Raw genomic sequence first — 72,089 nt, 5'->3', positions numbered from 1 at the left:
TCTTAGATCGTGCCATAGAGCTAAATCATAGGATATGATATCCCGGATGCTAACCGAATACTTTGATCATGGATAAGCAGTTGATTATGTTGCTACGAGGAAATTGCTTCGAATTGAAGTTGTTCAAGAAAAAGGTATGTTTCCGTTTTACTAATATGGATAGACGTTGATACAAGAGCTTGAGCAGGATATTATTGGTATTTGTGATTGCTCTGTAAAGCATTGGATGTGTTTTCTGGACTGTGTGCAGGAATGAGGTAGTAAGAATTATAGAGGAGACTCTGCTGAAATTTTTACAAAATTGAATTGCTTGCGTGCCCATAGAGAAAGAGTAAAGGGGAAAGGTGATTAGTAGTTAAGAATCTGGGATGAGCTACATCCGAGGTGTTGAAAGATTGGGACCTATTGGAGACATAAAGAAAGATTGACATCAGAAACTCGATTACAGTATTATGACTTATAGATTAGATTGGTTAGTAAGTGATCACAAAGAGATGTTGATATAGGAAGGAAGTTAACGAATACGAGAAAGTGCGGATATGAATTGATTAGAGGAAGTTATGTGATTGGCGACTATGAGAGGAAGTTTAATAAATTAAGGTTGGCCGAAGGTAGATAGTGATGGCATACGATAGTAGACTTGGAACAGAGGTACGACCATAAAGGAAACAAGACGAATATACGAGAAATAAACATACATGCGAGCAAGCTATGCTATCATAAAGGGGAATAAGAAATGAACGAAGGAAGGAAGAAAAGGACGTGTACGAGTACTTATAAGTTGATGGAAATGCGATGAAAGTATGATTGATGATATATTTCTCGATATATAGGCTTGGGCGAAGGGCAAACTTGGTTGCAAGGTATGTAAGGTGTTCGTTCCCTCCTTTCTTGGCGTGAACCCGACTAGAACGTAAACACAAGCATTCCATACCAAATCCAGTCTATTCCCATGCCTTATATTTCGAATCCTAATGTCCTGTCATTTGATTGATTCTTGAAATACTATTTTACTCATCATCGATTATTCCTTTGGATTCGATACGAATTCCATAAGTAATTTAGAGGTTATGATCTTATGTTACTTGAGAGGATTCAAAATCAGCCTCAGAACGTCGCGGCGGAAGGAAAACAGAGTTTTGCACAGAAATCTTCAGGGAATTGCGCTTTCCATCCGCATCGCGGAAGGAAAGCGGAAGGCTTCAGAACTTCTCGCTTTTAGTCCGCATCGCGGAAGAAAAGCGGAGTTCTGCACAGAAGGAAGCTACGCTTTCCGTCCGCATTGCGGAAGGAGCGAAACTCTGAACAGTCAGTTTTTTTTCCAGCCCACTTATGGTATATACATATATATATATAAATGTATTACACTATCCTACGGCTGAAGGAGCCTAACGAATTTTAATGTTACCATGGATTCATTAACATAAGGTACTATTAAACATGAAGGAAGGAAGTGGTTCGAGTTATGAACAATATATATGGATGACTTGATACAAGAATTTAATTAGCAAAAGAGGAATAAGTCAAACCATGCGATGACGGTAACTCTGGCATTATATGGACTAGAAGAGTTGAAGGATCGCTAGAGTCGGTCAATGGACTACCAAAGGCGGTCAATACTCGAATGCCACTGGTATGTGAGAACTTTCTTAGCCGAATTAGAATAATTCCAAGTACAGAAGAAAGAAATGTACCAGCTTAAAGGAATCGAAATTCGAGAGGAATTAATATAGAAAGGGTGTGCAAAAGGAAAAGTGAAATTGGACTAAATTCATGTATATCACGAAACGTATTGGGAAAGGAGGCATGACAAGATAATGGAGGTTGAGTGAGTCGAAAGAAATAAGTTTTTGTCAAATATAATACGTTGTGTCCGGCCATGGTTCGAATCGCTCATACCAGAGAAATTTTTGTTACAAGTAAATATGCAACAGAAGCACCCCGAAAAGGTAATGAAGGAAGTGAGAATGCCAACAAGTGATCAAGGTTAAGTATCAGGACAGACGGGATTACTAAAGAAAAATCGCGGCGTTGGAAGGGAGGAGAGTTTTAAAAGAGAAATACTTATAAGAATCTCAATGATCGTCAAAAGAAAGAAAGACAAAGATGCTTATGGATAGCACGACAAGAAGACTACCGAGGTTTGAAAATATCTCCGCGCCATGAAATCGTAAGTCACCGTTTATATTGAATTGTGAGAGTATGTGTTACGGGACCATATGAATGATCGTGCCGATAGAATGGCTAGTAAAATGGTGCGGAGACGACAATAAATGTTTGAAGAGTAATGGAAGCTAGTTACGGTATAGGAGAACCAAGGACTCAAAGAGGGAAGCACACTCGTATTGAAAGGAAGTGATGATTAAGCAAGATTTTATTTTAGTCTCCGGATTATGAGTTATTCGGTAATGATGTTCAGATTAGAGGAGAAGGAAATGGGAGGAAAGATTAGAACAAGGATTTGAAAAATAATTTGAATAGTGGATTAGTATGTTGCAAGTATAATCTTGCGATAGGGGATAACAACGATGACAAGACAATATTATATGCAAGCATATAAGGAATGGTGCCGAGGATTGTTGTATATGGTTGAATTGAGTCTCATTTGAATACAAGTCCCTTAGCTATGGTATTTTCGACGCATTGGATGAGTAATCCGAAGTAAAGTAATTAATGAGACTAATAAGCCATTAGCAAGGAAAATGCTATTGCAAGCCATCTGGGCGATACCATAGGTGGAACTATGATGACACGGTTAGGAATTACGAAGCACGACAAAAGCATTAGAAAGAAGATGGAATGATATGAATATAAAGTATCACTAGAGAAGCAAGCGAGGAAAAGTGCTGCAGCTAAATAAGAAAGTTGCCAATTAGCAAAGAAATAAAGGTCTGTGAAATAAAGGGACTAAGCCAACGGAAGGTGAAGTCGTAGAAGTAGAGGACGACAAGATCACAAGAAAAGGATTCAAGGATATAATTAAAAGAGATGGACGTTTAAGGAATTAAGAGGTTCGCTTGATTGACAAATCGAAATGACAGACAATGGCCTCAAACTATGGGAAAGACTTGTTAAGCGATAGTCGGCAGAGGTTAAAAGTAAAAGGAGAACCCAAAGGTAATGATCAAAGGATATCGCGTGTGATTAGATCACTCGGGTGACAATGAAACCTCGTGGAGCAAGCAGTATGATGGCTCTTATTGGAAAAGGGACAAATGAAGGTTACAGACAAAAGCAAGAATGAAAAGATCTGAATTCGCCGCATGATTAAGAATCTTGGTTATTTTTCGACAAACTTTTGGATTCATCCCTAATTTGTTAGCTGAACTAAGGATCAGAAACTTTAAGAGTAAATTGAAGGAAATGGATTATTAAAGAAGAGTTTGAGGTGTTTTTGATATAAGTACAAGAATTATCATTAGTTAGCCAACTACCAGAAGTCCAATTGAAGGAAAGAGAAATTAAGCGAGGCATTACGGTTTTAAATCAATTGAAGGATAAAGTATCGCAAGAATTAATTCAACTGCTATAGAGAGAAAAGGGTGCTAAATGTGATCAGCTTTGAGGCGATGTTTAAAGAACTAAGAATAAGAATAAGTCAACTCCAAGGAGATAAAGGCTTGGGGATATCTGTGGAACATAAGAAAAATACGGAGGATTGAGGAGAACAACAATTTCTAAATAAAAAGGAAGATGGCGTCAAAAATTAGATAAAAGTATGTAGTAATCACGACACGAAAGGGCATACAAGAATGCGAACAACGAAAGCCGAAGAGACAATGAACGCGATAAAGCATGGAGAGTTAGTGGACAGACAAGTAATAAGAAAAAGGGATGACCTTGAGTACAGGCGTAAATCATGACTACAAAGGAAGAAGAATAGATTGCATAGTTCGGATAAGTTCAGTTTTAACGGGCAAGTAAGACTGCAAGTAAGAAAAGTTCGATAAATACGGTAAAAACATTGATATCTACCTTTAACTCGCTCAACATTCGAGGACGAATGTTTTTAAAGGGGGGGAGGATGTTATACCCCGCGTTTTCTGAGCATGAGTACGACATGTACCTCACCGTAGTAATGGAGTGTCGGAGACGTCCCATGATGTTTTGAAAGGCACAAGCCATGGAAAGTACGTAACAACGAAGAAAAAGGATGAATTACAATCTCGTAAGTCGTATTCGTGAAAGACTATTCGAGACCCGAGAACATGACCATTTTTAGTATAATGAATGACGAATACCATGCATGGAGAGTTTCAAATATTTCGAGGTCGAATAAATTGAAGAGAAATAAGTTCGATTGAGAAATGCTGGGCGGATTTTTAGTCAACTTTGGAGGCGCATATCTCCTAGTATATATGGAGTTTTAAGGTACTTCAAAAGCCTAGAATGAAGTTCGGCGAGTCTAGTTTGTGATTCAACAAACCGTTCGTCGATAGGACCTCGGAGTAGAGAATTATAGACGTTACAAACTGAACTGTCGACGCAGAAACAGGGCGCTACAGTACCGCTACAGTACTGTAGCTACAGTGCCCCCGCCTCAGCCACTATAAAAGGGCTAAAAACCCCCATTTTCATCACAAAAAAATGCTACAATGTTCCAGAAAATTCAGCCATTAAAAAGGCTCCTTCATCACACAAAAATTGAAGATTTTGGGCAAAATTTCAAACTACGGGATATCAATCGAGGTCCGGGCAACGCGTAGACTCGCTTATGATTTCATTTTTGGAGTTGGAGGAGCTTGGGAGCAAGTGAAAATTTAAGATCTTGTTACACAAGGTATGAATCATTGAATTTATTTCTTTATCAATATGGATTAAGGAATAATTGCAAGAATAAAGGTTATATTTTGTTGTGTTGAGGTTGTTGAATTATGGATTGAGGTTTGATAAAATTTTTGGATAAAATATGTATATATTCATCTTGTAGAATGTTGAGGATGATGCTATTGATGTGTTGGTATTAATTTCAACTTCTTTACGAAAGTAAAGATTATTAAATAGTCATATCACAAGTGGGTTAGTTGAGAAATTTAGGAAACATCGTGTGGGATGTTTTAGGGAAGTATATTGATATGGAAATGATTGTATTGATGTTGGTATTGTCGTTGTTGTGTTGGTTGTTGAATTGGAATCTCGGGCTAGGCATATAAACGGGGGGAAACCCCGAATTTCGCTAATTTAAAAGTGGCTTTCATTAAGTGTTTAACACATATGACGATGATTCTAACAATAGAATGAATGGTTACATATGTAGATTACGAGGCTAATAATAATTCTTAAGAGAGTTGCAAGACAGGAAGTAAGTTGGAAGTCGAGAATTATCTTGAGTATGTTAAGGCTCGTCCTCTTCTTTCAAAGGCATGATCTCTAGGTTATGATTTCATAAATGTTTCCATATTTTCCTTGTCATTAAAGGTTAAGAAGTCTAAGATCCCGAGGCATGATTTCCTCCCTGATAATCCATAAATGCTTTCCAAAATATTCGTATCTTCCAAACCAAAGGTTGTGATTATGTGAGCCCTTATGATGGCAACGATGGGAATGTTTTTTTTCAATAACAATGATGATGTCAAATATTAGGATGTTATTGTGATGAAAATGATGAGATTGATTTCATGTTTAAAGGTTTCAAGTTTATGTTTTCAATGACGATATGAGAACGTTGAACTATTTCTTGATGTCTCAATTTTGTTCATGGATGATGACTATTTCTTTTAAGATCCCAAAAGTACATGACTTGATGCCCTATGAGATTTATGGTCTTATTCTATGTTTTCTCTTAGTTCTTTTCTCCATTGATAGTCTCACCTTAAATTAATTGTTCCTTCAAGGTGAGACAAAGCGACGATAATTATTCCATAATATAATCGGAGGTTACCGACCTTACGTCACTCCGATACAGTTGTGGCTTTTGATTGGGCTCTTATGCATGCTTTATATATATGTATGTATTTTCTCACCCGCCGCGCTATAGTCGGTCGCGGTGCACGTAGATGTGCACACCCACAGCCGGGCATGTTATGATATTGCCCGACGCGGGAGGCCCGGATCCGATGATAACACCGAGCCTTAAATGGCCGGGCATGATATATATATATCACACCGAGCCTTTATGGCCGGGCATGTTACTAAGTATATGTATGAAATGTTTTTTTAAAAAAGGCTAAGCATGCATGACATCCGTCTTATGAGTCATCCAGGTGTTCAGGTTATCTCTCTTGCTCATTGTTACTTCTCACATCTATATTATGATATTATTCATGTCTTACATACTCAGTACATTATTCGTACTGACGTCCCTTTCGTGGACGCCGCGTTTCATGCCACGCAGTGTATACGTACGAGTAGAGGATATGGCTAGAAGATGTTCCAGCCGGATATATATATATATATATATATATATATGTTATATATACGTATATATATATATATGTATTATATATATATATATGATCTCGCATCTTACTTGATTTGATGTTAAGAATGTTTTTTTCCGAAAAACTTCTTCATGCATTTCATTCCATGACTAAGGGGCCCAATGAGACTATGAGTATAACGAGAGCCCCGGCTCGCTCGACCCCGTTCGGTGCCCATCATACCCTCGTGATCGGTGGACAATATATATGTATATATATATATATATATATATATCATGCTCTCTATTATACTTATTTATCTTCTTATACATATATATGTTGCCGTGGAACGTACGGCTCGATCCATATGTATACATTGTAACCCCGATCCATTTATCCTTTTTCCCGGCATCCCGCGTATCCATGCAACGCGCCCATCGATCGTGGTTAGCGCGTATATAACGCCTCTTCCTTTTCCCCATATCCCATACATGCAATATATATATATATATATATATATATATATATATATATATATATACCATAGAAACATATAGAAGGAACTTAAATAATTGTTATAGTTACGTGAGCGTCATAAGGTCGCATCCTCCGATTATGTTATGGGACACTTTCCATCACTAAGTCTCACCTTGGTGGAACTGGAGTCATAAGTTGAGATAACAAACAATGAATAACGTCAATGAGATTATACAATGGGATCATCATCATCATAAACATATATCATCTTCTTCTTGTAAGAAACTACTAAGACTTATTAGCTTTCGACACGTTGGGACATGAGAGGATTATGGAAATTTACGAAGAATTTCGATATCAGAATCATGCCTTTGAAAGAAGGGGGCAAGCCTTACATACCTTCGTGTCTCCTTAACGCTAATCGCTCTTCTTCCAAGCTTACGATTCTACATTCAAGAGGATTGTACTAAGATTAGATAATCGATAATACTCTTAAGCTTAAGCTAAAGCGATTAAGGGCTAATGAAAATTGGGCAGCATTTCCTTTGTTTCTATAACTTTCTCCATATGCTAAACAACTCCCAACACCTATAACAATGCCCACAATATCGTAATCAACAAACTTCATTAAGCTAGACATTATTCAATCCTCCCAATTCCATTTCAAGGGCATCCATAACCATAGTCACAATACAACATTACATTCATCCTCATATAATGTTCCTCCCATGTTCTTAATATCATTTATAACATAATTATAATCACAACTTAGCAAGAATCATGATTCATATTAAGATACTACTCAACAATGCCACTATTCTCATATTTGTAACCCATATTCTATTTCCTTCCATAATTAAGTCTTTCAACCTCTCAATACTCTAAATAACATGAATTGATTATAAAACCTACCTTTGATGGTATGAGAGTGACTTTTGGATGAAAATACTTCACTTAAGCAAAACCCTAGCTTCAATCCAAAGAGATTTTCTTGACTTGTACAACCTCCCTAGTAAGAATTCATATACTTGATTCCTCCAATTCTTGATGTTTTACTTCGATTTCCTGGATTTATGTTAAGCTAGTGTGGAGAAGGCTCTCTAGAGATGTGGAGAGGGGTTTTTGGGAGTGTTTGGGGTCCGGTCAAATCACAGTGAAGAAAATTGGAAAAAAAAAAATGAAGCTGGCCAAATATATGTAAGTTGGAACTTTTTCCACCGACAAAGAACTTACGGTGGACATACGGTTCGTATGTCATATTTACGAACCGTATGTCCGACTTATGTCCGACCGTAGTATGTTGGCCAAAATTCTGCACAACTCTCCAGATGTTGTTTTACGCCTCTCGACATACCGTACGGTCCGTATGTCACTTTTACGGTCCGTATGTTGGGCCGTATCTCGCCGATTAACAAACTTTCACGAAAAGTACTTTTTTCAATTATCTTAGCCTCGAAACCTTTAGGGTACATGCTTAATAATTGTCAAAAGTCTTTCTTTAGCCTGATAGGGGTATTATAGCCTCTCTGGACTTACATTAGTTTGCTTACAATGTAATCGACGCAGAAAGTCTCAAGGTGTAACATTCCTCCCCCCTTAAGAACATTCGTCCCCGAATGTTAAACTCTCGAGGATTCTAAGAAATTTTGCCAGAGTTTCCCCTGTAATAGGGCATTACCATCCTGTCACACTAACCCAAAATAACATTGCCACACAGGGCTACAATATCACAACATACAACATGGCCACACACGGCCCAAAAGCAATTAAAGTAAAACATTGCATACCTGGGGACAATGGTGTCTCATCTTGAACCTGTTATGGGGGTGGAAATAAGTGTGGGTACTTGAACTTCATGTTTTCTTCCACTTCCCAAGTCATTTCCTTTCGTTTATTATTTCGCCACAAGACCTTAACTGAGGCTACCTCTTTATTTCTAAGCCTCCGTACTTGTCTGTCTAGTATAGCAATGGGTACCTCCTCATAAGCCAACTTTTCCGTAACTTGAACATCATCTATGGGTACGATTCTAGTAGGATCCCCGACACATTTTCGGAGCATCGATATACGAAAAACCTGACGGATCGATTCAAGTTCGGAGGTAAGTCCAGCTTCATAAGCTACTTGGCATATCTTGCGGACAATTTTATAAGGTCTAATGTATCGAGGACTTAATTTTCCTTCTTGCCAAATCTCATCACGCCCTTCATCTGATACCTTCGAATACCCAATCATCAACTTGGAATTCTAAGTCTCGCCGACGATTGTCATATAAGATTTCGCGACTTTCGTCGTCAATAGTCGGTCTGGATCACCTTGATCTTTTCCACCGCTTGTTGAATCAATTAGACCTATTAGTACCGTACCTCTCCTACTTCAAACCATCCAATTGGCGATCTGCACTTTCTTCCATATAGCTTCATACGGGGCCATTTGAATCCGGTACGGCACCGTTGTTATATGCAAACTCAATAAGATGTAAGTGGTCATCCCAACTACCACCAAAATCAACACACATGCCCGTAACATATCCTCCATGTCCGAATAGTGCGTTCGGTTTGCCCGTCGGTTTCAGGATGAAATGTTGTGCTAAGCCTTACCTGAGTAGCCAAACCTTCTTGGAAAGATTTCCAGAACTTGGTTGTAAACTGTGCTCCTCTATCTGTGATAATAGATATCGGGACACCATAAAGTCTCACAATTTCCTTGAGATACAACCTTATAATCTTCTAGTACGTGGTTCGATCGGTAGAAAATGAGTCGACTTCGTGAGTTTATCAACAATTACCCATATGGAGTCATATTTACTCCGGGAACAAGGTAAACCCATAATAAAATCCATGTTGATCACTTTCCATTTCCAGGTAGGAATTTCCATGGCCTGTAGTAGTCTTTCCCGCTTCGATGTTCAATTTTCACCTGTTGGCAATTTGGACATTGAGCTACAAATTCTACTATGTCCTTTTTCATTCCATCCCACCAATACATTAGCTTGAGATCATGATACATCTTTGTCGCTCCTAGGTGAATGGAATACCGAGAATAATGAGCTTCTTCTAGAATGCGACGACGTAATTCCGCAACATTCGGAACACATAGCCTATCTCGGTATCTAAGAGCTCCATTTATAGAAATTCCAAATGGAGACTTCTCTTTCTTATGAAATGTATCTTTATAGTGGCTCAACTGAGGATCTTCATATTGACGCTCTTTCACCTCCATATCTAAGGATGAGATAGTTGGATTGAAATACCAATTCCCGCATTATCCGAATCAATGTGCGAACCCAAGGTTAGCTAGTTGGTGGAGCTCATGAATTAGTTCTTTCTTCTCCGGAGGGACCTCACATAGACTACCCATTGATTTACGGCTAACTACGTCAGCTACTACATTCGTTTTCCCGGGGTGGTATAAAATACTCACATCATAGTCTTTTAATGACTCTAACCATCGTCTGCACCCTCGCTCGTATTCGCCCTCCTTTTGCATGAAAATATGTTGGAGACTTTTATGATCTGTGTAAATATCAACATGAACACCATACAAATAGTGTCTCCATATCTTCAAGGCATGAATAACCGCAGCTAATTCAAGGTCATGAGTCGGATATTGCTCGTTCATGTTTTCGCAACCCGTTTGTGCAGGCATAGGTAATAACTTTGTCGTCTTTGCGTCGCACACGCCCAACCCAACACCGCAGGCATCACAATAGACAACATAACCCCCGATCCTTCCGGGAGTGTGTGACCGGGGTGGTTAATCTATCCTTCAATTCTTGGAAACTGCGTTCACAAGCATCAGTCCATTGGAACTTTGCGGCTTTCTGTGTCAACTTCGTCAGTGGTGCTGAAATAGAGGAAAACCCTTCTACAAACCTTCTGTAATAACCTGCCAATCCCAGAAAGCTACGGACACCGTAGGCGCATTGCGTAGGCCTTGGCCAAGTCTTTACGACCTCAATCTTTTGAGTATCGACCGAATACCGCGACCGAGATGATATGGCCCAAAAAAGGATTCTGAATTCAACCAAAATTCACATTTTGAAAATTTAGCATATAATTCTCGAGCTCCGAAGAATTCCCGACAAGTGTGTAAATGATCCCATGTTCGCTTTCCGACGAGAATATACAAGAATATCATCGATGAACACAATTATAAAAAGATCTAGGAAAGGCCTGAACACATCATTCATCAAGTTCATAAACACTGCCGGGGCATTAGTCAAGCCAAACGACATAACCCGAAATTCATAATGACCATATCGGGTCTCGTACCGTTTTCGGAATGTCTTCTTCCTTGACTCTCACTTGGTAGTATCCGATCTCAAATCAATCTTTGAAAACCATTTGCACTTGCAAATCGATCGAACAAATCATCGATTCTCGAAAGCGGATATTTATTCTTGATAGTCACTTTTGTTCACTACCTATAATCAATGCACATCCGTAAAGAACCATCTTTCTTTTCTTACAAATTACACCGGTGCTCGCACGCGATGAACTAGGCCTAATAAATCCTTCTCGAGCAAATCTTTCAATTGTGCCTTTAGCTCCTTTAATTTTCATAGGCCGTTACGTACGGGGGAATGGATAAGTGTCCGGTAATACATCAATAGTAAATTCAATCTCCCGTTGTGGTAGGAGACCTGGAAGCTCCTCCGGAAACACATCTGAAAACTCATTTACTACTAGGACGGATTGAAGAGTCGGCGGTTTTGCTTCGGTATCATGAACTAGAGACTAGATGATAAATACGGCCTTGGCGATCATTCTTCCTTGCTGAGATAGAAATAAATTTGCCTCTTGGAGATGCGATAGATACCTTTTCCACTCTAGGACCGGTTGTCTACAAAATTGAATCGAACCACTTTGGCTCTACAATCCACATTGGCATAACAGGAAGCTAACCAATCCATACCCATAATAACGTCGAAATCTAGCATTTCCAATTCAATTAAATCAGCTACGGTGTGTCGACCACATACTACAATCACACACTTTTTATACACTTGTCTAGCTATTACGAGATCACCCACTGGAGTAGACACTTCAAAAGGTTTGATCTACTCGGATTTTATTCCGATGCGACCAGCGATATAAGAAGTAATATATGACAAGGTGGATCCCGGATCAATCAATGCATAAACATCGCAGCAAGATATTGTCGTATACACCGCAACAACATCGGGGGAGGTCTCCCGGATCACATTTGCCGGCCAACGTGCGTATATGCGGTTCGAGGATCGCTCAGCCAGACGCTTCCTCTCGGCCCCTACCACGGCTTTCGAAGTCCGAGCGAGTCGGTGATGCCGCTCTACGTTGGGCGTACGGACGAAGAAAAATCGGATGCGAGGCCCACGTGGGCCGGGCCCTGTCTCTCGTCACTCCTCAACGGACAATCGCGCATCAAACGGCCAACCCGACCGCGGTATAACGAGGCACACGAGCCCCCCAAGACCAAGTCCAAATGTGGTTCTGCACACCGAGTACACCGTGGTAGGGTAGTCGCGTCCGGTGCCGAAATCACTCTTGGCATCGAAAATCGGAAGCTCTCGAACTGCGGCACTTGCGAATAGATGGGGCGATCAAGTCTTCTACCCGCAAATCGAAAAGGTGCGCTAGTCACCGACTGGCCTGAATGTCTGGAATATTGCTGTCTTTGACCCCTCTATATTCACTACTAGCGGCGGTCTCGGCCCTCGTTCGTCTCTATCAACGTCACGTCGCCCCTTTGCGGTTTGTTTTTCCACCGTGTGGGCACGGATACGGGAGATGTCCATTCCCTCTGCGTTAGTGAAGTTGTCCGAAACGATCCTTGAATATGTGTGGCCCTAAGCCACTCTGCCAAAATCGATGTACCCGATCTCTCACTGCCGTCGTTACCGTGGCGGAGCATCTGCAAGCCACAGAATGAGGCGGGGAGACCATACTCCCGGCGCTCATTCCTCGCTCATAATTCGCAATCGGCTCGAACTCTTCGAACTTCGGTGGCAAATAGTGCGAATAAAAGCATCCACTTCCTTGCTAAACCTAGAGGGAGGTGCATTGTCCCCTCTTAAAGAAATCCAATTATTATACCATAACACAGCTACATCCCAGAATCTATAAGATTCCAATTCCACAGACTCAGTGTCAGAAGCATGGATAATTCTCAATGTCCTCAGCATTTCATCTATGAAGCCTTGCGGGTCTTCATCCGGCTTTGACCCGAAAAATTTTGGAGGATTCAAGCTCATAAAATCTCGGGCTCTGGCACTAGTGGCTCTATCACTGGGACTCGCACTTTGCCGTTGATCCTGAGCGACAACCAACTGAGTCAAAAACTGGACTGCATCCCGCGAGTCCTGATCTGGAGATATAGGGGAAGGAGCTGGGGCCCTCTCATGCTCCTCTACTGCTGGAGGAATAGGAGTGGGAGTGGCATACGAGGGAATAGCACTCTGAGCCTCATTATGTACTAACTCAGCTGGGGTTCCCCACTGGTGCCTTCTTCAGCGGCATTCAATATTGTGCGGATTTGCTTCTTCCTTAGCAGCATCGCTGAAATCATAACACACAATTAGGAGGAAGAAAATCTTATAACATAGCTCTATCGCACGATCTATGAAAAAGAAAGATGGTCATTATTCTTAAATGCCCTGCAGCCTCTCGTTTATAAGTGTGGCGCGCTTCACACTCATAAACGAAACTCTACCGGACACGGCTCGTACACACCCTCGGGACGGGAATCGCTTCGATACCACTTTTGTCACCAAATTCAGGCTATGACGGTACCCAGTAGCTACCCTCCCGAGCACCACTTATCATACTTAATATCAAACTCATCCTATGTATACATTATGCTCAACACAACACTCATCATAGGAAAATCATCGTCGCTTCCATACATGTACATATATACAAAAACATGAGCCCTCGAGGCTACCGAAATGATATGCAAATATACACTGAGGGGACCATAAGACATCTACTACCCATACAAATGTATCTACGAGCCTTTACTAGAATGCCGAGACATAAGGACGGGACAGGACCCCGTCATACCCATGTATGTACACAAAGGAATATAACAAAAGTAGCATCTCTGGAGTAGTAGAGTGTTCCTATGTGTCTACTGATAAGCACCTACGGATCTGCACCGTCTACCTGTGGGCATGAACACAGCGTCCATAAAGAAAAGGACGTCAGTACGAGCAAAGTACTAAGTATGTAAGGCATGAGTAATACCAATGATAGAATAAGAAATAAGGAAATAGAAAGTAGATAGATGACCTGTACTAGCTGCCTTTTTAGAAGAAACACACATGTAATTTTCTTTAATTTTCTTTAACACTTTCATACATACATATATGCTTTTATACTATTGCTGCGGAACGTGCAGCCCGATCTATATATATATATATATATATCATGTTCTCATTATCCTTATTTGTCTTCTTATACATATATATGTTGCCGTGGAACGTACGGCCCGATCCATATGTCATATCAACATCATATATATATATCTATACATTGTCGCGGAACGAACGGCCCGATCCATTTATCCATATATCCCGCGTCTGGGCATCCAGCGTTCGGGACGATATCATAATGTGCTAACTGATCAGGTGGTTATGTGTATATAACGCCTTTTCCTTTTCCCCATATCCCGTACATGTATATCCATATATATATATATATATATATATATACCATAGAAAACATATAGAAGAACTTAAACAATTGTTATAGCAGACGGAGTGACATAAGGTCGCATCCTCCGATTATGTTATGGGACACTTTCCATCACTAAGTCTCACTGTGGGCCCAGAGTCATAAGTTGAGATAACAAACAATGAATAACGTCAACGAGATTATACAATGGGATCATCATCATCATAAACATATATCATCTTCTTCTTGTGTTTAAACTACTAAGACTTATTAGCTTTCAACACGTCGGGGACATAAGAGGATTATGGAAATTTATGAAGAATTTCGATATCGAATCATGCCTTTGAAAGAAGGGGGCAAGCCTTACATACCTTCGTGTCTCCTTAACGCTAACCGCTCTTCTTCCAAGCTTACGACTCTGCATTCAAGAGGATTGTACTAAGATTAGATAATCAATAATACTCTTAAGCTTAAGCTAAAGCGATAAAGGGCTAATGAAAATTGGGCGCATTTCCTTTGTTTCTATAACTTTCTCCATACGCTAAACAAGTCCCAACACCAATAACAACGCCCGTAATATCGTAATCAACAAACTTCATTAAGTTAGACATTATTCAATCCTCCCAATTCCGTTTCAAGGGCATCCATAACCATAGTCACAATACAACATTACATTCATCCTCATATAATATTCCTCCCATGTTCTTAATATCATTTATAACATAATTATAATCACAACTTAGCAAGAATCATGATTCATATTAAGATACTACTCAACAATGTCACTATTCTCATATTTGTAACCCACATTCTATTTCCTTCCATAATTCAAGTCTTTCAACCTCAATACTCTAAATAACATGAATTGATCATAAAACCTACCTTTGATGGTATGAGAGTAACTTTTGGATGAAAATACTTCACTTAAGCAAAACCTTAGCTTCAATCCAAAGAGATTTTCTTGACTTGCACAACCCTAGTAAGCATTCATATTCTTGATTCCTCTATTTCTTGATGTTTTACTCTTGGTTTCCCTTGGATTTATGTTAAAATAGTGTGGAGAAGGCTCTAGAGACGTGAAGAGGGTTTTTGGGAGTGTTTAGGGTGCATTGGTGAAGAAAAATGGGAAAAAAAATGGAAGTGGGCCAAATATATGTAAGTTGGAACTTTTTCCACCACAACTGACAACTTACGGTGGACATACGATTCGTATGTCATATTTACGGTCCGTATGTCGACTTACGGTCCGTATGTCCGACCGTATGTTGGGCAAATTCCCGCACAACTCTCCCGATGTTGTTTTACGCCTCTCGACATAACAGACGGTCCATATGTCATTTTTTCAGTCCGTATGTTGGGCCGTATCTCTGCCCAGTCAACAAAATTTCACGAAAAGTACTTTCTTCAATTATCTTAGCCTCAAAACCTTTAGGGTACATGCTTAATGATTGTCAAAAGTATTTCTTTAGCCTGATAGGGTATTATAGCCTCTCTGGACTTACATTAGTTTGCTTACGACGTAATCGACGTGGAAAGTCTCAAGGTGTAACAATACCACGCTCGAGGAGCTTGCTTCAAACCATACAATGCCTTTTTTAGCTTGTACACCTTTGTTTCATCGCCCTCCTTTATGAAACCTTCTGGTTGAGCGACATACACCTCTTCTTGTAAGTCTCCATTGAGAAATGCCGACTTGACGTCAAATTGCAAACTAGCCAGGCGCGACCATTTGCGCCGCCAATGCTAGAACAAGTCTCATAGTTTCAAACCGAGCTTTTGGAGAAAATGTTTCTTCGAAATCTACACCATATTGCTGTGTACATCCTTTTGCCACAAGACGAGCTTTATGCTTTTGTAGGCTCTATCCGCCGCAAACTTTGTCCCGAACACCCACTTCAAGCCAATTGCATTTTTGCCTTGGTAATTTCACCATCTCCCATGTGCCATTCCTTTCGATAGATTTCATCTCTTCTAACATTGCTCTCGCCACTCTTCCATTTAGTCGCTTCTCCATAATATATAGGATCCGAAACAAATGAAAATTGACAAGTCGCATACATGTCATTAACATGCTTGGGATTCGGCTTTGTAAGCCTTGTTGATCTTCTTAAGCCTTGTTGATCTTCTTAATATAATTGGCTCATCTTGAGACTCTTTAAGAGTAGTAGATGAAGAGTTTCTGCTTGGTGAAGTTGAAGCGTATGAATCCAGAGAAGTTGAAGAAGAATCGGTTGGTGCCGTAGGAGTTGGTTGTTGAATTCCATGAAAGTGATTCGGTGGGCATATGAATCGTTCTTGCATCTTCTCCGCTGCCACTCCATTTCACGATTTTGCATTTTTCATCAAATACTACATCCCTTCTAATTAAAATCTTGCTACTAAGAGGGTTATACAATCGTATGCTTTGGATTGTGGACAATAACCAATAAAAATGCATTTTTGATTTTTCATCCAACTTATGATTTTAAAATTGAGAATTTACCAAAGCATAAGCAATACACCCAAAAATTCTTAAGTAGCTTATTAAGGTTTTCTACCATGCCAAGCTTCAAATGGAGTTTGATTCATGACGGCCTTTGTGTGAGAGATATTCAATAAATAGATTGACGTTGCCACCGAGCTGCCCGAAAATTCATTCGAAAGTCCCTTCGCTTGTAACATGCTTCTTGCCATCTCCACAGCCGGTGCGATTTTTCCGCTCGGCGACGCCATTTTGCTCAAAGATAAGGTGTTGTCAACTCCCGTGAATGCCATTTTCTTCACAAAAATATTAAATTCCTTGGATAGAAATTCACCACCTCTATCGGTGCGAAGAGTTTTGATGCACAGACCACTTTACTTCTCAACCTTGGCTTTAAAGTGCTTGAATTTCTGAAATGTCTCTGACTTGCTTTCCAAAAATACACCCAACTCATGCGACTACAATCGTCAGTAAAGAGTAGAAAATAAAGACTCCCACCAAAAGATATAGTATGCATAGGTCCACATAAATCAGCATGTATTAATTCAAGACAATTTGAAGCCCTCCAAGCCTTTCCAACAGGAAAGGACTTTCTGGTTTGTTTCCCATAAATACACCCTTCATACAATTCAATAGAATAAATTTTAGGCAGTCCAAGAACCATACCTTTCTCACTTAGCAATTTCAGACCCTTGACATGTCCATATCGTAAATGCCATAGCTTCGATTCATCCTTTCCTTTAGCAGCAAGAACAATATTCCCCATGGTTGAAACTTCCAGCGGGAACATTTTGTTGTGAGTCATGTTGATACTAATCAATGTATGGCATGAGTTCTTATCTTTGATAACACATGAATAATTATCAAATAATATTAAATATCCACTAGCCATTAATTGCCCAACACTTAGCAAATTATACCCTAAATCAGGTACAAACCTAACATTAAGCTTAACCTTACCATGGGTTTTTTCAATGATTGCTGTGCCTTTACCTTCAACTTGAATTTCTTTGCCATCGCCAAGCTGCACTTTCATCTTGTGTGTCTCATCAAGTTCAGTAAAAATAGCTCTAGTGCCCGTCATATGATTTGAATGTAGAAACTATCTATAAACCATACATCGCTTGACTTATAATTAGTATTAGAATGAGCCATAAAAGCTTACTTTCATCTCTATTTTCTGCAGTAAAATTAACTGTCGGTCTTTATACCAACAATCGGCTTTTATATGCCCATATCTACGGCAATGATGGCATGAATATAACTCTTATTGCTCTCTCTGTTCCTTAGGACTACCATTCTTTGTCAAAGTGACCTCTGCCTCGTCCATTGCCTCTTTCATTACCACGACTACGACCACGAAATCCTCCTCTTCCACGGCCTCTGCCTCGTTGGACGTTCACTTTCTGCATTTTTTATATCGCCTCTTTCACTTGAAAAGCCTTTCTTCATTCTTTTCAAGTGATCGACAATTCTTGCCTCATATGTGCTCGTAAAGACCCCATTAGTTGATCAAAGGAAAAAATTGATAAATCCTTAGATTCTTCTATCGCAGCAACTACATGATCAAATTTTGGAGTCAAGCTTCGTAATACCTTTTCAACAATGGTCTGATCAGTAACCTTCTCGCCATAGGATCGCATTTGACTGACAATCGCCGTTGCTCTTGACAAAAAATCAACAATGGATTCTCTCTTTTCATCATCAAGGTTTCAAAGTCACGCCGAAGTGATTGCGGCCTCACCACGATGACCTTTGAATCACCTTGAAACTCTTTCTGGACGTAATGGACCAAGCTTGCTTTGATGTGGTTCTTCAGGGGCCGATCCGTGAAAAGATGCTATCATGGACAACCTGTTGGATAATCACTAGTGCCTTAGCATCTTTTTTTCTTGTTCTCTCGCAGTCTGTTTTCTTCGTCAGGATCTACAAATCTACGCTCTACCAAGTCCCAAAGATCTTGAGATTTGAGGAGAGTTTTCATATGAATACTCCAGAATTCGTAGTTTTCTCCCTTGAACACGGGAATGAGTGGTTGTGCCACACTCAATGAATTTCCGTTAGACGCCATAGCCCTGATACCAAAGATGTTGAAGAAAATAGACAACAAACTTAGAAAACAAATACTCAAAGTTAAGAATCTTTTGAATATGTGCTGGAAGCTTGTTTTTCTGTGTCTTAAATTAGAGCAAAGTACAGCCTTTATATAGGCTTACAAATAAACTAACCACTAATCCACTAAGTTGATCACTACTACCACTAACTAAGCAACAACTATCCACTATCAGTAAACTAGAAAAGTGCACCGTTACTGCTAACTGTCCAGGAATATAGGACACTACTAACAGATTCAATTTGACTAAGTCATACTTTGAATCAGTCTTCAATAAACTAGACATTCTATGATCATCATAGAGTTTATATTATGCTCTATGATGATATTACAAATGAGAATGCTTAAGCAATCCAATAAGCCAAGAAGAAAGTTGAGTTATTAACCTCAAACTTTATGTTACCAATGTATAAATTAAAAACATAGAACGCCCATCTAAGTATAAATTAAAAACATAGAACGCCCATCTAAGGTAACATGAGTTATTTTCCTCTTGTCTTCTTCAATCTGTCCGACAACACTTAATAGTTCATCATTTCTTCTTGGATTTATTGGATCTTGTTGCAGTTGTTGACAAGATTATTCTATTTCCGTATTTTCTTCCTTATTTTTTCCTTTGCCTTAAGTTTTCAGACACATCAATCACCAAAACCTACAGGATGAAACTCAAGAGCTATGAGCACAAAATGAAAATCTGTTATTTTTTTTTTTTTTTTTTTTTTTTTTGGTGACTCAATCATGGCGAGAAATTTTAGTTTCTGGTATTTTCCATCTTATGCTTAAAGCAAATAAGGATGCTATATATATGGAAATCTGTCTATCACATAATGGAGTTAAGTTACAAAATATGTGAATCTATGTAACATGTCTTTAGACAAAATAAAAATAAAAAGCAAATTAAAGAATCTTATAGTATTTCGGATCACTCTGAAAACTATTTGTGTATGTACTTTTTCCAGTAGTATCCTTCGGGTGATGTCAAGCTTTCAGAGTAGGTAATCGCCTCTATGCATTCACTCGACGAAGGCACAAAAAAGTCTCTCGCACTATCATAGTTAGGACTGTATACAACTACTTTACGTTCTCTACTATGCACTATGAGAAGAACTATTTCTCCATTCTCTGTCATGAAAAGGGGCTGTGCTAATCCGTTAGAACGTGTTATTCTCAAATTAACAATTATGGATGTCCATGATTTCTTCACTCCATACTCCACATTCCTCATGACAAATAAGGATATCCATGATTCCTTCACTCCGTACTCCTTCATGATCCATAGCTCAAGATCCTCATTATAGTCCAAAAATGTCATCATACAAAGGCATTCATTTAAAACTCCTAAACCAACGATAGCAATATCCTCATGCTCAGGGATTGGAAACATATGAAACTTTTCCGAGACAGCATCAAAATAAATTAGTCCATTATGAGGACCACCACCACGGTGTAAGTATGAAACCCTAACCCTAGAGTGAAGCCGTCCATGCATTGTGATCCAATCAGGGACAAATAGTGATACCATATCATACGAACAATGGACGCCCCTCCAATTTTTGTCTTTAAGATTTGCTATTATAGCTGTTTCAGAACCAAAATTATCTGGGGACTCAGTGCGTGTAACTAACATCACCTTGTAATCATTCTTGAAAGAGTCGAAACAAAGTCCCCCTGTGACATACCACATATTATCACTGGCTAATATGTTATGCTCGAGCACCTTGTTACAAAATCTAGTGGCCGGATTCCACAAGAAAATGTGTTCGCGTACGTTTATCAGCAATAGACCATCGCAAGAACCCAACACATTATATCTTAATTTAGAGATTTTGAAATCGAAACATAGTTGTTGGTCTACGATGCGATAAGTGGATCCACCTTTGTACCTCGAAAGCACGAATGCACCTCCACGTTGTTGATTCGAGAGCTTGAATTTTGGATTTGAAATCCAAGAATCCCATAGGTTACAAACGCACTTGAATCGTAAGAGGGATTTCACTGGTAATTTTGAGAGAATAATCAATATAATTTCGTTAGGTATATCTGGCGTAGGAGGCTCTTTTTGTTTTGGACGCCAACTATTTTTCCTCTGATTGTGCATCGTGTAAAAATTGAGTTGATTTTGCCCTAGGTTTCAGTAGAGTGCATAATTATATATTATAGAGAGGAGCAATGGAGGCTAGGGTTTTATTTTATGTCTATGTTTGGAGATTAAGCCGTTAAACTTTTATTACTTACTGGACAAGTAACTTAGTTAAAGTATGGAGAAACTCCATCTCTTTTTATGTGTGCAGACATGCAATTAGTTCCTATTTGGAGAGTGGAAGTAGTTTTTCATTTGATCGCTATTTTTTTTAGATTTATAGAAAAATAATCTAAATAGTAGCTCACTCAACCGCTAAAACTAAAAATACTCACGGATGTATAATATATGTAAAATCTGTGTGTATACCGCTGAGAAAAAGTATACACAGTAAATCCGGTCACCTTTTATATGTGCCTTTTAGAGATTTTTAAGATGTTAGTTATTTTGCTTAGTATTATTTTTTATATTGTTTTTAAATATGTAAATTTTGTTTCATACAATTTGAAGATTATACGTTCGAATTCAGACTAAAAAATAGATAGTTTAACCTTTTTAATTATATTAGAATGTTAGACCACTAATTAAAATATTCTCAAAAGCAATAAAACATAATGACAATTGAAATCAGAATCAAACTTATATATACATAAGAATAAGGTATATTTACAAAATATGAAGATACTTTTAGGTGTTATATACATACCAATAGAATAATTAAAAAAACATATAAAAAAATTTACATGTATGAAATATGACATCTAGTTACCTTTCTTTGTTAATGATATTTTATTTTTTAATAATTGTATGAAATATATACAAATGCAAAAGATGACTTATTACAATTTTTTTTTTTGAAAAATGTATAAATTTGGACTATTTTAATTTTATATAATTGTATATATATTTTTTGTTTATGCGTTCGGTTTTTCGGTATGAAATATGTATATATAAATCGGTTTGGCTATTTCGGTGTTAGGTTTTTGAAAATTTCATACAAACACCAATTATATACAACTTCCATACAAATATAATACAACTTTGAATCTCGTTTTTTGGTTTTCGGATGAATTTAATGCAACTACAACAAGATTTTAAGATGTTAGTTTCTTAGTATTATTTTTTATATTGTTTTTAAATATGTAAATTTTGTTTCATACAATTTGAAGATTATACGTTCGAATTCAGACTAAAAAATAGATAGTTTAACCCTCGTAATTATGAGAAAATGTTAGACCACGGCCTAAAATATTGTCAGTTATCGCAAATGTTAGATGACAATTTAATATTGGGAGAATGACTTATATATACATAAGAAACTATATTGAAAATGAATATATAAATTGAGTAGCACCAAAACATCAAAAGTTGAATTTCTTACAAAACATATACAAAAATATTTGTGTATGAAATATGTATATCTCGCTCAAGGCTTGAATTTTTAAGAGTTTTTGGTGATAATTTATGAAATATATAAATCTCGCTCAAGACTTTTCTTCATTTTTTCTCCCATCCTTGTATAAAAATTGTCCTTTCTTTATTGGAAATAGTTTATAATTTTATATATTTTTGTTTTAATAGAAATCCTATAAGTTTCTTAGGTACCCCCGACATTCTGTATATAAATTTTGAATAAATCCTTGTTGTTTTGAAAACTTTACAATTACAATTATATACAACTTTCATACAAATATTTTTTAACTAATTTCATTATTGTGTTCAAATAATTCTATGTTTATACTTTACAACAACATTGTATACGAATTTCTTACATATTTACTTAAATATTGAATCTCGCTAATCTCGATTTTAATTTCATATCCCTTGTTTCCGTCTTATTCCCGTGTATGATCGGGGGAAGATGAAAAATGGTGGTGGAGTGCCTTACTCTGAAAAATCATTTGGTACTCCTAACATAAAGTATCTCGTTTTCACACACAGAGAGATGGAGATAGATTGAGTAATATCATCAAGAAAGTCTATTAGTCCTTATGAATATATATTCACAAACTGCTTTTTCCGAATCTGATGGAAGTGTGGAACAAAAACCTAGATTGAATAGCTCAGGACAGGCACAAAATTCCGGTGGGGTTTTCCCGGCAAGAATGCATGAAACAGGGCATCGCGAGCGACTTATTTTTTTCAGATCTGGGGAGATTGTGATAGAGAAGGGGAAGGGAAGGTCCGTTGTTTTTTGTTTTTTTTTTCTTCCTAGATCTGTACAGATCGTGATAGAGAGGAAGAAGGAAAGGGTGGGTTCTAAATTTTTTCAGATCCGTTATGTTTTGTAATTAAGTTGGCATGTTTTGTAAATAAGGAAAAATATACTTATTTTTTGTAATATAAAATCTTAAATAGTATTATTAGGTCATTTTCTCTTTAATATTTTGTCGGTAAGATTGAGCAATATATGAGAAAACATTAGACCCAAATCTAATGTTGTCTAAACATATTTACACAAATTTAAAATGAAAACAAAATCTAAATGATGAACTAAAAAAGAGATATTTGAGTAAATCAGCCCGTAGTCATCTTGGGCATTCCTTTTTTTTTTCTTTCTTTCTTATTTCTCCAATAAATGTTATTTATGCTAACCAATAAATACATTTTTTCTTTCTTTCTTATTTCTCCAATAAATGTTATTTATGCTAACCAATAAATACTAGGTAAGGGGCTAGAGGTGATTCTAAAATAGTACCTCAATAGCATTCATGGCCACCAATGGACCATGGTCCCTCATGTAATACTCTATGATAATTCTATGATTTCAAGTGTTTTAATTTATAGTAATCATGACTTAAATTAATCATTTTGGAGGGATCTATAGTGTTTTCACACTTTCCCTTCAGTGGGACTCGAATATTGAATCTATCGGTCCTGAGTGGAGGTGCTTTACCAACTAAGCAACCGTCAACTAGTCGGGGTTTTAATTTATAGTAATCATGACTTAAATAACCAAATTTATCTCAAATAAGTTTTATAATAAGTGTCTTATCCCATTAGTGTCTTAAGTTTTACAAAACACTAGTGCTATTATGTATAGCCTCTGGTACACATGGGCGTCTCTATCAATTTTATAGGGATGGGCATTCAATATCTTTTCAATTTTATTATATTCCTACATAAATTCATACGGAAAAACACAGTTTTTTAATTTGCACATTCATTGTGTACACAAAATAATGACATCCAATACCTTATAAGAGCATGATTGACTTTGCATATACATGTATACGAAATAATGGCATTTTGATTCAAATTGGAACAGAAATTTTCTCATACTTCCTTTTTTCTGCTTAGAGCAAATAAGAACGAAAACCATTTATTAAAAAAAGGAGCTCAAGTTACAACTATATGATTGTGCACCTAATTATACATATCGTTGGAAAAAATAAAAATAAAAAGCAAATTAGACGAACCTATATTTTGGACTTGCCTGACATGAGGCTACAAATTATTTGTGTAGGTCATCATTCTAGTAGTATCCTTTGGGTGACATTAAGCTTTCCACATACGTAATAATATCCATATATTCCCTTTTTGACCCAACAAAAATGTACCGCATGCTATCGCTCCTAGGATTGTATGCAATAACTTTCCTTGTTATACAACAACCTATTACGAACACTAATTCTCCATTCTCTGCCACGAAAAGGGGTTTTACTGTTTCATAACGAGGGTTTATTTCAAAATTACTCGTGACAAATAAGGAATTTTTTATGACGTATAAGGATCTCCATGATTCCTTTATTCCGTACTCTTTCATTATGCATATCTCAAGATCCTTATCATCGTCCAAGTAAGTCATACACAAACATTCATCTAAAACTCCTAATCCAACTAAAATATTCTCTCTTTCATTCTTAAACTCAGGAACCGGAAACAGACGAAACTTTTCAGAGACAACATCAAAATAAATTACTGTCATAAGATCCATAAAATGATCCCCAATTTGAGCAAGAATTCTCACTTTTTTCAGCCCCAATCCTGGAGTGAAGTCGTCCATGCATTGAGATCATATCGTCACACGAGAGAGAACGAATATCATAGGGGAACTCGATCTCCTTCCAATCATTGCCTTTAAGACTTGTAATTATAGCATATTCACGACCATAACCGGGGGAATTGCTGAATATAAACAGAAGTACCTTGTAATCATTCTCAGAGGAGTCGGAAAAAAGTCCCCCAACAGCAAGCCAATCACGAAATCTCAAGGTTTCGAGCTCTAGCACCTTGGTACAAATTCTGCTGGCAGGATTCCACAAGAAAATATGCTCCTCGAAATTTAGCAGTAGAAGACCATCACAAGAACCCAACACACTATAGTTATACATTCGATGTATCTCAAGACGTAGTTGTTGTATAATAGGGTTTTTTATTTCGGAACTTATAAATTGCGGGTTTATGAGGTGGAAATCAGTTAAGCGCCGTGGAAGCACAAAGGCTCCTGCTCGCTGACGACTAGAGAGCTCGAATTTAGGATTTGAAATCCAAGAATGCCATGGTTTACGAACACTTGAATCGTAAAAGAGATTTCACTGGTAATTTTGAAAGAATAATCAATGTAATTTCGTTGGGAAGATCTGCCCTGAATTTCTTTGTGGGGATCGAAGGAGGTAAAGAGGAGAATTGGACAAAAGGCTTAACATATATAGATGTCTATATATAGGAACAAGTGAACGGTTCCTATATATAAATTTTATAATTCATATTTTTTTTTCTCTCTCTCTCTCTCTCTAACCAACTTTGGCGTACAAAAAGTATACTTTGGCGTACGTTAGTGGTGCAACCAACGAATTTTTTGGCAAAAGGCCCGGGGTCGACCAAAGAAAGACGTGCAAAGCAATGATGTTTTAAAGTGGCGAACAACAACAATAATATCGTACTAAACTCGGGGAATAAGGGAGAAGGAGCTTTAAATAAGGAATTAGAGCGAAGATTGTAGCACTAGCGAGAGCGAGAGATGGCGAGGTTGGGGTTCATAGCTACCCCGACGCCGGTGATGAAGCAAGTGACAAAGTCGAATCGTCACGCCTCCGACGATTCCTCCACGGAAAATGCGGGGCAAGCCGAAGGTTAGTTAGAAACACCGCTAGGTGTGGAACGAGAAGGACTAAGATGATACCTCCGGTCCTAGCGAGAGGAGAAGACTTGGGCAAAATTGTTTGCGAGTAACACTATGGCTTGTTTGAGTTCAATTCATTCCTCCTATCATTAGAAACGGTGTGAAAATTGCACAATTGGAGAAGCAAGAGGTTGAGAAGGAAGCGGAACAATGGAAGAATGCTAATATTATATGTTGTTGGGGATTCTCCCACGATAAAATGTTTAGGTTTGTACAACAATGGAATACGGGGTATAAACCAAACATATTCTACCATGAGGATGGGTACTTCATCATACAATTATCGAACTAATTTGATAAGGAAAATATTTTGATAGCAGGTCCGCACCTAATCAACAGAAGAAATATAGTTAAGCCCTGGAGTGCCACATTTAATTTCAGTGATGAGATATTAAAGACTATACCCATATGGGTAACACTACCTAGCCTACCAGTTATTGGAGTACCAACTCTTTGAGCGAGATTGCTAGCAATCTAGGAACACCATGTGTTGATGAGTGTACTTGAAGAAACGAGAGAATATCTTATGCTCGGCTTGTTGGTAGAGATGGATGTTACAAGAGCACCTTGCGTGAAAGTCATGGATGCTTTGGCAAGCTTTTGACCAATTTGTTAGCTATGAGTGGTGGCCCCAATTTTGCTCCTCTGTTTTTTCAAATTGGCCATATACGCCCGAAAACAAGCAAAACAACCTCGGGACAAGCCAAAGGCACGGGAAGAGAAGGGGGAAAACAATAGGGGCCAAAGACGGATAAACAAGCATGGCAACATAAAGGGGGCACCATAAAGGGCCCAAAAGTTCAGGAACCGGTGCCGTGGACCTCGATCGTGATGAAGGTTGGAAAGAAGTGAAAGGCAAAGGATTGAGTAAAGAAATAAGCACACGCGGGGCTAGTAGTAAAATCAAATGGCTTCACCCCACCGGAGAATACTTTTGATCAAGTTTTTCAAGGCGCTTTTGGTGCAAAGGGGTGGGGATGTACAGAATCGGGAGCAAAACCTCGATCCGTCAACAAGCTCTCAATGATAATAGCCACCTGGAATGTAAGGGGCTTCAATAAGCTTTTTAAGCATAAGGAGTTTAGTAGAATAATGAATAAAGAGAATATAGTAGTTATTGCTATCATAGAACATAGAGTAGCTCAACAACATGCTTCTAAAATCAGGAAGAAGGTGCTTCCTACATGGAGCTGGAAGGATAACTATGATCAAGCTGGTAAAGGAAGGATTTGGATAGCATGGGACCAAAGCAAAGTGGACCTCACAGTTGTAAACACACACGACCAACTTATCCACTGCTTGCTGAGGGATATCAACTCTGACTACCAGGTGGAGTTTACTGCGGTGTATGGGCTGCATAACATAGCAGCTAGGAAACCTTTATGGCAAAATCTAGTGACTATGGAAACAACTATAGTCAATCCATGGCTAATCATGGGTGACTTTAATGCAGTCCTTAATGAAGAAGATAGGACAGGGGGTAGTCAAGTACAGGACGCTGAGATTCAAGATTTTGCTGACATGATAGATACTACAAGGCTAACTGTGATGAAGGCCACTGGCAGATTTTATACTTGGACAAATTCCCATGTACACAGCAAGATCGACAGGGCACTAGTCAACTCAGCGTGGATGAACAGGTGGCCGCAGGTAGAGGTGGAGGTGAAAGATCCTCAGTTCTCAGATCATGCTCTTCTATGTGTCAAAATAGGCACCAGACCGCAAAGAGGAGCTAAGCCTTTCAGATTCCTGAACCACTTGTGCAAGCATAAAGATTTCCTAAGGATTGTCCGGGAGAGCTGGGAGAAACCGATGCATGGCAAGGGTATGGTAGAGGTATGGAACAAATTGAAGAACATGAAGGAAGCAATGAAACACCTAAATACTACGGAATTCTCAAAGGTTGAAAATAGGATTCGGGAGACTAGACAACAATTACAAGGTGTCCAAGAGAAGCTCGGTGATACTCCATGACCCCGTCTTGTTTGAACAAGAAAGGGTACTAAAACATGATGGAGAAATGGGTCTTTGGTTGAGGAAAGCATACTCAAACAGAAGTCAAGAGTACAGTGGCTGCAATTAGGCGACACCAATTCAGCATATTTTCATGCTAGCATAAAAAGTAGAATAGCCCAGAACCATATAAATAGATTAGTGACCACCAGTGGAGAGGTATTAACTAAAGGAAAAGAGATAGAGGATGAAGCAGTAAAACACACAAAGAGCTACGGGGACTGTCGCACAATTGTGCCATTGATCCAAGTGTAATGAACTCTGGGAGAATTTTACATAGAGATCAACAGATACAACTAATTGCCCCAGTCACCAAGGAAGAGGTATACATAGCACTAAAAGACATATATGAGCTGAAAGCTCCAGGCTGCGATGGCTTTAATGCCTGTTTCTTCAAGGAGACATGGACAATCATAGGAGAGGCTGTATCAAATGCAGTCCTGCAGTTCTTTCAAGATGCTAAAATGTTCAGAGCCATCAACTGCGCAATAGTGACCCTTATTCCCAAGGTACCAAATCCCTCCACCATTAAAGAATTTCGACCCATTTCATGTTGTACTATGCTTTACAAAGTAATCTCAAAAGTATTGACCAAGAGAATGCAAAGTGTGAGGGAATATTTGGTGGATAGTAGTCAAGCAGGGTTTGTACCTGAGAGAGTCATAACCGACAATATCCTACTCAGTCATGAGCTCGTGAAGGGGTATGGGAGAAAAGGGATGTCCCCCCGGTGTATGCTTAAAATAGACATGCAAAAGGCCTATGACTCAGTCGAGTGGCCCTTCCTGGAGCAAGTACTACACAGTCTGAATTTCCCTAGTGAATTTGTGGTTTGGATCATGAACGTGTGAAATACGTCTCTATTCTATAATTACGAATGGGAACCCAACCCCGCCCTTTCTTTGCTAGAAGAGGACTTGGCGGGGGGATCCTATGTCCCCCTTCCGTTTGTCGGCCATGGAATATCGGCGAGACTATTACAACAACTTCGGCATGTACCGGACTTTAATTTCCACCTAAGTGTGCGAAGTCGAATCTAGTCCGATTAGCTTTTTCGGATGATTTGCTTCTTTTCTGCGAGAGGAGATACTAGTTCGGTACAATTGTTGCATAGCCAATTCCAAAAATTCTATACGGATTGAGTGCCAACCCACAAAAAGCTACGTATGCGCTTTGTGGGATCAACAGGGACGTGGAAGAGGAAATATTAGGAATTCTGGGATTTAGTAGAGGTGAACTTCCATTCAGATACTTAGGGGTCCCTTTAAGTACAAAAAGAGTCTCAGTAGTGCAATGCAAGCCTTTGATAGATAAGATAATAGGTAGGATCAAATCATGGACTACTAAATTCCTGTCCTATGCTGGCAGGGCACAACCAATTAAATATGTTTTGTTCTCTATCCAAGTGTTTTGGGCTCAAATATTTGTACTACCAAAGAAAGTGATGAAGATCATAGAAGCTACATGTAGGAATTTTTTATGGACAGGAGGGACTGAGATGACAAAGAAAGCATTGATCTCGTGGGACAAAGTCTGCCAGCCTGAAACAGCAGGAGGACTAAATGTGGTAGATATCAATTTGTGGAACAAAGCTGCCATTATAAAGCTGTTATGGAGCCTTAGCCACAAGAAAGACAAGCTATGGGTGAGGTGGATTCATAGTTATTATGGGAAGAATAGAAACATCTTCGACGACATTCCTAAGCAGGCATCTTGGATAGTCCAAAGAATCTTGAAAGCCCAAAAGTATGTAGAGGAAGCAGGTTATGCACGAAACGAAATGCAACGGAGAGGCAGTCTTTACTATCAAAATCGTTTATAAGGAAATGAGAGGAGATTTTCCCAAAGTTAGATGGAGAAGGCTTATTTGTAATAACATGGGGTTACCCAAGTGGATTTTCATCGAGAATAATTTGTGCAATCAAGGCTATATACAAGAGATAGGCTGGGAAAATGGGGAATTAATACATGCCTGGACTGTCCACTATGTGAGCAAGCAGATGAGAGTCATGCCCACTTATTCTTTACATGTTCGTTCTCCTCACAGGTCTGGACGAAACTGTTACAATGGCAGGGTATCCACAGGAATGTAAGTGACTGGGACACAGAGGTGCACTGGGCTAATAATTATGCCAAAGGAAAAGGAGCTGCAGCTGAAGTATACAGAATGAGCCTGGCAGCAGCGGTATATCAAATATGGACTGAAAGAAACAAGCGAGTGTTCCAAGGGAAAAAGCAGACAGTGAACCACATAGTCAAAGAAATTGTGCGAGAAGTTCACATGCGAGGAACCGAACAACGAAGGTGACAAGATGGATGAACCACCATAATTTTTACCCACCATAGTTGATACATGCACATGTTCTGAATAATGAACGATGATGCTAAGTGTGTTGAGTAGCAAACTATAGGTGATGAGATGGTCTGAAGCACTGGGGCTCGTATGTCCAGTAGCTCAGAGAGAAAATCTGTACTTCACATTCTACTTTGGTAATATAAAGTTATTTACCAAAAAAAAAACAAGTGAACGGTTTATTATATAGTGATGGTTATTATATTCTTCAAGGTTACAAAGGGTTTAGGGTTTTTTTTCCAAGAAAAGGGCGGTGAGCTGTGTGCTAGTAACGGAACTCTAATACTTAGGTCTATTTGGAAAACCACTCTGCAATTGAAATTAGGTGTAATTACATATCTCTGATCAACTAATTATTTGGTCAAGATGTAATTGAGCGTAATTGAAGTGGAGTAATTACACTCTTCAATTATCAGGGGGTTGAGAATTGTTGGTACAGTCAAAGCTCTCTATAACAACATCGTTGGGTCAGAAATTTTTCAGATGTTATAGAGAATGACTGTTATACACCTATAATAGCATTGACATTTAAATAATATTTCGCTGTTATAGGCAAAAAAGATGCATAAAATCTAACTTTCATTTTTAATTATCAAATTCTAAGCTTAATCACACTTTGTATAACGAAGGAAAATCATTTAATGATGAAAATATATATATTCATATAATATATATTTTTTTTAACAGTGTATTAAATGATCAAATATTTTGTCAAAATCTCTACACTTATTATTGGTAATCATACATATTCTATTTTTTTTTTTTTAAAGATGGTTAATTATTATATTACCAAAAAAAAAAAAAAAATAGCTGTTATATGGGGGGTAATTTTTACTAAGAGCATACTGTTATAAATTTAGTTGTTGTTGTTATAGGTGAAATGCTATTATAGAGAAGTAAAATATAACATAAAAAATCAGTTCCAAAAAAAGTTGGTTGTTATAGAGAGGTGTTGTTATGCGGGTGCCGTTACATAAAGGTCGGACTGTACTTACATGGTGTAATTACAGGGGGCCTAAAACCTAAAACTCCATATATATTGTATTTGAAATCTATTTTTTCTAACTTATTTTAGATGCAAAATTGTTACTTAATAATTTTTTTGTAATCGATTTTTTCGAATAATTTTGATTCCGAACTGTTAAATTTAGATAAGATTTTATCAAATTCAATTTGAAAAGCATCCTTCCACGGAGGCAATCATTACAGGATCTGTTAACATAACTCTATAAGCAATAAGTTGACAAATTTTAGATTAAAAAATAGATTTAGAATGATAAAATCTGATTCAAGAAGTTGATAATTTGTATACCCCACTTTAATATGCTTGTTGCAATACTTTGAAACCCAAGAAGAAACAAAACGAATTTGCAATTCATTTTTGTTCAACACCTTTCGACTATTGACAGAGTATTACCCCAACTTATCCGAGATTTGAAGAAAGAGCACAAAAGGAGTTAAAGAAAATAAAATAATGTAAGTGTTAGTGGACGGTACATAAGAAGCAAAAACAACATTTTCTTGATTTCTTCTATTTAAAAAATGTTAAAGAGAATAAAATAATATAAATTTATACAAAAATATATTGTACTTTTTATGATAAATAATCAATTTTCTTTAAAAAAGAAATTAACACATAATCTATGCTCCACAAAATTTGGGGGCCGAAGGCATATGCCTTAGTGGCCTAGCCTTACAGATGGCCCTGTATAATTACAAGGTTATTTTTCATTTCTTTCCTTTGTTTTAATTTTAGATTCTATAATTTTAAATTTATTTTTATTGCGATTAATTTACAATTTTTATTATTCAAATATATTATTCTTTTTACATTGTCTATTTTGTGTTTATTTACGTCTCATTTTCCAAACTTTACTTCATGTGTTATTGCCATGGTTTTCAAAATCAAAAGATATTTTTTCAACCCTTACTTCATTATTGCCATGGTTTTCAAAAATCAAAAGGCATTTTTTCATTTTGTTTGTTCATTTCTCTTAGCTATGTTATTATTCTAATTTTTTAAAATATACCTCTTAATCATAGAAGAATGTGTCATTCACAAACTTGGTTTATAATAGGTGATGTCATGAAAGTTGAATTTTCTTATTTAATGAGGTTATAGACAAACTATTTATACTGAGTGATGTCAGAATTTATAATTTACTTTTTATCAAATATTTGAACAATGTTATAAATTTATGATTGTAAATAGAGAAAATAGTCAGATGCCCCCTCAACGTTTTGGCCGGTTTAATTATGACGCACTCAACCTTTGCGGGCTTTCTATTACCCCCTAGCCTTATTTTTCTGTATTTTGTACCCTTTTTTGGCCATTTTTACACGACCCCCACCTTTTTAGTGTTAGGTGAGATACACGTGCCCATGTCTTCTTCTTCGTCATTTTTTTTTTTCAGTTTGCTCAATTCTTTCTTTCCAACTGATTCTAATCTATTGTCTCTTCAATTTTTCTTCTTTACATCACCAATCCCTAACTAAAATTGAACCAAAGTGAAAATCGAACTACTTACTAAATGAAATTTCAACTGTTAGAATAAAAATTCAGTCACTTAATTTCAATGCCCCCACTGCAACACCACCTCCACCACCCAGTCCACCCACTTAATTTTTGTTCAATTGCACTTTAAAATTTTAAAAAATTCATGATTCTTGAACCCAAATAGGTTGATTTCTTGAAAATATATGTATGATTGATGATGAAATTGAATATGGGTGTGTTAATGAAGGAAGAAAATGGGTTTTAATTGAGGAAGATAAAGGAAAGAAAAAGAAAAAAAAATTCATGATTCTTGAACCCAAATAGGTTGATTTCTTGAAAATGTATGTATGATTGATGATGAAATTGAATGTGGGTGTGTTAATGGAGGAAGAAAATGGGTTTTAATTGAGAAGATAAAGGAAAGAAAAAGAAAAAAAAAAATCATGATTCTTGAACCCAAATAGGTTGATTTTTTGAAAATATATGTATGATTGATGATGAAATTGAATGTGGTGTGTTAATGGAGGAAGAAAATGGGTTTTAATTGAGGAAGATAAAGGAAAGAAAAAGAAAAAAAAAATCATGATTCTTGAACCCAAATAGGTTGATTTCTTGAAAATATATGTATGTTTGATGATGAAATGGAATGTGGGTATTATTGGAGGAAGAAAATGGGTTTTAATTGAGGAAGATAAAGGGAAGAAGATAAAATTGAAAAGATATCTTCCGTTAATTGAGGAAGATAACGGAGGTGGTAGCGGATATGGTCTTTTCGGTGAGATGTGGTAGTGGAATTTTTTAGTGATAAAGAAGATAAAATTATTGGGTGAATTTAATGGTTAATTAGACTTTAATTAGTGTAAATATAATTAATAAACGAAAAATCAAATGAATAATAAGGAAAAGACTAAAATTTAAAAAAAAAGCGGCACGACAACGCGTGGCCATGTTAAAAAATGCCCTCACGCGTTGCTGCTTCATGTTAACACGCCCATGTAAGAAATGGCCGAAAAAGGGTATAAAAATATAGAAAAAATAAGGCCAGGGGGGTAATAGGTCGCCCGTAAAGGTTGGGTGTGTCATAATTAGACCGGCCAAACGTTGAGGGGGCATCTGACTATTTTCTCATTGTAAATATTGATTTTTCGTTAAACATGCAGTCCATGGTGTTCTTGCAATATGTGTGCTTAGTTAGAATTTTACAAATTAATTTATTTGAAAACTATATTCCAATTATCTTTTATAATATTAGTTAAAAAATCTATAATTATTTAATATCATATTTTTTACAAAACTATTTCTTATATAGACACATATTTGTCTAACAATACTGTTTAGTTTTTTATAATTAATTTTTTATTTCAAAATTTAAAGCTCTGCTGTAACAAAAAACAATCTTTGTAATTATTCCATTGTGCAATTACTATTTTGTGTAATAACTATCCTAGTAAATCCAAATCCAATTACGAGATGACTTTCCAAACAACCCCTTAAGATATTTAAAGGTCATTTCGTAATTGAATTTGACTGAATTAGACCTAATTATAATGTTTAACTTATTTGTATGTCCAAGCAATTACTGATCAGTATGAATTGCATGTAAGTGAGAAGATTATTTACACCCTTTAATTCTCAAGGGCCTGATAAACACTTGCCATGTATTTGTATATAGACTTCTCTCATTTAATCATAGTTAATTAATTTATATTTTCGCTTTATTAAATTATTTAATCATACTTTCTTTGTTTCAGTTTATGTAGCACACTTTCCTTTTTAATCTGTGCAAAAAGAATGTTACTTTTCTATATTTAGAAATAATTTAACTTATGAGATGATTTACGGCCACCATTATCAAAAATACTTTTTTTGGACCACAAATTTCAAAAATCTTCCTTTCTTTCTTTCGTAAGCTTCGTGCATAATCAAATAATGCGTCATAAATTGGGACAAATGGAGTAGTAAGTTAAATTGGTTTGGTGTAAATATGTGACACGGACACGTAAAAACTTACACACTCGGATATTCACACCAACCCAATAAATGCTCGACATGTATATATTTGTATATTTGTGTATTATCTTCTCTCACTCAGCCATTAACTTATCATTGCACTTTAGTAAAATGACTTAATGATGATAAGTTAAGTTGATTTGACATAAACACCCGATACGGGTAAGTATTGACCAAAAAAGTAAACATATAGTAATTCGTAGGGTGTCAAAGATTCTTTAAAACCCAATTGAACCGGCCGAACATAGGCGTTTCTTCTAATAACATTGTAGGTTTATACATAAATCTATATATAGCCGTATCGAGAAATTAGGGAAGTTTTTTAATTTTATAAAAAAAAAATTAAAAAGTACTTAATCATACCAAATAAATTTATATGTAAAATGTATGTTATATATTAAATTAAAAATAATAAATCATTAATTTTTTATTTTATTTTTATCTTGGGCCTGGATGATAGAAACTGCTACAAGCCAACAAGTAATCAACAACTAATGTTGCAACTCCCAAGCCTATTCTGATACTTGCATCTTGAATAGCAAGACACAAGGTAATCAAAATTTCGAGTAGCAAACCACAAATTACTCGAATATCGAATTAAGCAGCAAGATACAAAGTATCGAATATCTTTCCTCTTTCCTCTTGTATGATTTAGATTTTAATTTGTTTATTAGATATTTAATTTTGGTAGACTCGGTTTGTTGAGTCACATCTTGACTAATACATTCCACTCGTGTGATATATAGGCTTCTCATATTTGCTTACTTTATTCCCCACTTTTGCAGAATAATGTGATGGATGTCTATTCTGATTGTCTTTTATGTTTTCTAAATTCATCACCTTTAAATAACAAAAATGTCTCGAAAGTTATGGCCAAATCTCTAGACTGAAAAAACATAGATAATTTAATAAGATTTTTGAGGTATTAACTCAACTAAAAATTGTGTTAGATCCAAATGTCCAAAGACACCTAAGTCCAAAGTCAGTTACCACTTACGACATCGTAACAACAACAACAAAAAAAAAAAAAAAAAGAACTTTTGTTTTTGCTTGTACAAAAGTTCACCATTATTATTTCATGTAAATCCAAGAATCCTTAGTTCCTTACATCACGGGCTAGACGTTACAAGTTCTTCAAAAGAAGATGAGAATTAATCCAAAATTTTCACTCTTCTTTTTAATTTTAAGATGTTAGTCAGAAAAGCAATGACACGTATGAAAGTACGTGTCAAAAAGAAGCAAACAACTGTACACCACTTGCTAGGTGTTAAAAGATTCATGCATGCAAATTCCACTTGTACTAACACATGCTCTAACGCATGCATGTTGCCACGAAGTTCTTGAACTCTTATATCTTTTTATTACTCTTTATTCACAATTATAGTTTTAAAGTTTGTCACATTATTGGCATTTTCTTGTGAGTATCAAAGTAGGGGAAATTTGAGAATAATTCTGGAGAGGAATTAATATCGACGATGGCAGTTGCAGGGATTGATCGGAATGCGGCGTTAACACCGGAGGCACCGCTTGCACCGGTGACTATTGAAAGGAAAGTTAGGACTGATTTGGAAACTTCTATTCCAAAGCCTTGTAAGTTCTTTTTTTTTTTTTTTTTTTTTTTACCCCTCCCTCAGAGCTCCCCTCTTTTACTCTCTGCACGACTCGAACACGTAATCTTGGAGTTGGAGAGAGGTGCAGAGTACTTACATCTGAGCAACCCTCCCTGGTGTATTTGATGTACTTTAGATTGGTCGGGCATCGAATTAAAGATAGTACTCCCTCTATCAAAAAGATTGACACTTTTCTCTTTTCGAGAGTAAAACTTTTTAATTTTGACTACATAGAATACTTTTTAATTTTGACTACATAGAATCTTTAAATTTTTCAAAATAAAATTAACATTTTTAGAAATTACATAAAAATTACTATAAAGTCATCGTAATTAATAATTTAAAATATTAAAAAACGTAGAAAAAAGTACGGTCAAAGAACAATTCATTTGACTCTCGAAAAGCAAAAAAAATGTTAATCTTTTCGGGACGGAGGAAGTAAGAAGGAATTTTGAATTTAACTTGGATATGAAATCTTTAATTGATAATTTTAAATATTTTAAAAGGCATTTGAAAAGTTTGCGGTCGGAAAACTCTCAAAATTCGAAAGGTGCCACCAACCCTCAAAATCCAGAAATAATCCGAAAGGTGCCATAGAAATTGCTGAGGGAGTACTAAATATAGAAAGTGATTTTTTACTAGAAATACACCTTCTAACCATAACTTCAAAAATCTTAAGCTCACCTCAGTTAATCAAACGAACACAGCTTTCATGAGATTATTTGTGAGTGAAGTTTCAAAATTTTGACAAAACAGAGTGGCCATAGGAGGTGTAATTAACCTGTAAAGCTATTCTTGCGTTGATTAGGCCCCGAGACCATTTAGGCATGGACGTGTACACCGGCCACGCAGCAATTGTTCGATACTTCTTGCTGTTATTATGCATTGATAGTGCTGCAAAATGTAGCCTTCATACAAAGCCGTGATGTGGGATATTCATTTAGCTGAGGTACTTGTGTGTCAAAATGTAGCCTCATTAGAGTAGAACTTCTGATTAGCTGAATTATTGATTTCAATCGAAGTTTACTTGAATAGTTATTTGTATCTACTTAACATCACTCATCTTAATTGAGCAGCTGAGCCTTATAGGAGACGTACATTTTAATCATTGTTATTTTTTAATTTGTTGGTAGTTTGTGTAGGTATGGCATTCTTGCTTAATACAATTATAACAGAATAATGCTTAAATATATGTTTTATGTATATTCAGATCTGGCAAGGGGGTTGGTGGCTCCTGATATGGAGCACCCTCATGGAACTCCTGGCCACAGGCACCACGGCTTGAGCGTTCTTCAACAACACGTTGCCTTCTTTGACCAGGATGAGAATGGCATTATTTACCCATGGGAAACTTACTCTGGTAATCATAATATTCATTTCGAAGTTCGTATTAAATGCAGATTTATCTTTAACGTAGATAGGTAATTAAATGATACTTATAAAAATGTTTTACACAAATTGTATGTCCCATTGGATAACATTCTGTTGTTATTCACTAGGTGATCTGTTTAGTCTTTCAAGCCCTGTCTCAGTTGTCAACTTTCAGGGTTATTTGCAATGTTGGGCTGTATTACTGTCTGTTAAATTGTGTTTTACAGAACATCTCTAGAGAGAAATGTGCCATAGGATTCAGTCTTAAGACATTGGATTATGTTCAATTCAAGAATTCAGTTCATTTACTAAATATCTGCGATTGTTTGATTCATTAACTATCCAAGATGTGTATATATTGTGGTATATGATGAAAATTTGAACTGAGGCCTTCCTCCTCCTTCCTTCTCATTTTAAACAGGCCTTCGTCAAATTGGGTTCAATATGATAGCATCTCTGATAATTGCGATTGTCATCAATGCTGCTTTGAGTTATCCTACTCTGCCAGTAAGTTGATCTTTTCTGACACGCGTTATCGTAAAAGATCAATCACCAGAAGAATATCCTCTTAAATATCGACTTAAAGATCCATTTATCCTTTTGTTTCCTTAAAATGCATCTTTCTATTTTATTTTATTTTTTGGCCTACACTATGCTAATGTTGTTCAAATGTTTTCCTTCAAATCTGTATGTATGGATTTCCTGAGGTTATATATTCTTTCTTCACTAACCCCCAACTAATTTGGGACAGAGGTAATTCTTGTTGTATATATATATATATATATATATATATATATATTCTCTCTTCATTAAAGTGATCCGATGCAAATTTGCAGGGGTGGTTTCCCTCACCTTTTCTCCCAATATATATCCATAATATACACAAGTGCAAGCATGGAAGTGATACTCACACATATGACAGAGAGGGCAGGTTAGTATACTATAATCTTTCTCAAGTCACATTATTTTCAAATACCTCTGGAAGTCGAGTTGATCATTTTTCCTTATCTGGTTGCCTCCAATAGGTTCTTACCTGTGCATTTCGAAAACACTTTTAGCAAGTATGCCCGTACACTGCCTGATAAACTCACTCTCGGTGAACTCTGGGATATGACTGAAGGAAACAGAGAGGCATTCGACCTCTTTGGCTGGTAACTATCGAAGTTCCAATACTCTCATTCTAACTGATTTTGTGCTAGTAAATTGAAGCCTGTTTCGACATCCTTTTCTCAGACATCCTTTCCCGGACATTGTTTTCTTTCTTGTCGTGTGTATAATTCTCTCAATCTTATGTCTGGTGTGTAATTTTTGCAGGATCGCGAGCAAAATGGAGTGGGGAGTTCTGTATGTTCTTGCAAGAGATCAGGATGGTTTTCTATCTAAAGAAGCAATAAGGCGATGTTTCGATGGAAGTTTGTTCGAGTATTGTGCCAAAATACAAATGGAAGCTGAAGGATGGTTGAAGGAAGAGTAAGTCCAACATATGAAAAGTAAATTGGCAAGAGTATTTAGAGTATATAAAGCATTGTAATAAGCAGGGCAGTAGCCTGGAATTGAACTTGTGTTTTGCCATGTCTTTTTAAGTCTTTGTACCAGAAAAATTGGGCTTGTGTAGTGTCTGATCTTTGTAAAGCTTATCTATAAAATGAATCCAGAAGTTTAAGTACTTGATTAGTGCTGTGTTTACTTCTTTGGTTACTGAAGTTTGTTATGGCATGTGGCTCAGTTCCTATTGACGGTAGATTTGGTCTTTTGGTCCATGACAAGTGATCTATGGTATGGATCCCAAATAGCAACTAGCAAAGAGTTATGTTGCCTTTATTCTGGAGGCAGATGGAATTAATAGTTCAGTTTGATAAAATTTTTGTTTTATTCTGAGCTAAAGTGTATCAGAAACAGCATCTTTACCTACTTTCCAAATTTTCAAGATAGGAGTAAGGTCTGCGTACACTCTATCTTTGAGTCTTGTTGGATTTATTGAATCTTGTTAGATTTATCTTAACAAGTGTGAGGTCTACATACACTCCATCCTTTTCAGACTCCACTTGTGAAATTATACTGAGTATGTTGTTTAGTTTGATAAAATATTTCTCCGCCACTACCTAAACCTCTTAGTTGGAAATTACCGTGTAAAGAAGGGTTCTAACTGAACCGTTTTGTTGAAAATTCTAAACAACAGGGAATAATTTGCTTGCTGGAAACTTCTAAATGTTGAGCCCCCAACCACCCCAAAAAAGAAATCCTTATAGTGAATTTTATAATTTTATATTCTTCTTAGACATTGAAGATTGTAGATAAGTTAAAGTATAAAATCTTTATAAAAACAAAGAAAGATGGAAAGATTATCTACTTTAACGGTAGAAATATCTTATAACTTTTAATTAAATTACTCAAATCTTCGTATTAGTACTTTAAAACTTTTAATAACATTATTTTAGATAATGTATCGTAAACACATGGCTAACAATTTAATAACTTAAATTAATTCATCTCACTATAAATAATAATATTAAATTAATTCATCTCACTATAAATAATAATATTAGTATGTGAAGTCATTATAGGGCGGTTATTTTTATTATAGTGCGATTTAAAATTGATTCAAGCTATAAGTTCGAGACGAGATGAGTTCTGCAATTTTTTTAGGTCTCCCTTTAAAAAGTTTGTTTATTGTTGTAGTCAAGAACGCATATGTTGTAAAAAGAAGTTTATATATAGTAATTAACATGATAGTAATTAACATGACTAGAACAGATACAAACACGACTTTCTTCAAGTTGACAACTTGTCAAAGCTATAATAAAAATGCAAGAGATTTGACAAAGTGTCAACTTATGTTAGTACAGATTTACAAAATTTACATGTCCTCACTGTGAAGTTCATTGAATAATTACTGCCAACTTTGTGTTAGTACAGATTTACAAAATATATATACATGTCCTCACTGTGAAGTTCCATTGAAATATAACTAAACTTCAATGTTGAAATGACCCCATTATTCCCTTTATCTTGCTACTGGAAAACTAAGCAAGTGTAAAAAGCTGCCTGATGAAATCCAAGATTGGTGGATGAAGCAGTTGCTATTGAAGTTATTTACACCAATAGGCATATGCAAGGATATCCTATATAACTTCACCAGTTCTTCTTGTTTTTTCACCACCACATGCAGTGCAGATCAAACTTCAACCAAAAAAAAAAAAAGAAACAAAAAGCTTATTAGCAAAAGCTTATCAAGGAATTTTGAATGAAAAAGAAAACAGATTATAGTCAGTTCTTGAAAAGTACTTGTTCAGCCGCGGAATTCTTTAGTGCAACTGGCCATCTGTACAGTACAGAGGCGGGCAAATATCATAGGGACTGCTAGATGAGTGGCAATTGGAAGTGAAAATCCGACCATTATGAGTGACATTAACATTATTATCATGTCCTGAAGAAGCAATCATATTAGGATCTTGATGATATGTAAAATTGAGTTTTACATCTTCATTTGTGACCTCTTCATGTGTACCGCAAGAATTTGTCTTAGTACTAGCCTCTCCAAATTCATCATTCTTTGCAAATCTTCCCCTCACCCTTGGCCTACTGTCTGCTAGTGTTTTCCTGCATGCATACTGCAAAATTTGGCTCCCATAATCAGACTTGATATAAATTGCAGATCGCCAAAACATTTCAAGAAGGTTTAAAGTCACATCACATATGTTGCCAGTGTAAATAATGTATACACTTCACTATCAGTCAAATTTAACAGATTATAGCAAGTTCCCGCTCTTTTTTCCACGTTGCAGTATTAGAACTGATTTGCATTATCAGCAGTGGCGGATGCACAGCCAACCGAGGGTGTTCACCCGAACACCCTCGCTCAGTGTATATATAGGGTAAATTTTCTGTATTTATGTGCATATATTAACTTTCGCACACCCTCGGCAAAAAATTACGGTGTATATTTAGACACCTGATGAAAATCACGGATCCGCGATTATCAGTGCAGGGAACTTAAAGGTAGCGCTATCGCCAAGAAGGAAATTTTAACCAACGGACCTTGATTTTCTTGCTGAAATTCCTCTCGTTTCGTTTCTTCATGTATCTATGAATCTTCTCCCTCCTCTGCTCCGGTGTGCACTTGACAGGTTTGTTGTAGGTAGTATCTTCCAAACTTGTTATGTCTGATACCAAAGGGTTAGAACATCCAGTAGCACTAACCAAATGTTGACTCTCATTGCTCAGTGCCTTCACAATTAAAATTTTAAATGAAAAACATGTCATAATGACGTTACAGCCTTTAAGAATTAGAACTATTTTTTGTCACGTCAAAGTAACTGAACTTACCTGAAGCTCGTTGGAACAGTTAAAAACTCTTGGCAAGGCATCAGGGCAGAATAATCTACCACTATCTCCTTGAAAATCCAATTCTTGTACTGGTGGAAACTCTGTTCCGAAAAACAAGCCACCTCCAGCATTGGCAGCAGCAGCAAGTATTGCTGAAGATTCAACATTAGGCATGGTGGTATTTGAGTTTAAAGGTAAGTAATTTGAAAGTGTAGGATCAAGAAGGGGACAAGAAGGAGAAGAAGATGTAGGAACACGCATGTAAGAAGGTACAGATGACAAAGGTTCTTCGTCGTAGATATGTCCTAATGGAGGCCCCATAAATGGAATTATAGGTGGTTGATCAGGATGATACTGATGATGAGGCTGCAAGGATCCATCCGAAATATCGTTCATTTTTATTTGTTGACTGTTGAGAGAATTAATGTCGAATAAGTCCTGTTGAGGTTGAAGTAAATGGTGTGGGATTGAGAAGTTTGCATCTTGTGTGAACTCTATTGAAGCAGAAATATCATTGTTAATTTGATCTTCTTGAGTATCAAATATTATCGAGAAATCATTGTTGTTGTTGCTAATATTGTTGTTGTCGTCGTTGTTGTTGTTGGTTCTTGAAGGGCTAATATTATTGGTTTCTTCATTCTTCTCAATAGTGTTATTGAACTTGTTCATTTCAAGATTGTTTGAATATGAACTTTGTTCCTCATAGCTGCAACAATTTGAGCTAGAAGCAACTTCTGAATTCTGTACATTTGGAAAGAATTCAGACTCACAGAAATTTAGAATTTGATCACTAAGGGGGCTTGACATCTCTTCCTGCAAAAAAAAAAAAAAAAAAAAAAAAAAAAAAAAAAAACCACAATTTAGCTTCTGTCACAATCTTACATCTCATTTTCTTTAGCTACAAAAGGACTGTTGCAGCATCTTTCTTCTATCTTTTTTTCATGACAGAATAGAATCAAACTCTTACGTATTTTAGCTAGTAATTGATTGTCTTTTCCCGTCTAAAGTGCATGAATGTGGTGCTATTTCCGATATAATAGAACATCAGAGATGCCTAACACCTTCCCCTTCTAAAGTCGATCTAAAAGACATAAATTATCAAACATGAAAAAATACATGTATTTGAGACATAAATTATCAAACATGAAAAAATACATGTATTTGTGCTCCATATGACCTGTGGAATCGAAAAAAAAATGTATGCAAATGAAAACAAGAATTGAATAGCAAATAGGCAAAGAATATGGAAGTTCATGGCATTTTGATACTCCAAATTTAGACAAGCAATGGGAACTTTAGTAGCACTACTATCCATTACTCTCTGCATTAAAGTTCAGGAATCATTTTAAGCAATATTCTTGAAAAGCTAAATATTCCTATGTAATCCAAAATGGAAATCAATTTAGAAAGAGGACTAACATTGGTAAATCATAATACTAATTTTAAGTAACTTGAAAGAAAAGAAAAAATAGAATCTTATCTCAGATAAACAATTGTTAGGTTGAATTAATTAATGAAAAATTGAAAAAGGAACAAGAAAAGAATTTAATAATCTAATTTAAGATCTCAAATAAACTCATCGATAAGAAAAAATATTAGAGCTAATTAAAATAAGATATGTACAATGGAAAGCTGATGTTCTTGAAGATTAACCATGTTCTGGAATATTGTTCTTCTTGTTCTTGTGGAAAGAATCAATTTTTATATTTTTATGTTTTGAAAAAGTTGTATTTTTTGGATTATAAATCAACCCCATGAACTGATCAAAGGACTAGGCAAAGAACAATGAAAAACATTGTTTTTATGAAACTGTGATTGCCATTTTTCATCTTACCTTAACAAAATGCAAGTTGTGAACCAATGGAAGAGAGAATTCCATGCAAGAAAATAGGAGAGAAAGAAAGAGAGAGAAGTTAGAAAAATAGAGAGATTTGGTTTGAGGAGAAGAGGGCATAATATGAAGAATTCTTTTATTTGGGGGGGGGGGGACTCTTTTATTTGGGGGGGGGGGGGTGTTCGAGGGGGTGGGGTATGTCATATGTGGGAAATAACTAGAAATAGAAGTTAGTTATATAGGTACATGTCTGACCGTACAATGGAGTTACAACTAGGTTGACGCTAGGCCAGTCAGTTTGTGGAGCATTTCATGGTTCTGTGACACGTGGAAGCATGTAATTTGATGACTTTTATGTCAAGTAATTGTACTTTGCTCAAATTTAAGTTGACCTACTTTGGTTTTTTAGCAGGTTCTCTAGGATCAACATAACAATATTACAGTGACTGAGTGTTAAAATGAAATGGTTAATCAATGGTTTCATGTTCGAGCCGCAAGAATGCAGAAGTTTTGGTAGAAAGAATTTCGATAGCGATTGTTTTACTCACTTAATAGACCCATCCAGCTCAAATTCAAACTATTTGGACTAGTAAATTTTGTATATCGTGATTAAGAAAACAACATCAGTATTCATGTTTTAACATGAAGTTGAATCATTATATGACTATTAAAAGAAAGTTTTTATTTTATCTCGTATCTCATATCTATTTTGGAGCCCTAAGTAATTCGGATTCACGTCGTGTGAGATTCATTAAAAGAAAAAGCACTCCCGACCAGGATTTTTTTCCATTCCTATGACTGGAATCAGAGACCTCTAATTATGATGAAAGGACATTCCTAGTCCTTTCCAATGATGAATGACTCTTCCCAAATGTTAGTTAAACTCTCGATCTCTAGGTGTACCTTTGGTGAATTTTTTGTATTTTTGTCCTATTTCCTTTGGACAAGGGTTTCCAATTAGCTATTTTGTCCTTAGTGCCTCAAATGCTTCCATGTAAATTAGGACCAACAGGAGTTCTATCTAAATTAGTTTTGTACCGGCAAGGATTAAGTTGCAGTGGCAAACATTAGGGATTATCAATGTCATTTTCTCATCGAATGGTAGCAATTAAGTAGAAAGTAAAATATTTGACATTTACTTTAATCAAAATCATTTTCGGTAATATACGTTTAAGAGTAGCATAAGTTTCTTTATTCGTTGAAATTTTTTGGCCCCTTTACTTATTGGTATCAAACAAATATCCCTATTTGAAAATTACACGTATCTCTTTCCTATATTAACAATTATCAAACATTTTGGTAGCAGGTTCTAGTACAAAAGTTACGAATTCTAATAAAAGGATTTGAAGAAATGGTAAAATTACACACTTTATACTGGAACATGCGACCTAAAATAATTTGAGTTGTTAGGTTTTTTTTTTGAATAAGGTGTGAATGGGAAATGAAAAAAGTCAAAACGGAGGAAAATGAAAAAATTCTTTTCTACAAAGGAACTTCGTCCCTCATTGGTAGGGGAAAGTAAGAATAGTGTGTTTATATGTAGAAGCACTTCTTTTAGCTCATAAAGAGTTGAGAAGAGATTCTCCCCTCGCGCTATTGTCGCTCGGGTCAACTTCGTTTTAATTTTCCCTTTAATTTTTAGACATAATACTTTCTGCACAAAACATAAAACTTCTAAGTGTGATTTGGCTGTTCATTTGTGTTTCTTTGCACATCGACATTTGAGGTACCGCTACACCGGTGACAGTAATCCGTTCTATCCTAGGAGGAAATAATTCATAACCACGATTACCCAGGGGGATTAAGTTCCTTAAGGTACATTGTGAATTCAGTGGGCTCAGATTGTTCATCGTTAATTCTGCTTCTTCTCCATTTCTGTTTCTAGAATATATTTTCGAATACAGTTAGCTAACATCACCTTAGCTATTAAACTAGAAGTTTCTCTTACGGAAGCGAGATTCAACAACTTATATTTACAAGAAGTTAGATTATGCAACTAGGTAACCTTGTATCAAGACAACCTTTGTGAACCATAAACAACAAGAGTGAAATTTCAGGTTGTATAGTGGGATATATGATCGAAACCTCTTCATCAATCTTATAAATCGGAGGTCTCAGATTTGAGTTTTGAAAATAAAAGTGTTTTCATAAGTAGCATTTTACCTCTTAATGAGCCTACCTGGCATGATTCGAATTAAATTAGTCCAATTAGTATATATTTTCAACGAAAAGGGCCAAATATACCCCTCGTTATACTTTGGGGCCAAATATACTCATGTCATTATACTTTGGGGCTAAATATATCCTTCATCTATTAAAGTTGTCTAAAGTGGACATCAGATCCTACGTGGCTGCCACACATTTGATGAGATAGATGTCACGTGATATGTCACCTCAGCACCTCCTAACCCATCTTACCCCTCCCTTCTATTTATTCTTCCACCACTAAAATTTTCTTCTTCTCTATCACCATTGCCGCCATCACTGCCACGACGACCATCTTTATATCTAATGGGGGTTTGCACATGATCCGGGTCTATTTGTCCATTTTTGTTTTCTCTTCTTCTAAAAAAAGACATATTTCCCATATAATCATTCCATATCTCTCTTTTGTTTATGTCATCCGAAAACGATGTCGACAATCGGAAAAAACTTAATAGGTATTAAAAAATTGAACTTGGATCTTCCATTAAACAATTAGTTCTCACCCGGAGCATCTATCCGATGTAATTCAATTGCTAAAATCAGCCAGCTATCCCTTCTTCCTTTATTCATTTTGATCTGGATTTCTATTTTAAGATTAAAATTTGATGCTTTTTTAAATTTCTATTGACATGCCTGGTTGGCTCTGAAGTAGTTTTTGATTTTCGTTGAGTTTTTAAAGTTTGAAATTCAATGTTACTTTGTTGGGTATTGTCTTTCGTTGAGAATAGATAAAGGGACAAACAGAGAGTTGGTCGTGGTGGCGGTGATGGTGGCAATGGTGATGGAGGAGAATGAATTTTTAATGGTGTAAGAACAAATAGAGGGGAGGGGTAAGATGGGTTAGGGGGTGTTGAGGTGGCATGTCACGTGGCATCAAATGTGTGGCAACCACGTAGGATTGGATGTCCACTTTGGACAATTTTAACGAATGAAGGGTATATTTGGCCACAAAGTATAACGGTAGGGATATATTTGGCTCCAACGTATAACGAGGGGTATATTTGGCCCCTGTCTCATAGTTCAGGGATATATTTGGCCCTTTTCCGTATTTTCAAATATGGTTGCCTAAAGAAAAAAAAGAAAAAAAGAAAAATGTGTCTTGATAAGAAGCATTTTATCCCTTAATGAGTCTACCTGACGCGACTTGAATTAGTCATATTAGTACATATTTCAAAATACCAATGCCTAAACTAAACGGGGAAAAAACAAATACTATACACCATACCCCTCCTTTTCCCATCTTCTCCAATTAAACATCATCAGAAGTAAAACAAGATAGAACCAAGAAGTAGTACTCATGACCTTGTATAAACAAAAGATGGCTCAAAAAGTATTCTTCTGGCTGGCTGATGTTGGGTAAAATGTTTATGCAAATGTAGTGAAATGCACTTTGTGTAATTCATGATTAAACTGTAATTAGCAAGTACACTTTCTCTGTCTAGGTGCATCTAGCTTTCTACTTCTTCTGGCAAGAACTCCAAATTTAAGGATAGTAGAAGATATATATGTTCTGTTTTAAAGTTTGGAAAATATATTCCAATGAGTATTCAGCATCAGCTTACATTGAGCAAACAAACACTGAAATTCTAATATGAAATGACTACAGATTCATTCTAGATTAAGCCAACTTTGACTTTAAATATATAGAATGCCTTGTCATTCGTTGCTTTTGTTGGACACTTTGGTTGTATATGTTTCTTCTATTTGGTGCATGCTTTAGTTTTTTCTTTTTCTTTCTTTTTTAGTTCTCTTCATTTATTAGCTATTTTTGTGCCTGAAAAATCAAAATTTTGGATCACGGATCAAATTCATGTTTTTTGATATATTGAAATGTGTGATCATCTCATTTAAAAGTTTAAGCTATTAGGAAAAAAAATTATTTATGGACAGGGGTGTACGCAATTTTTTTTTGCAAGTGATATCACATGAAAAAAAAAAAATGAACAAACCACTATAACGACATGAGAAATGAGAACAACACTACGTGCAAATCTAATCACGTTGAACTTGCAACTTAGAGAGAAGGAGGAGTACCATTACCCCTAAATTCGGTAGCAAATTAAAGTTTTTGGTTTGACTAACGTGCATCATTCTTGTTTATGGAGTAACTTATTATAGGTTTGTAACATGACATTTCACGTGAATGTTGAATTATGTGATCATCTTACTTGAAAATTGCAATCGTTGGCTACTCTAATTTACTAACAACTTAAGCTTGCTATATATGTCAACAATGTAAACTATGTTTGCACAATCATATTGCTCAAATGCTTATTACGTATTACTGCCTAATAGTTATGGATAATATCATATAATGTAAAAAATATCTGCAAAATTAAATCACTTTAAAGTTAATTACATTTACCTAACTTTAGTATATAATAAATATCAATAGATAACCTAAAAAATAACATAAATAATCTGTTTGAATACACCAATTGCAAACATTAGCATACACCGTGGAGTATAAAGCTAAATCCCAAGCTTTAATAAAGTTGTGGAAAAAAAAAAAAAAAAGAAGAAGAAGAAGAAGAAGAGAAAATTTCATAAATAACAGAGAAGGTAACGATGCTATCTACTCTGACACTACAGTGAAAGTGTGTTGAATTAAGAACAGACAATAAACGTCTTTATTATGGACGCGAAAGACCAAGCTGACACAATAGGCATTGCGATGTGCAATCCTTGAATATCTAAAATTGTCTAAGTGAAAAATAGTTTTTAGCATAATTTTAGAGACCTCCCTTCAGATTTGCCTCTATAACACTGACCTCCCTCGTGGATTGAAATATACATATACCTCTCCTATTTACATTTTTTGGTAACAAAACTTGGTTTAAATACTAAATTTGTTATATTTTCCAAAAGTAACCTTCTTCAAGCTTTACATATCCGAAGTTTTGTAACATAAAAATTGCTCTTACGAGATAGAATAAGTCTAACGTTATAGCAATCTTACAAGTGATAATAATTGAAGAAAAATATATTTCTTATATTTGGATTTTTAAAAAATCAAGGGTAATGTCATATTTATCATTAAAATAATATTGATTTGCCTTAAACAATTCTCATAATATTGATTTACCCTAAACAATTCTCATAATATTGATTTACCCTAAACACTTCTAAAGTGTAATGAATGCTTGCTAATGTATTTCTTTAATTAAATTTTGTCTCCTGTTGATATATTTTACTTTTTTTTCGTCTTTTCTGTTATGTGGATATTGATTTACTTTTCTGATGCATTGTTCTCGTTATTATGCACCAACCAAGTTTTAGATTTTTCTTGAATCTTTGATGTTATAATGTAATTATAAGCATGTATGTGCAATTGTTGGGCTAGCACTTCATGAAAACAAATATCTGTATTCATTGATTAAACTGAAGCCAATGTAATACTATTACATATAAAACACTTTCAAGTTTATCACAACCAACTGATATTTTCATTTTCTTTTATCTAAAATCCAAATATATAGAAGAGGAATTTTTTCATTTTGCCTAAATTGTGGTAGGGATATGAATATCCTTACAACTAATTATGTAATGTAGATAATATTTGAAAAAGTATTTGTGTTAAAAACGTAGTATCAAAAATAGCAATACAAAAGGACAATACAGGAATCTTTCAAAGTTTTGTCATTTAAACCAAGTTTTGTTACCAAAAAATGTAAACAGGGGAGGTGTATCTAATATTTCAAACCGCAAGAGAGGTCAGTGTTATAGAGGCAAATCTGGAGAGAGGTCTCTGAAATTATCCCATAATTTTTTTTTATCCTTCAATGAGCATCTTATATTTCAAAACAAACTGGGGGCAAATAATTTAGAGCAATAATTAAGAAACATAGTTACAGTATATGCATATTTATGAAACGTAGCTATAATTGCGCATACATTAGCTATAATTCAAAGCTATATCGGCGCTTACAGTTGCACTGAAATAGCACGTATCAGTTGTATAGCGCATATTGTACCAACTAAATTTTTACAGGCTTGTATCAGCCGGGTATCAACTAAAAATCACGCGAAAGAGCTGTACCGGCGCATACTATATATTTGCTACAAAATTTAAAATGTAACTACGTTTCATAATTGTTTTGAAACTATAACTATGCATCGTAAATACAATCTAATTATTTGCCACGTCCACGTAATTTCTCTTGTTATTAAAAAAAAGAAAAAAGGAAAACCAAAAGAGGAAGCGGGTCATTATCCATTCGTTTTATGTCGGGTCGGGTTTCAATAGAATCATACAAAAACCCTCAAAAGTTTTTTTTTTTTTCCTCCTCTTCCTTTGTTTCACTCGAATTTCAACAATGAACTGTTCAAGTAAACTTTCAATCCTTTTAATTCGTATTTTTTTTTTTTTTTTATGTTTCAAAAATATTTATTATTTTTTTAATCAAAGGCATGAATAAAATCTTCATTTTAAATTTTCATAAAAGTAACTTCGAAAAAACTTCTTCTTTATAGTTTTAGTTTGTTTTTTCATAATCATATTTCAATATATTTAGTTAGGAATATATTATAGGGGGTTATAATTGTAACATTTAGCTCTAAACCCTAGCACTCTGTTTCAACAATGAACTGTTCAAGTAACTTTCAATCTTTTTTATATGTATTTTCATTAATGTATAATCTTCATATATATATATATATATATATATATATATATATATAATTTTGTTGTTTGTAACTGATATATTGTTTTTCAATTGTTTGCAGTTTCAGGTGAGGTACCGGAAGAGCCGGTAGTGTCAAGGAAATCAGGACTTCTATTTGAGAAGCGATTAATTGAAAGACACATTTCGGTTAGTTAGTTTGTTGTATACTCTCCTTTACTGTGCAAGCAAGTTTTTTTTTTTTTTTTTTTCAATTGAACATATTGTTAAAAAAGGGAAAATTACGTTCTGTGTTTATTTTTTTGAAAATATTTATCCGAAATGGCCTGTATTTTTTAATTTACCTGAAATGGCCCTTTTTGTACATTATTGTTAGACACTTTTATACAAGGTTGATACATTGTCTATAGTAAGTGTAAAATGTTGTATAACGTGTGTATAAACGCCATTGCAAAAAGAAAGTTGGCTATGCGGATGTAAATTAAAAATATGGCTACATGGATGTAATATTTTATGTTGGATTGTAATTTTCCTGGAAAATTATTCTCTATGTCTATTTTTGAAAATATTTGTGTCACGTAGCCCATACTTTGAGTTTGTTACCCGGTTTAGCTCATATTTGTGTAAAAGTATAGTTTTATATACTATTATACGCTTTATACAAGGTTGATACGTTATGTATCATGCTTCCCCCCAGGTATAATATTGTATATTGGGCTATGTGGCGTAATAATTTTTAAAAATTTCCCTTGTTTTTATGGTAATTGTTTTACCTTTTACACAATTCAAGGTAATGTAAGACCCTTTTTTTTTTCGCACTAAGAACACACCATTCATTTTCTCCATCTCTAAGCTTATTTTGCTTATTATCTTAGTCATTGAAGTAAAATTTTGAAGTAAAATGGTTCTGACTTTGTGAATACATATGAATGGATGGTTTTATAAGTGCTTGGTAAGGAGAATGGTTTAATATACGAATGAAATGGTCATGAGTAGTGAGGAATGGACAATAGAGGACTCATATAGACGACCTCAACGAGTGTAATATTGGTCCATAAAGTCTAATATGATTGAAGGGGAGCCTTGGAGCAATGGTAAAGCTGTCTCAGTGTGACCTATACGTCATGGGTTCGAGCCGTGGAAGCAGCCACTACTGCTTGCATTAGGATAGACTGTCTACATCACACCCCTTGGGGTGTGACCCTTCCACGGGCCCTGCTAACTCGGGATACTTTGTGCACCAGGCTGCCCATTTCTTAAAGTCTAATATGATTGATTGATTGTATTAGATATTAGACTCCAACATTGTGATTATGTAACGTCAAAGAATGTTATTGGGTTGGATGATTCTACATTTCTATCCATCAGCACAGTTTGGAATTGGTGGTCTCTATCTCCTCGAACATCCATCTCTGCCCTCCTCCTGAACTAATAGTACTGACCTGGGGATATCTTGATAGCTGGCTTGATGTGATGTTCCCTATCATTGATTTGTGTCAAGTCAGCTTCTTTCCACAGGAAAATCTGAACAGAGAATTTAATGTCTTTACATGCTTAATTTTCAATTTGATCGTTGGAAATTTTCGTAGTAAAGAATTTCATAATTTTTTAGTTAAGAATTTAATGTGGCATCTTATGATTTCTAGATTTTTGTGGACATATATTTTAAGGTGGAGGACGAAAGTAGGATCAGTTTTTGGGCACATAAATGGTGCAAGGAGATCGAGTTGAAAGAAGCCTTTCCTAATTTATACCGCATTTCTTGTCAAAGAGAGATGACAGTCCAACAAATTTGTAGATCTCATGAAGGTGTTATTCACTGGGATCTAAGATTGCATGATTGGGAGATGGGAGAGTTTCACAATTTGATAGAGTTATTTTATGGGATAGACACACCAAACAATCTAACAGATGTTTGGAGATGCGAGAGAGCGGAGATGGTCTATTCTCTTTTAGCTCTTATTATAAGAGGTTGCTAGTGAGAGAGGAATGTTCTTTCCCCCATGGATTCACTTGGATCCCTAGAGCACCAAGAAGGGTTTGTTTCTTTGTATGGTTTGCGGCAAGGGGTGTGATTTTAACAGCTGAGAACCTGAGAAAGAAGAGAATCACCTATGTTAGTTGGTGTTTCATGTGTAAAAGTGCAGGCGAAAGTGTAGACCATCTTCTTTTGCATTGCAAGGTGGCTAGCCGGTTATGGAGGGCGGTTCTCAATTTGTTTGGGGTGTATTGGGTCATGCCAGGTAGAGTAAGGGGGGCTCTGCAAAGTTGGACTCATAGACGGGGGAAGAAAAGCCCGAGGGCTTGGAGCGTTGATCCCTTAGCAATCATGTGGGTTATTTGGAACGAGAGTAATAGGAGGGCTTTTGAAGGGTTGGAGCTTGATTATGTAAAAATGCAGAGTAGTGTTTTGTCTCTAGTCTCTTTTTGGTGTACTGACGAGGTCCCAATTTGTATAAAGAATTGTATCTCTTTTGTTGAGAACCATATTTTGGTGTAAGTTCTCCTCTTTTGGTATACGGCTTGCATATGGGGTTTCCCCCAATTGTTAATAAAATTATTTACCTTATCAAAAAAATATTGCACCCTTTTAAGTTACCAGTTTAAAAAAAAATAAAAAAAAATAATAAAAAAAAATATTCCACCCTTTCGTGTTTTTGTTTTTGGGGTTATGTAGAAAGAAATTAAAAACCTTTGAAGGGGTCAAGAGTTCATTGTTGCATGTTAAGAATTCTCTTTTGCCTACTTTATTTTTAGTGCATGCATGAAATTCTGATATGTTTAGATGATTTTTTAGATTGTCAGGAGGTTTAAGTTGTGTTTGTATGATGTAATTTTGAATAACAATGCCAACTTGGGGTAACATTAATAGCTACATCTGATTTATGAGAAAATATTATGCAGTTTCTCATGTTTGTGTGGTGTTGTTCCTTGTATCGTTTTTTTGTTTGTATAGGATTATGGTAAATGTCCAGTCACTGGAGAGCCACTGACAATGGATGACATTGTTCCAGTTAAAACTGGCAAGGTACAAATCGTTTTGAAATTTATGAGCATGATTTTCTTGTAGTATTTTACATCAGTTCTGAAGTTCTGTGCCATATGATGTCAGATGGACTTTCACAGCTTCCTTTAATTGGAACCTTTTGCAGATAGTGAAGCCCCGACCTGTGCAGGCTGCCAGTATTCCTGGGATGTTGGGAATGTTTCAGATAGTATGTATTTCTGACCTAGATTTGCTGCATTTATTTTCCATGCATTATTTGCAACATAAGTAAATAAAAAGCATTGAGGAGAGGCCCTGTAATCAATCTATTTTTGCTAGGTAATGTGTAACTTATAGGAACTACCAGCAAAAAGGGAATACAACAACAACAACAACAACATGCCCAGTATAATTCCATCATGCGGGGTCTGGGGAGGGTAGAGTGTACGCAAACCTCACCCCTACCTTATAACAGGCGGGGAGGCTGTTTCCGATAAACCCCCGGCTCAAAGCGAGATATACCAGCAAAAAGGGAATGTTAACCAAAATTGTCTAATGAGCTCAGAAAATCTAAATCTGGTGTTCCTTTCCTTCCAAATAGCTCACCTAGTAGGAGCTGGAATAGTGCTCCTGTAAGGATACGAGGCATTATGTAGATCCTTTCCAGGTTAACTTTGAAGAAACTGAAAAGTAGGAACAGGCATGCACCACTTTAGACCCATGATATAAATTGAAAGCAAATGCCAAAATTGCTTGTGTACTTGCAGTGAAGAAACAAATGATTAATGTCCTCCTCTTTGTCCTTGCAAAGGCAGCATTTGTTGCACAATTGAGATTCCCTATGTGTAGCTTGTTTAGGGTAAGACAAGCATCAATAGCTACTAACCTGGAGAGACATTTCACTATGTATGGGTCTGATTCTTCCACAGCCGCTGAAGGATGGTGGCTAGGTTTGCAAACAATTCATAACAGTTTTTAACTGTAAAGATACCCTTGGAAGTTTTTCCATATGAGGAGGTATCCGGGTTTGATATGAGAGGAGGAGAGCAGTTAAGCTATTGCACTAAGCTTAAGATAGTTGTCAAGTTCCAGTTCATTAATGTTTCTTCTAAAGGTGATGTTCCAGCCATGTTCATCTCTAGAATCTGCAATTGTTTAGAGGAGAAACTAAGCAGCCTTGGGAAGAGATCCTATAGAGAGAAAGAGAGAGAGAATTTGATTCATGTCTTTTTCTTCTTATTATTTTGACTTCTGTTTGCACGTTTGTAGTATCAGATAAAAATTGTAAAGCCTACACATTTAGTTTCATGTATTCTATGCACAATTCTCTGTTCAGATTACCCGGTGTTCAGTTAGACTTTGACATGTACCTGTAATTTTAGATTCCTTTTAGTTGCTAGATTAGTTATATAAAACTCTTTATATTTTAGATTGATGGGTCTAAAGTCTTAGGTTTATATTTGTCTTGTAGGAGTGGGACGGTCTGATGCTATCCAATTTTGCTTTGGAACAGCAATTACATACGGCAAGGCAAGAGCTGAGTCATGCTCTATATCAGGTAATATAGAGCATCTTTCAAAGCATCGAGATAAGTTTAAGGAATTTATAGGACTCCTTTTTTTCATATATATTATTTTTGTAAATAAAGTCCTGTTTGCTTAGATAGGTTGTTGGGCTTGATAGGAATTCATGGATAGCATATCTTTGAACACTGTCATCATGAATGAATTAAATGATTTTTTTTGAGAATGGTGAATATTTTATAGCAATAGCAAAAAAAAAAAAAAAAAAAAAAAAGAGGCTGAAGCATATTTTTCATTTTTTTAGTTCAAATTTTTTCTTTCTCGTATTATATGATTGTAATAGGGGATGATTGATCCAAGCTTTCCTTTCCCTTTCTTTCATTTTCCTCTGTTGCCTACTTGTTTGCCTTTTATCTGGACATCAGTGTTATTAAAAGCGAAAAGCGCAAAAAAGCTCTAATCAGCTGGGGCTTTAAGCGTAAAACGCAAATAGAGTGTGGGCTTTAATGAAAAAAGGCGCAATGCTGAAAAAATACAAATATATATATATATATATATATATATATATATTGTATTTTTTCAGCATTGCGCCTTTTTTCATTATATATATATATATATATATATATATATTAGTCCAAGACTAATAATAATAAGCATGAACAACAAATAAATGGACAAAGAAATTGTGAAAACATTACGATAAAGTGAAATATCAATTATATAGTGTCACCTCTTCAAGAGAGGCTCATTGTCAAGGAAAAGTATGTCTTAGAGCCTTGTCGATGACACTGAAGCGCAAATAAAGCGAGGCGAAGCGCTCAACATGTTTTGAGCCTCGCCTCGGGGCTTAAGCGCGCCTTTGACAACACTGCTGGACATGCATGTCTTATCTCTTGTTTTCTTTGCTCTTTATAAAAAAAAAAATGTCTTGCATTCTTTGCTGGAAATATCTGTCCTGTCTTTGCAGCATGATGCTGCATGCCGTGTAATTGCTAGGCTGAAAAAGGAAAGGGATGAGGCAAGAGCATTGCTTGCACAGGCTGAAAGACAAGTACCCATGGCAGCAACTACAATAGAACCTAATGGTGCTGTTCTAAGCAATGGGAAAAGAGGTCCTTGTTTTTTTAAACTTTTAGGTCTGTAATACGCCATCTTTTCTTTCCATACTTTCTGATATGTGTTATCAACTTGTACCAATAGCTGCGGAAGAAGAGGAAATGGTTCCTAGCGGTAAGAAAATTCGCCCAGGAATAGCTGGTGATGTTATTAAAGAGCTTCAGGATTGTAATGCTGCTCTTTCACAACAAAGGAAAAGGCGACAGGTATCTGCGATGACAAAAATTCTATAAATAGGAAGGATGTTTCTGGGATATTCTTTTCTCGTTCATACTTCATCTTCTAGCTTGTATGCTTTCCTAGTTTAAATAATATATGAACATTTTCAAAGTCACTGTTACATGAGCTATTTAGCCTTACCCCAGTCTGAATGCATAATGATTATACAACTTTCATTTGCCACCTAGATACCTGCAACTTTGGCTCCCGTGGATGATATTCAGAGATATACCCAACTGAATAGTTATCCTCTTCACAAAACCAACAAACCAGGCATTTTGTCTCTGGATATCCATTATCCTAAGGTATGGGCTCCATCTTTATCTGGACTATTTTTAATTCCTTTTCCATTCTTGTTCATATGGCGATTACTTTAACATCCTTGTTCATACACGAGACCAAGCTACTGATTGATTTGATTATGATTGCATCTCTGAACTACAAAATTGGAAATGTACTAAACAGGAAAATACTTACGTTTATTGTCCAACTTGCAAAGCTATTACTCTTCCATACATTCTCAACCATGGCTACTCTTTTGTAGAGGTGCACCATCTGATAGACTCCGTATATCCCTCTTAGAGGGATGTAAGTAGTAAGTCTGATGTAGAAAAGCTAATGATATCTTGAAAGCCAATATTATTGTTGTATTCCTGCTTAATCACAGGTCACTAACCTTTTTATTAGGACCAAACATGTAGATCTTAGGATTACTCCTAGGACTCCCTTAAGCTAAAACCATTGTGTTGAATGAGCAAAGTATTTTACTGGTAAACAGTACTATATCATTTTCAGTGGCTGGGTTAAGTCTAGTGCTAGAACTTATGCATATTTTTCGAGGATGTTTCCTGTTGTTGAATCTTCACGTTAAATATTTATCGTGATCAAATTTAAATATACATATTGTACTTTGCCAAAAAATACACCGACACTTGATTGGTGTCAAATGCTGTCACTTTATCAGACATTCAATGTGCACCTTGTTATCTGGGTTAGAGGTTATGTCTTCTTTTCATATAGAGGATTTATGACCAAACTTAATATTGGTAGCTCAAATTTCTTTTTTTTACTTTATATCAGGACATCATTGCTACTGGTGGAGTTGATTCAAATGCTGTGGTCTTTGATCGGCCTTCAGGACAGATTGTATCAACACTAAGTGGTCACTCAAAGAGGGTCTGTTATCTCTTTACACACTTCATTATCTTTTTTCCTAGAAAGAATTTCTGATTCATGATATTCTCCTTTTCTCATATCCTGGTAAATGCTTATTTATTCATAACCTACCTGAGAAAGAAAATGTGGCTCATATTCTTTCTTTGCAGGTTACCAGTGTCAGATTTGCTGCTGAGGGTGAACTAGTAGTTACTGGCTCTTCAGATAAGGTAAACCTGATTGATTCTCTTTGATCAGAAGTTGCACTAGACTTGTATATTTCCTGTGTGTTGTTTTCTGGATTCAATTGTCATGATCTTGTTCTCATTGAAAAGTCAACTTCACCTTCTTGTTTGTCTGGGAGAACATTTACTCCTTTCAATGCTTCCTACAATTTGGTGGTTCCGAGTGGTAATAATTGTTTGGAATTAATGAAAGGTGGATTTGCTTGCAAAGGATATACAAATACTTGGTATCCAAGATCTGGTAGCTTTCCAAATAGGCTCTTAATGATTCTCATATGGCTTTTTAAACAGGCTCTTAATGATTCCTCTGTCCCTTCATTTTGAGGTTAAGATCTGGTTGAGTTAGGGTTGGAAAGTGGTATATATGAAACGTGAGAACAACTTAGTGTCAGATGTAAGTTATCAATTCAGATGGGTTTGTAAGCCCAACCAAGTAAAACAAACTGCAAAAAAGAGGGCTGTGATATCTTGAATTTCAATTGCATAACTGGTCAATATTTTATTCCTGCCTTTCCTATTCTATTAAACTTCTGCAGTTGACTATGGCAGACAGTTCGTGTGTGGCAAAGCTCTGAAAATGGAAATTATGACAGTAGGCTTACTTTGAAGGATCACAGTGCAGAGGTACTTCATCTTAATATCTCATTTATTAATACTGAAAGTTCTGATGTTGTTTGGCCTCTTAAATACTTTAGGAACAAATTGCTACAAGTTATCCTGGTGGATTTGTACTAATTAAGGTGGATTATGGAAAATATTCTTTTGCCTTTACAAAAAAATGGAAAACATTCTTTTTGCCTTCATTAAAAAAATGGAAGACATTTTTTTTGGTCTCTCAAACTTAGAATGCACCTTTCGGTTGGTAGTTTTGATATTCGACGGCCGCATGTTTTCCCTTTGAATGTTTCTTACCTAGGCAGGAACATCATTTGGAAGAAATCCATGCCTAAGTGGTGAAAGATTTGGATGGAAGTCATTCGAATGGACTGGTGCTTAGTTGTAGTTGGACATAATGGTTGTCTATAATTTGCCATCAAGAATTGTGAGGAAGCAATATGAAAAAAATTTGAGCAGGGCATGTCTATAGCTAGATAGAGAGGTGAGAGAAGGTAGTTACTTCAGACGGTCTTTTTTGAATGCCTACTGCATCTTCGAAATTGGAACATCCAAGCGAGTAAAACCCAAGGAGCCTAGTCACTGCTGGAGTCAAGACGCACCCAAACATGCAAGTCAGAATGTGGTATTATCCACAAGTAGATCCTCACATGGCAACGAGCTTTTGATGAGGAAGCTAATCTAAGGGGAGTGGACTCCTTGGCCCGACTCTGTCCAGTCGGGTACAAGTGTTGTTCGGGATTTTTCTGTGTTTGAAGACATTTCCTTCACTCTGTTACCATTGAAGGTTGAAGGGACTAGGCGATATTAGCGTTCTGATTCCATTTTTTTTCCAATCTTTTGGTAATATTTGAGTCTAGTGGACAACAATTTCTTCTTCTATAGAGGACTGTTTCTCAGCGCGAAAAAATGTGAAGTCGTAGAAAGATATGGCTGCTTGGCCTGCGTTGGTAATGGATAGTGGATTTTATAAAGTAGATGACGGATGCAAGCCCAAGTTCAGGTTGTCGATGGAACATAAATAAGGGAAAAATTGTTCTGCGGAAACTGTCTGGTGCGCTTTCTTGGAAGAAAAATGGGATCAAGATGTTATAACTTTGTGGGCCATTGAAGCATATGGATGGTGAGTCAGGATTGGAAGTCTTAGTGATGGGAAATTCAGTGTCTATGATCCCATTTCCGTTTGAAGGCGGCAATGAGGGAGGTGGATTGGAGGGGAGTTCCTCTGGCTTGATAAGTGGTCAGCAACCGACCAAGGTTGTGGTGTGGGGTTTGTGGGAGTAAGGCAGACCACCAACATATCTTTGGCCCTCCAGTGCATCTATTGGAAATAGAGAAATATGAGAGCATTTGAAGTGGTAGAATTGAGGCCTTATTTGTTGTTATTGGTACATATTTGCTGCTCCAGCAAGGTCCCTGATAGTGTAGACATATGTGTAATTTGTAGAGGTCACACGAGATGGACCGAAAATCACAGGGGAGGAAATTGTCTCGACTGACCTACAATCTCTTGAAATTCATGCTGACTTAGCGAAAAATAGCTACAATGAAATAAAAAAAAATTATATAGGTCATATTGTTTCAAGGAGTCTTTTAGTCCTGGTAGAAATATAGAAAGCTTCCCATTCAATTTTTATTTTATTTTTCTGATGAGCTTAAATGGAGTAACATGTTCAGTGAGTAGTCATGTATCTAACCCCAACTTGCTTAGGATTGAGGCATATTGTTATTGTATACCATTGTATTCATCATAACATCAAAATTGTTGCTATTAGTTTATAGAAAAAAAGATTCATGATCACTTAGAGGGTATTTCTGTTTGTTTTGGCAGTTGCCCTTATCTGGCTGTAGATGCCATTATTTCTTGTGGGATCACACTGAGTATGATGTTGTTGTTGGCTACTTCTGGGGAAGTAGCCAAATTGCAATTTTCCACCTCTAGAATACAAACTTGGGTGGGTCAAAAGGAAGAAAAGCTCTTTAACGCAATTCCACATGCTTGTAGGAAAAATAAAAGATTTATTTTCCATGGAAATTGGTGATACCTTTTTCCCTCCCTTCTTTTATTATACGAGTTATTCAGAGGCATGAATACTACTTACGTACTTCATAAGAATAGTACCATGTCTGAAATTTCAGCTCTATTAACTATAGTGAATTTTAACTGTAATGCATCTCCAATAAATTCAGGTGCAGGCTGTCACCGTCCATGCAACCAATAAGTACTTTGTGTCTGCTTCTCTTGATGGCACATGGTGTTTTTATGATCTTGCTTCTGGCTTATGCCTTGCTCAGGTATTTTCCTCCTTTATCTCTCGTTTCCAGAAACAATTTTCAGATTTCTGGAGTCATCAACTCTAAAGTTCTAATGCAGGTAGCAGATGCTTCAGAATCTGAGGGCTACACATCTGCAGCTTTTCATCCTGATGGTTTGATCCTTGGAGCAGGGACTTCAGGGGCTCAGGTCAAGATATGGGATGTAAAAACCCAGGTGTGTGTTCCTGAAGAGCTGCATTAGTTAATGATGTAATTGCGCTTCTTTTATCTTTGTTTTCTTAGTGTTCTTTGTCCTTTTTTTTCCCTTTGGTGCTTGCTATATAGGCAAATGTTGCAAGATTTGATGGGCATGTTGGAGCAGTAACTGCAATTTCCTTCTCAGAAAATGGTTATTTCTTAGCAGTGAGTATTCTATTATTGAATGAACCTTTGATGACCATTCTTTTACGAGCATTAAGTGAGTTTTATGATTACAATTTTAACTGGTGGGTTTCCCTTTTTTTCCATTTTTTTTTTTTTTTTGGGTCAGACTGCAGCTCAAGACGGTGTTAAACTTTGGGATTTACGGAAATTAAGGAACTTCAGAACCTTTTCTCCTTATGATGAAGAAACATCTACTCAATCAGGTATAAGACTAACTGCATTCTCACTCTCAGACAAAGGACTAACTGCATTCGACTGAGCTTGACACAAAAGACATCTTAGAAGACTTGTGTTAGTCAGAAGGCTTAAGCGTTTTAGTAAAATTTTACTGTGTAGTCATCATTGAGCAGTTTCAAGGCCAAGTTTCTTGTGTTGTAGCTGAACTATAATATTTATGAATATGCTATCTTTAGGAGCCGCATGTATATATGGGTCATTTTCCATTGTGTAGACCTCAATCTTTATCCTTTCTGATGCTGCATAAATGTATAGTTTACCTGTCAAACTTCCTTCTAAAAATAATTATTGTACCAACTATATCTTAAATTTGTCTTTCATTACTGCAGTTTTAATCATTTCCTGAGGTAAATTTATCTTCTATGGGAATTTTTATGCCTTTAAAAATTACCTGCTGCTTCTCCTGTACTTGCAGTGGAATTTGACCACAGTGGAAGTTATCTTGCATTAGGAGGCTCAGATATAAGGTAAGACTTCTACACTTCTTCCCATGCTGGGTCTTAGATTAGAACATATGTCGTTCAAGTGTCCTGATTTTTTTTAACTTGTCTTTAGCATCACCTTAGCCCCTTACTGGTTTCTGAGGACCTTTAACCTCTCCAAAATGAAAAATATCAATGAGCATTTTTGGTCATTGTACTTTGTTTATGACCCAACTCGCATGTGATTGAAGTGTGGTTGTCATTGTCATTGTTACTTTGATTATCGACTATTTTCTATCACATTATGTATTTAAATGCTGAAATCTGTTTTAGAGTTTTCTATTGGTCCGTTAGAATTAACACCAATATAATCTTGCGCTGAATCAGAGTTTATCAAGTTGCAAGTGTGAAGTCCGATTGGCATTCCGTCAAAATCCTACCTGACTTGTCAGGCACAGGTAATTTGTCTTTGTTCTGCTCTTTTTGCCTATATGTGCTTTTGATGTTCCAGTGTATGTTTAATTAGATCATTATCGAGTCTGCTATTTGTCTCTGGTAGGTAAAGCAACATGTCTGAAGTTCGGTCCAGATGCGAAGTACATAGCTGTTGGATCCATGGATCGAAATTTAAGAATATTCGGGCTGCCTGGGGAGGATCAGTCAGAGAGTTAGGCTCACTTGCGGGTGTTAAAGCAAAATACTAGTTGCACAAACCCTGCTGCAGGGTCGGCGCATTATCTCGGGAGGCTGAAGAAAGAGGTTGATAGAGATTTGTTGTTCTTTCAAGTGTAACTTCTGTAGTTTTTTGTTCAATATAGTTCCTTTCTAGTACGGAAAAATATGTACACCAACATGGAACAATAAGGCAGTAATGTAGGGTATATTCTTGGTTAGTGATGTGTCATTCATAAATATTCATATGGGTATCCATTGTTCATTTGGGAAAGTAGCCGTCGGGATGAACTGATCCTTTAGATTAAAAACCTGGATGTGCTCAACAATTACAACTTGCTTTCATTCGGTGCTTTCTTCTCATATGTCCAATAGTTAGATTGGTAGAGTTGCCGGTAACATATAGAATTAGTCTAAGCTTGATCCTCGGGTCTCTATAAAACAGAATGAAAAGCCCGGGTGGAAGCACAAACAAAAGGAGAGACCACTAGTTGAATTATGAAACTATGTTGACTAACTGAAAAAAGGGTACTACTCTTCTTCCTCCACTACTGATATTGACTGACCTGTTGATAGGATAGCAGGGAAAGCTGCACCGGCAAATAAGAGAACAGTGCATAAAGTAACAAATAAAAAATTGACCTCATTATTATAAATCAAGTTATTGAATATTTCGAATAAATCCCTAAATTGAGATATACACAAGCTGGCTCAGATATCACGGTTATAAAAAATAAAAATAAAATAACTTGCTTCCAGTAAGTTTATTGGTGAGGCCATGAGGGTGGTAAAATGGACCTGAACCAGCTAACTATCCCACATCCTAACAATATTGGCACCGTATCTAGTTCACTTGGATCCCTACGTGCTCACTTGGGGAAAGAGTGGACGGAAAGAGAAGACCTTTGTCTTGTCCGCTGTTTCCTCTTCCCAAGAATGAAGAATTTTATTTTAAAATATATTTTTCCTAAAATGTTCATCTAGTCGCGAGAAATTATTTTTTTCCATCCTTTTACTTTCATGTCGCCTTCAATGTTTGGATGGTTCTCTTAAACTGGCTATCGATCTAAGGATGGAAGGCTTCTATAAGCTCTGCCACAAAACTGAAATGAACCGTAATTTTTTGTCTGATACTATGAATAGTGGTATCTCGTGTAGGCGCATGGTCTCATCCTATAAATTTGGGCGGGCTTACCCATGGAATAGGTCATACTAATCAGATAGGAAGTGTACTAACCATTGGGTGGCGATATCTCAATTTTTGGAAGATAATAAGATTTGGCACAATTTTTTTTTCTAAAAAAACTATTAGAAGAATGAATGTTAGCACACATCCCATCTGTGTCTGTTTACATTTTTGAAACATAAAGTACAGATTCATAGATTAATCCAAATCTTATTATGATGATCCACACGTACTTAGCATTACCAGCAGTGGTGGGTAGATTTAAGAAAAATATATTGACATTCATAAAAGAAGTCATTGCCAGGACACTCAATAAGCAAAGGCAATACACAAATAGCTGAACTACAAACTATGTGCAGAAAATTTAACTATTGTGGTTTATATTATAACACTAACTGTTTTGATTAAATGTTCGTTCAATAACACTTATAGAGTGCCAAGACCTGAATTGTGTATGTCATAAACAAGAAGAATGAGTACCTACAAGCATAAATCTACACTAACTACCATCTCATGTCTTGATACAACTTGTCCATGAACAGCAACTCTCCAAGATTAAAATGGAGACGACTGCTTCTTGGAAATGAAAGAATAAATAACCATATTTCTAATTTTTATCAGATAAATAAAAAAAAGAATAACATCTCGGGCTTGCTACGAGGTAAGGTATCGAGATGCATGTGTAAAACCCCACAGCTGCATCAAGGAAAAGTTAGTGTCAAACATTGGTAATGGAATAGTATAGGTTTTTGAACAAGATTGGTGCTACTATGTTGAGGAAATTGTCCAAATAAAATTTTTCTCAAGTCTGCTAATATAAAGTGTCCCCGTTTTAGTGAGTTTGATACCAAAGGCGGATCTAGGATTTAAATTTATTTAAGGAAAACATTACCTCAACATTTTTCAACTCAAACTCTTCATCATGTGCCAAGCATGAGTTCCCAAATGTATCACAAGGTCCACTATTGCCAGATAACCTTCATCAAGCATTATTTTATCACAAAAATGGAACTTCAGAAAATTGTAAGAAAAAAAAAAGAGAATAAATATTCAAGTGTTGAACGCCAGGCAGAGAAACTTACAGATCTCCATCCAAGCATAAAGCGAAATGTCCGCCTCCTCCAAGTGCCAGGAATTCATTCATGCATAAGTAAAAATACCTGTTGGCACCTAGCCCAAAAAAAGAAAATAAAAATTAGCTTACGTCCGCACCCTCTCATGGATTATTCGCTCCTGAGATTTGTTTTTTGGGTACTATGGATTACATGTATCAAATAGGTACAAAAGATTCACCTTTATATTAATAACCATACGGAGAGTTACACAGCAAGCTCAAGTAGTATCATACAAAAGCCTACAGCTATACGATCAGTATTCAGTATAGGTGATGGTTGAAGAAAATTTGTTATCTGTACACATATTAGACGAATATAATCTCTCTTTCGGCTTTAGCATATAATGGAGAATGTACACGAAATACATAGCATGTTAGAATTCCTCAACTGCATTAAAGATTAATTTCAAGGAGATGAACTGAGTGATATTTGAAAAAAAAAAATAGTGTTTGAAGTTTAAGTTTAAAAAGGTATTGGAAGTTGAAGTTGTGTTTGGATATGCATTTACTTGAAAAAACGTGGAAATTTTGTGAGGAAATTTTTTTTTGTTTTACTTGAAAAACTTCTTTTTTTCACTACTAACTTGAAAAGACTAACTAAGAATCTCATCAAGTGACACATTTATTGGCTGTTGCAGGGTTTGAATAAAGAGCCAGCAACTTTGCTGATAATTATCACCAAATGTTGGCTTTATAAAGATGTTTGTCACCTAAATTTAGTTTGAAGCGAATCTTTGACAGTCATCTGTAAATTCGGTTATACTGAAGATAAGTAGCATGGTCTCAGATGTAACAAAACAGAATTTCAATCCAAGAAATACACTACCAAATAAGGATTTATCAACCTGATATACTTACCCGTAGGTCTGAATAGCCTTGGTTCACCATATACAGTTGTGAATACAAATGATTGAATTGTTCCCTGTCATGATAATAGAATGAAAACACCTTACCAATGGAAACAGAAAAAGCACAAATTATCTACTGCTTTTCAAAGATTTTTACGTGACTAAATTTTTTTTTGTTTATAAGGTAAATAATTTAATTAATAATGGGAAATCTCCCGTATACAAGCAATATCCAAAATTAGATAAGCTACAATATTATATGATTCACAGACACCCAGTCTTATATACAAGAATATACAATATTTCTGTATGAAGATATACAACAATTCTTTAAGCGAAGGGTGTTTGACTTAGCAAAATTACCAAGGGTAACACTAGAAAACAAAAAGCTGATCGTTTGTTCTTGGGATATTAGTTTACCATTAGTTCGAATTGATTAAAGAAAGTGAATACGGGCTATTGTCACTTAAATGAAGAAAAAACTGTTACTTGGTACTTCCACTTTGAGGTAGGCCTGAGTGGTGCATCAAGTAATCCACCAAATACAGCACCTTGCTTATCGCCGGTAATCTGAAATAAAGCATGATTAAGAAAAATCACATTAATGATAAGTAAAAAGAATATGAAGAATGATAAAATCTTGGGAAAGCAGTAATGTGGAGGCAAAAATACCAGCAAGCAAGGACCAGAAGTATTAGCACTCCTGCGAATTAGTGTACGAAGTGATATACCATGTTTCGCGGTGCTGCCCTTCATTCAAAATAAACAGAATAAAGATGAATATTCAAGCCCGAAAGTTGCAATAGATCTTAAATAGAGACTAGGTTCTAGGTCGGAGTTACCTATACAACAAGGTCCATTGACAACCTTTCACTATATTAGGGAGGGAAGACTGGAAAAAATCGTACAAATCCAGAGAAATGAAAACAGAATCATCAATGAGATCAGGCATGGACTGTTCTAAACTGTCTTCAAATGCTTCAAAACCACTGGCAACGCTTCTTGCAGAATTAGGTTCTCCATTATTACACCTAGGTGTATAAAATGATTCATTCACCACACCGATGTCACTCCTAATGAAGCCATTTTCACCTTCTTCTTTGTAATCATTATTATGATCATCAAACTCTCCGTATCTCTCCAAAGGTCTATCACGCCATGAGAAACTTTTACTTCTCCACGTAAAAGAATGTGATTGAAGCGGCTTGACGTCATTTTGATCTTTTAACTTAATGAAATTTGTCGATGGTAGAAAGAACGAAAGTACAGATGATAAAGATCTTCCTTCTTTGGTGCACGGCCTGGCCTAAACACAGAGAAACACAGTGTCACAAATCATAAGCCATTTAAATAAGTTGATAGAACCTCTGCTTGAATAAACCATAACGCTATTTCAAAACGACTAAACTAAGAAAAATAAAGTATGTTGCTGAAATTAGCGGAAACTTGCTACTAATGGATTTGATTTCAAATGTTCAGTGTTTTTGCTATTTGTTTTCGATCTCGGAACGAAAAGAGAGGAAAGAACAACTTGTTCATGTTGGTTATATAACTCTTCAATATCCATTTTGCTCTATTTGGTCATGTTTCATTCTAATACTCAATAATTTGGAGGTCCTTTGACATTCGATGTTCTCTACATTTTGTGCTAACATACAAATCTCTAAACATACTTCAAAGAGTGCTCGCAAACACCTAATGTAAGTGTACCAACATGACTAGTATTTAGCCCAGCTTGTCTTTTGTTCTCAGAAAATAAGAAATTATTCATATTTGCATTTATTAAAGAGAAAAAACAATTTATGAGCAACCAATCAATCCTTGTAATAAGGAAAGAAAGATAATGTCCATCACATAATACAGAGTTCTATATATCTTTTCCAAAGTCACAACCAATTTAATGCATTTTCAGATTACTCATCTCATTATGAAACGTTTCTTTATAAACATGGTATCTAAGCCAGCTCTCTTGCACCTCGACTAGTTCCACGGGTTACCTACCAGCTTCCGCCAGCACAGGTACGTCGTTACTATATGGCTTGGACAAACAGGAAAAATCACCTAGTATTTTTGCCTCTGTTAGAATTTAAACCTGACACTTCATGGATGCTCATCAAAATCCAAATTTTGTGTTTGCATAACCTTGACTAATTCCACGGGTACCTACTACCTCCCACCAGCACAGACCTGGTAACTCTATCCATCGTAGCTTGGCCAAATGGGAACAAATCACCCACTATTTTCACCTCCGCTAACATTTAAACTTGAGACCTCACACATGCTCATCAAAATTCCAATTTTATTCATAACCTCGATTAATTCCACAGGATATCTACTACCTCCCACGAATATAGGTACCTGGTAACTCTGTCCACCAATGCTTGAACAGATAGAAAAAAAGTCACCTACATTTTGTCTTTGCTGGAATTTAAACCTGAAATTCAAACCTTTTTTTCATAGCCTCGATAAATTCCACAGGTACCTGCTAACTCCCACCAATACATATACCTGGTAACTCTGTTCACCTACATTTTTATCTTTGCTGGAATTTGAACATGAGACATTATGGATGATCATAAAAATTCAAACTTTAATCATCAAACCAAAATCACATTGCTTAATAACCAAAACATCAACCTCAAAAACGTATCAAAAACAATAATCTCAATCTCATAACAACATAACATACAAAATTCAGGGACTTTAAAAAAAAAAAAAAAAGGAACCTGAGGTTGTTGATCTGAAGATTTAGAAGGAGAATCAGAAAAAAGACGTGAAAGCTTCTCTGAAACTGTATCTTTTATTGCATTCATATCTCTTTCTTTTTTTAACTCTTACCCAATTTAGAAACTTTGAAATTAAGAACAAAAATGGGCATTTCAAGGATTAAAAATGTTTCTTTTTTTAGGTTGCATTTGAGTTTTTTTTTTTTTTCCTGACAAGAAGAGGAAATTAACTTTTTTTTTTTGGTGGAGAAGAGAGAAAACAGATGAAAGTGAAAAAAGAAAATATATGGAAAAAGGGAACCCAATTTAGAAAGTTATATTCTTGTTTTTTTGACTCATAAATTGAAAAATTGGTTACTGGGGTCATGGTCAATTTTTTTTTGTTCTTTTTGTTCTTTTTTTTTTTTTTTTGGAAAAAACCAAATTAAGCACTAATACATGATTCAAACAACACTCACAGCTGAAAAAATAGTTTTTCCCACCGACATTCAGTGAAAATTTTATATAAAATATGATTTTTTCCTATCTCATTGTCATCGAATCAGATCATCACTGGAAAACGCACGGTGAGAAATAAGTATCCACTGAAATGTTAGGAAACTTTCTAAATTTTTCGTGTGAAAACACTGTTATTTAGGTATTTTCCACCGACATTCAATGAGAATAACCCTAAACATTTTTCAGTTGGAATTTCAGGTGGGAAAGTTGTAACTTTTTATCGTGACTGGCATAATTGATTTTTTACTTTTATTCTGCTTTTCTTTTATCGTTTTTTGACCGCCTTAGGTCTTTTCTTCATGCTAAAAATGTTGATGTACCTTTTTTTTTTTGTGCTTAACAAGATAATATTTATACATACACACTAATTTAATTACAAAGTTTTCATTAATCATTACAACAACGGATTCTTTGTCCTAAAGAGTCCGGAAAAAAATCTTTACTTTTAAAAGCCGTAAGGCATACGTATACAACGACCCATAAACTCGTTTCTTCAGAGTAGAAATATACATATACTAGGCTTTACTATACCGCGTATAATAAAATATGAGTTTAAGTTTTACCCAACAATCAAGTCACTTAAAAGGTAATTCAATTAAATTTTATTAATATATTACTCCCTCCATCCATTTTTACTTATTATGTAATTAAAAATAGTTGTTCATTTTTACTTATCCAATTTAGAAAATCAAGGGATAACTTATCATTTCATACCTATCTTATCCCACTACTAATTATGGGGCTGAAAAGTTCAAGAAATTCGTAGTGACTACCCTTTTAAAGTAATGTTTTATTAAATTCAACCATTAGGTTACATAGAAAAATTAGGGGTAATATGGTAAAATGATCATTTTATTTTTGACTCCTTAATAAGCATGCCGAGTCAATATATGACAAATAAAAATGGACGGAGAAAGTAACTAATAATTTAATAAAAAATAATAACTAACTTACCATCGCATGTAAAATTATATTGATAGTTGAAACAATAGTTGCATTAAATTATTAGCTGTTCACTAAAATTGTAGGGTTCTTGTCTTTAACTAGTTTAATTATAGTTTCAGAACTGTCAACAACATTTTGTTCTAAATAAACTTGAGAGTAAGGATCTCATCAAATTCTGCCGTGCTTGACCAGCCATGCATTCGTATATATAAAAAGATTGTAGGAATTAAATCAAGAATAGGAAACTTAAAGCGTTTAAAATTTGATATTTGCTATTTTTATTAATTCATGTCTAATTTTGTAGTCAAAATTATATTAGAATATATTTTTTAACTTCTAGTCAAAAAGCGAGTTTCGTAGCATTCTAAAATGGGTGCTACTACCTATTTTTAAAGTGTTGAGATTATAAAAGAGTGAATGGTGAAAGCCATCAACTAACTCCTTCTCCCTCTAGTTCTTTTTCTTGTACTATTCTTTGGATTATCTTAAATCTTCAAAAAAAAAAAAAAAAAAAAAAAAAAAAAAAAAAAAAAACTATATTTATAAGCGAGGAAACAATCTCAAGAAAGTATAGAAATTGCAACAACTTAGTTTTATTGTTGGCAAATGATTTTTTTGTTTCCAAAGAATTTAATTTTGTTGCCATAGTATTGATTATTCCGCAAAAAGTACTTTTAGCAACAAAAAAAGTTATTGCATTATTGCAATAACGGTACGTTGGGAAAATTCATGCAACAAAATATATTTTTTTTGTTGCCAAAAGTAATTTTTGCAACAATAATCAATCTATGGCAACCCAAAAAAAAAAAAATTATTGCCAAATATATTTTTTCTTGTAGTGAGACAAGTTAAAATTCGAATAAAAGAGAATAATTTTAAAAAGATCTGAGTTTTATTCATCGATTGTATGTATTATCTTTTATAAATACAACGACATGCCTATTATGTTCCCATAAGTGGAGTATGGGGAGGTAAGATCAGAGGCGGATCCAGCATTTAAACTCTGTGGGTTCAATCTTACGATTTGTAGTATTGAACCCATTATATTTTAAAAGTTAGGGGTTCATATCTACTATGTATTATAATTTTCCTAATTTTTTACCATTAAATTTATACTCCACCTCGAAAGTCAAGGGTTCAATTGAACCCCCACTTAATAGGCTAGATACACCCCAGGGTAAGATGTATGCAGACATTCCCATACAAAATAAAGAGGTTGTTTCCTAGACCATCGGCTCTAAAAAAGTTATCTTTTATGGGGCATTTGCAAGATTGCCCTTACTAGAGGTGGTATTTAACTTTTTTCCCCTCAAATTGCTTGTCTTTAATTTTTGCCCTTCGCCTAATACCCAGAGATTTTGGGTTCGAACCCGCAGCTCAGTAAAATAAAAAAAATCGTAAGGCAAAGTTTCATAACAAAATTAAGCCTATTCGATCAAAAGTTATGCCTTAAGTCAAACTTTTGCCCAAAATTAGACATATTCGGGCAAAAGTTAAGCCTTAAGGCAGAGGTTCGCCTTAAGGGAAACTTTTGCCTAAATTGAGGGTTTAAGGTCTAACTTTTCCCCAAATAGACCTAATTTTGAGCAAATGTTAGGCCTTAAGGCGGAGATTTCGAGAAAGCCTTGCCTTGCGAAATTCTTTTTTTTTTAACTGAGCGGAGTTCGTACCCAAAACCTCGAAATATTTTCATTCACCTTTTTACGTGAAGGCAAAAATCAAAGACCAGTGCCTTTGAAGGACAATCCACGTAAAAAAAAAAAAAAAGTCT

At 35.8% G+C, this 72,089-nt stretch overlaps 4 protein-coding genes across 11 annotated transcripts; 2 read left to right on the top strand and 2 right to left on the bottom strand.

Moving 5' to 3' along the window:
• Nucleotides 1-36,526: 36,526 nt before the first annotated feature.
• On the top strand, nt 36,527-39,790 carry LOC132040730 (peroxygenase-like). The gene is made up of 6 exons (XM_059431398.1): nt 36,527-36,733; nt 37,964-38,113; nt 38,546-38,631; nt 38,961-39,055; nt 39,150-39,275; nt 39,439-39,790. Exons 1-6 carry the CDS (start codon nt 36,619-36,621, stop codon nt 39,596-39,598), a joined length of 732 nt encoding a protein of 243 aa, XP_059287381.1. The 5' UTR covers nt 36,527-36,618; the 3' UTR covers nt 39,599-39,790.
• Nucleotides 39,791-41,429: 1,639 nt separating this feature from the next.
• On the bottom strand, nt 41,430-44,429 carry LOC132040086 (two-component response regulator-like PRR95). Of its 2 annotated transcripts, none has more exons than XM_059430703.1 (4): nt 44,285-44,429; nt 42,451-43,263; nt 42,163-42,351; nt 41,430-41,735 (listed from the first exon to the last, which is right to left on the bottom strand). In XM_059430703.1, the coding sequence occupies exons 1-4, from the start codon at nt 44,402-44,404 to the stop codon at nt 41,430-41,432; spliced, it is 1,428 nt and encodes a 475-aa protein (XP_059286686.1). In that variant the 5' UTR covers nt 44,405-44,429. The 2 variants fall into 2 exon arrangements, with proteins under 2 accessions (XP_059286686.1, XP_059286687.1); XM_059430704.1 differs by lacking the exon at nt 44,285-44,429 and adding an exon at nt 43,418-43,569.
• Nucleotides 44,430-50,790: 6,361 nt separating this feature from the next.
• LOC132039025 (pre-mRNA-processing factor 19 homolog 1-like) lies at nt 50,791-66,164 on the top strand. 4 transcript variants are annotated; one of them, XM_059429562.1, is made up of 18 exons: nt 50,791-50,818; nt 51,215-51,300; nt 54,068-54,139; nt 54,264-54,326; nt 55,569-55,655; nt 56,588-56,732; nt 56,821-56,942; nt 57,144-57,260; nt 58,036-58,131; nt 58,281-58,340; nt 58,905-58,979; nt 61,161-61,265; nt 61,345-61,461; nt 61,572-61,649; nt 61,777-61,873; nt 62,323-62,374; nt 62,717-62,787; nt 62,889-63,278. In XM_059429562.1, the coding sequence occupies exons 1-18, from the start codon at nt 50,806-50,808 to the stop codon at nt 62,999-63,001; spliced, it is 1,569 nt and encodes a 522-aa protein (XP_059285545.1). In that variant the 5' UTR covers nt 50,791-50,805; the 3' UTR covers nt 63,002-63,278. The 4 variants fall into 4 exon arrangements, with proteins under 4 accessions (XP_059285545.1, XP_059285547.1, XP_059285544.1 ...); XM_059429561.1 differs by lacking the exon at nt 50,791-50,818 and adding an exon at nt 50,930-51,084; XM_059429563.1 differs by lacking the exon at nt 50,791-50,818 and adding an exon at nt 51,016-51,084 and having other exon boundaries at nt 54,224-54,326.
• LOC132039026 (uncharacterized) lies at nt 64,542-69,421 on the bottom strand. 4 transcript variants are annotated; one of them, XM_059429566.1, is made up of 9 exons: nt 68,597-68,856; nt 68,508-68,565; nt 66,992-67,455; nt 66,822-66,894; nt 66,639-66,719; nt 66,160-66,223; nt 65,270-65,357; nt 65,080-65,164; nt 64,542-64,883 (listed from the first exon to the last, which is right to left on the bottom strand). In XM_059429566.1, the coding sequence occupies exons 1-9, from the start codon at nt 68,605-68,607 to the stop codon at nt 64,842-64,844; spliced, it is 966 nt and encodes a 321-aa protein (XP_059285549.1). In that variant the 5' UTR covers nt 68,608-68,856; the 3' UTR covers nt 64,542-64,841. The 4 variants fall into 4 exon arrangements, with proteins under 4 accessions (XP_059285549.1, XP_059285548.1, XP_059285551.1 ...); XM_059429565.1 differs by lacking the exons at nt 68,508-68,565; nt 68,597-68,856 and adding an exon at nt 68,876-69,408; XM_059429568.1 differs by lacking the exon at nt 68,508-68,565.
• Nucleotides 69,422-72,089: the final 2,668 nt, after the last annotated feature.

The sequence above is a fragment of the Lycium ferocissimum genome, chromosome 12 (genome assembly GCF_029784015.1).
Source record: "Lycium ferocissimum isolate CSIRO_LF1 chromosome 12, AGI_CSIRO_Lferr_CH_V1, whole genome shotgun sequence".
NCBI classification, from domain to species: Eukaryota; Viridiplantae; Streptophyta; class Magnoliopsida; order Solanales; family Solanaceae; genus Lycium; species Lycium ferocissimum.
This window is presented reverse-complemented; position numbering and strand designations above follow the sequence as displayed.

What these genes read in the sequence shown, in the direction of transcription:
- LOC132039026 (XM_059429565.1), bottom strand. Translation starts at nt 68,962, where the DNA reads ATGAATGCAATAAAAGATACAGTTTCAGAGAAGCTTTCACGTCTTTTT. An exon ending in CAATGGACCTTGTTGTATAG is followed by an intron (nt 66,895 to 66,991) that starts GTAACTCCGACC and finishes AATGAAGGGCAG; the next exon opens with CACCGCGAAACATGGTATAT. An exon ending in CTTCTGGTCCTTGCTTGCTG is followed by an intron (nt 66,720 to 66,821) that starts GTATTTTTGCCT and finishes GCTTTATTTCAG; the next exon opens with ATTACCGGCGATAAGCAAGG.
- LOC132039025 (XM_059429562.1), top strand. An exon ending in TGTTGGGAATGTTTCAGATA is followed by an intron (nt 54,327 to 55,568) that starts GTATGTATTTCT and finishes TTTGTCTTGTAG; the next exon opens with GAGTGGGACGGTCTGATGCT. An exon ending in AAAATGGTTATTTCTTAGCA is followed by an intron (nt 61,650 to 61,776) that starts GTGAGTATTCTA and finishes TTTTTGGGTCAG; the next exon opens with ACTGCAGCTCAAGACGGTGT.
- LOC132040730 (XM_059431398.1), top strand. Translation starts at nt 36,619, where the DNA reads ATGGCAGTTGCAGGGATTGATCGGAATGCGGCGTTAACACCGGAGGCA. An exon ending in TGAGTTATCCTACTCTGCCA is followed by an intron (nt 38,632 to 38,960) that starts GTAAGTTGATCT and finishes GCAAATTTGCAG; the next exon opens with GGGTGGTTTCCCTCACCTTT. An exon ending in GCATTCGACCTCTTTGGCTG is followed by an intron (nt 39,276 to 39,438) that starts GTAACTATCGAA and finishes TAATTTTTGCAG; the next exon opens with GATCGCGAGCAAAATGGAGT.
- LOC132040086 (XM_059430703.1), bottom strand. Translation starts at nt 44,404, where the DNA reads ATGCCCTCTTCTCCTCAAACCAAATCTCTCTATTTTTCTAACTTCTCT. An exon ending in ACTGTTCCAACGAGCTTCAG is followed by an intron (nt 42,352 to 42,450) that starts GTAAGTTCAGTT and finishes TTAATTGTGAAG; the next exon opens with GCACTGAGCAATGAGAGTCA. An exon ending in ATTTCAGCAAGAAAATCAAG is followed by an intron (nt 41,736 to 42,162) that starts GTCCGTTGGTTA and finishes CAAATTTTGCAG; the next exon opens with TATGCATGCAGGAAAACACT.